The 72,089-nt window shown below is 35.5% G+C and overlaps 1 annotated feature.

Moving 5' to 3' along the window:
* Positions 32,107–32,608: an enhancer, noted in NCBI's record as "NANOG hESC enhancer chr1:164023584-164024085 (GRCh37/hg19 assembly coordinates)". NCBI's record gives its function as "activates a minimal SCP1, AML or CMV promoter by ChIP-STARR-seq in primed H9 embryonic stem cells {active_cell/tissue: H9 hESC(primed)}" and the evidence as "EXISTENCE:reporter gene assay evidence [ECO:0000049][PMID:30033119]".

The raw sequence follows: 72,089 nt of genomic DNA, 5'->3' as shown, positions 1-72,089 counted from the left end.
GATATCAGGGAAAGAAAAACAGTAAAGGACTGGACTTCTTGCAGCCACATGGTATGAGTTCTCAGATTATTGCTGTTTGGGAAATGAAAGAAAAGGCAACCACTTCAGAGAAGGGTTCAGAACATTTTGGTATGGTACATTTAAGGGCCCTCCAATGACATTGCATCTCAATCCTAAATATATTACAACAAAAAGACTTTTTGATGCATTTCTTGAGGCTAATGCAAATAAATGTAACCCCTAAAGGCCAAAACAAGCATAGTTGTTTTGAAACACAGTGAGTTAAAACTACAATGAGCTATGAGCAGTGACAAAGAGCAAGCACTAGAATAATCCTGTGTGAAATTTTAAACTAGATTGTAAGTTTGAGATTTTTCAAAATACTTAGGGAGTAGAAATTCAAGCTTCATATCTGCATGAAGGCTAGCTTGTGGTTACCAATATTCAGAGAATATTTTGTTTCCTTTGTTCAGGGCTCAAGTTCAAGATGGACAATTTTATAAATAGTCTCCTGGGTAGGTTTGTTTATTGTTTAACTTATACTGAGGGCATAGAACATTAGAGTCTTAGTTTTATGTGGTGTGGAAAGTTCAAGTTCCTTTTAGACTTCCCAAATGGGGTAGATGCTCAGTTGGGGTTCTGTGTAGCCCTTGTGTGTGCTTCCATGGCCTGATAACTAAAATTGAAGTCCATCCAATTTGATAAATTTTCTCAATGTAAAAGACAGTTTGTTTCTCTGTTTTCTTCTCTGGATTCTATTTTATTTTTTACCTCTAGTAATTTTTTTTTTTTTAACTTCATTATTAATTCAGTGATGCATTTAAAAAAATTATATTGAGTTAGAAAGTGATGCATTTTTTAAAAAGACATAATTTGCATATTACTAAGCATTTTAATTGTTTCTAGGGATGCTTTATTCAGGGTATCAAGTTTACTTCAAAACAGATAAGATGGGAGAAGAAATATGTGATAAATAAGAAATAAAGTAAAATAATTGAATAAGGACAAAATATTTTCATAATCATGTTATGTACAAATAATCAAAATTGCATTTAAGACAGAGCATTTCAAAACTGATTTAAGAGAAAGTCTAGATATAGTCTTCTTTCTAGATATACATTTAAAACATAAGAAACAATAAATAAAATAAAATAATAGAAAAATATATGCCAATTAAATACAAACCAAAAATAATTTGGAGGGTGTATTAACAATATACAAGATGAATAGAGTTATTAAAAATAAAGACAGTTGCTACATTACATTAAATAAAAGATTCAGCTCACCTGAAAATACACCTAACTTGAACGTATTTAATAAAATAACCTCAAAATACGTAAGGTAAAAAATTGATGAAACAATAAGGAGAAGTTGACTAGTTCACAATCAGTGTTGGAGCTTTTAATACACTGCTTTTTAATGACAGTGAGATAAATCAGATAAGAATAGTTGAATATTTAAATATAGCATAATTGAATATTTAGACAATAACATTAGTAAACTTGATTTCATGGGCATATCTAAAATCTCACATGTAATAGATGCAAAAGACATAGTCTCCTTAAACGCGTACGAAATATGTAAAATAGTTAACTAGGTATTAGGCCGTAAGGCAAATTTTGACAAATATAAAAGAATTAGCCGTAAGAATCACAGTCTCTGACAACAACGCAATTAAGTTAGAAATGAATAACAAAAAAGGCAAGTTAAACGCTCCTATGTTTGGAAATTGCAAAACATTTCTAATTAACTTTTAGGTCAAAGAATAAATCATATTATAAATTAAATTACAAAAACTAAATAATAAAAACACTACATATGCAAAAATTATAGAATAAAATAGAAGTGGCACTTCAAATTACATATGTAAACTTCAATACTTACGAAGAAAGATGGCAGAAAATGAATGTGCTCAGTCTTAAGAGGTTAGGAAAATAATGCAGAATATAGCCAATGAAAATAGAATAAAGGATACAATAAAGTTAAGTTCAGAAATCAATGAAATAAAAAACATACATAATACAGATGGAAACAAATCATAATATAAACCTCTGGCATTAGTGATTAATGAAAACTATTTCTACAAGAGTTTCACCAAATTGTCAAGGAGTGGGTAATTTCTGATTTATGCAAAAATTATCTTCAGAGGCTGAAAAAAAAAAAAGAGAACACACCAAAAGTCATTTCATGAGACCAGATAACCCTGAAATAAAAACCAGTTAAAAAAGCAAAAGATTGGAAAATTATAGGGTCAGTCTTATCATGAAAATAGGTGCAAAACTGAATACTTGGAAAATAGATCTGAAAATCTTAAACAAAATATGATTACATTCAATTCAGAAGTGTATAAAAATAAAGAAGACAAATCCACATTATTCAGTGTGCTTACCCTAGGAACAATATTAAATGAGAATGTCTAAAAATATACTTCACCGAATTAATTGATTAAAAGACCAAAGGTGGCAATTTAAAAATCTAGCAAACATTTATGAAAAAAATTAGAACAAAGTAAAAGACATAACATCCTAGGTGTAGAAGTAAACTTTCTTAACCTAGTAAAGGGTGTTTTTAAAAAACTCAATAAAAATGACTTCATTTTTAAGGTTGGAGCATTAGAAGTCTACTCTAAAATTTCAGAAATCAAATATAGGTCAATATTTTACTAGAGTTTCTAGCCAGCAAAATAAGACAAGAATTAACACATAAAACATATAAACATTTGAAATAAAGAGGAAAGTTTTAGTAAAGATTAAAGTTTTTAGTAAGCTTTTAATAAAAACTAAAGTTTTAGTCTTTACAAATGATATGCCACAGCAAGTTTAAAATAATCTACAAATAAATTGTGGGAATCAATAAAAGAGTTTATTAAGCTGGCTGGATATAAAATGAGTACATAAAATTAACAGTGGACTTCTAAATTTACCAAAATCAAGCAGGCAGAAAAAGTCATCATTTATATTATATTAATAAGATTTTGACAAATAGACCAATGTAACTGGAAAAGCCCAGATATAAAACAACACACATATCAAAGTTGACTTATGACAAAATTAGTGCTTTGTAACAGTCAAGAAAGGACCATCTTTTCAGTAGATTGCCACGTGAAGACAAGAATGTGGACAAGTGAGAATTCTTATACACTTTGGATGATAGTACAAATCATTTAACATATATCAGGAAACTATTTGTATTATCTTTAAAATTTATTTTAAAATAATAATTGAACCTCTATCTTATATTAGGTACTATTCTAGTTACTTGTGAATATAAATTAAAAAAATAGGAAAAAAAATATGCCTTCATGTAGGTTCCATTCTAATGAACATCCTCATAGTCTATGTCTTGGAAATTTCATTCTGCAACAATGTTTTAACATGAAGATTCTCCTAAGAATTAAGCCTACATTCCTTAAGGCACCAGCAAACATAACCAATTAATTTTTCTATGCATTTAGAATGATACTAGTTATGTACCATCATTGGGGAAATTGGAAAAATAACAATTTCCATCATTTTCTGTGTTCTGTGGTGCATATGAGGAATTCCAGTTGAGAAAGCCTACAAGAAACTATATCACATGTGCATTAGGATCAAGGTCCAAGAATGTTCATGGTAGAGTTGTCAAATTTAGCAAATAAAAATGCAAAGCATCCAGTTAATTTTGAATTTTTGATAAACAGTAAGTTTTAGTATTAATATACTTTGATGAAATATTTGTGTTTTACCTGGCAACCCTATTTATAGAAACATGATTTATTAGATATGCTAACACACTGTCTCTCCAACAACAACAAGAAGCCAGCAATTAAAGAAATTACATTTCACTGTATTGACAGGGAAGCTGCTCATGAACTAGGAACCTCAGCATACAAGTGCTTAGGAATAGGAACAATCAGACTAACCACAGAGAATTGCTATAAGGAAAAAAAAAAAGAGAGAATAAAAATATTTCAACTGATGAAACTTCCCCTAAAAACCAACCATGTAACAGAAGAGAACTTTGAGATATTATCCTAACTGGATATATTGGATATATCCAATTTGGAATAACATCCAGTTTGAGTATATCCTCAAGCAACCGTTGTAGGAAATAAGAAAACATGCCTACTGTACCAGAGTTAAACCAGAGAAGCAGAATATGTACATATAAAACAAGGAATTGGCTTAAGCAATTGCAGTGGCTGGCTAAGCGAGACTCAAGCCTATAGAACGGTCCATCAGGAAATGAAGAGCAGAAGCAGATTAGAATTTCGGGGACACAGGCTAAAATTTTTGTCTAACAGTGAGGATTTCTTATCTCTTGGAAAAGCCTCAATCTCATGGTTCGTTCTCTACTTTTAAGGGCTTCCAAATGATTAAGTCAGCTTCACTTGGGAGAATCTCAAAGTCCACCAATTAGGAATTTTCATCACTTCTCCAAAATCTCTTTACAGGAGTAAGTAGATTGATTGACTAATCCGCAACTATAGCCTCAACAAGATAACACATCAAAAAGCCATCATAGTCCTCCCCTTGTCAAATTGGCACCCACAGAACACCTCTCTTTAACCATACTTAATGTCCAAATAAAGGTAGCAACAAAATTACGCATCTTCTTAATATAACGCGAGTATCTTGCATGCAATTCAAAACTCACTAACCTTTTCCTTAGAAAAAGATATCAAGTCCTTGAGTAACACTGGCTCTTCTTTAAGATGCTGTAACTTAAATACTGAAAAAAAAACTACTATTAAAACATTTTATGTTTGTTAAAAAAGGGAAAATGCTGAAAATATTTGGTTAATATATGTGCAAACATAATTCATATGAGAAGAGAAAATATGCATAACTGTTACTGTCCTCATTTTGCAATGCAGTTGCAGCTTGTATTTATAACTACCTTCTTTGCTGAGGCAAAGAACCTCAGAGGTTCAGGATTTGTTCTCTGGTGGGGTGATCCAAATTTTTATTCCTGAGGGGCCTGGCTATTAGCAATCCTGCCTGAATTGGGTTGTGATTTTTCATTGACCTTAATTACAGGACATAGAAATACTAAGAGGCATTCTAAGGGATTTGCTGTATTCAAGACATACTCCTCCTTTATCCCATTCTGTAATAACAACACAATTTCTCCTTGATAGTTAAAATCGATCACCCCCAAAAGTAACCTTCGTTGCTTATTGATTCAGAGATAGGAGAAGCCCAAAGTTTTCAGATGGCAGTCTCAATTTCATAGACTCATTGTGTCGTCCCTAGATAGATGCATTCTTTCATTTGGAGCTAAGACCTCTACACCAGCAAAGATGAAGGTCACAAGAACTGGAAACACAAATTTGCTGGTAGATCACTAGAGGTAATAGTGAGAGGAGCCACTCCAAATTCCATAAATTGACTTTTGAACCTGTAAATTGTGGATATGGGAGAAAATGCATCATATATTGGATGACAATTTGTAGTATATATTTCATCTGAGATGACACTGCCCCAGTCCTGCAAAGTATTGCCCTCTACTAGGCACCATAGCTGAGTCTTCAAAAGGCCATTCTACCATACTCTCATACCAACTTCTTCAGGATGATGAGGAACATGGTAAGAAGAGTGAATTTTATGACCACGAGTCTATTGCCACACTTTATTTGCTATAAAATAAATTTACTGGTTAGAAGCAGTGCTGTGTGGAACACCATAATGGTGGAAAGGCAGTCTGTAAGTCCACAGGTAATAGTTTTGGCTGATGCATTGTGGGTAGAGTAGGCAAATATCTATCTAGAGCAAGTTCTAGTAAGAGCAAAGTGCTACCCCTTCCATGATGGAAGTGGTCCAATGCAATCAATTCTCCATCAGGTAGCTCGCTGAACACCCTAGGAAATGATGCCATATCAGGAACTCAGTGTGGTCTCCGATGCTGGTAGATTGGACACTCAGCAGTGGCTGTAGCCAGGTGGCTTGGTAAATGAGGGTCCATATTACTGAGCCCATGTATAACCTTCATTGCTGCTACCATGTCCACTTTCTTTATGAGCACTTTGGACGAGGACAGGAGTGCCTGGGAAAAGATGCTGCTTATGATTCATAGAATGAGCCATTCTATCCAGTTGATTATTAAAATCCTTCTCTGCTATGTCACTCTTAAGTGAGCATTCACATAAAACACGAAAATCTTTACATTATTTGCCTACTCAGAGAGGTCTGTCTACATAGCTCTTTCCCAGAGCTATGTATCCCTTGTCATCAATTTTGTTGTTGTTGTTGTTTGTTTTTGAGACAGAATCTGTCTCTGTCACCCAGGCTGGAGTGTAATGGCGTGATCTCAGCTGACTGCAACCTCTGCCTCCTGGGTTCAAGCGATTGTCCTGCCTCAGCCTCCCGAGTAGCTGGGATTACAGCCATGCATCACCACACCTGACTAATTTTTGTACTTTTAGTAGAGATGGGGTTTCACCATCTTGGTCAGGCTGGTCTCCAACTCTTGACCTTGTGATCCGCCCACCTTGGCCTCCCAAAGTGCTGGGATTACAGGCGTGAGCCACCCCACCCAGCCATCATCGATTTTTTAATCATGATCCTGGCAAGGGCCTGATCAACCAGCAAAATCACTGGCCACAGTCCATGAAATTGTATAGATTAATAACAGGTGATTTCTTCTCCTAAGACAGATAAACAATCATGTGCACTGCATGAAGTGCTGCCCAGTGGGAGGATTTCCTTTCTCATTGTCCTTCGGTATAGCCTAGACAGGGGCTAGGATTGTCTACTTTCAGCTAAGTGCTTGCATATCATACAGAACTACCAGTAAACCAGGCCTAAGTTATTTTCCTCCTTAGTAAGCTTGTTATACAGGACTGCCCATTACAGCACAGGTGCAGGCTGACAGAGAGAAAGTCTTGTGTAGTGGGATTCGGGCATTGACATTTGGGCCATTTCCTCATGAAATTTACTTGTGCATTTAGGGTCTGCTCCAGTTCTCTGTCATCTATACCAGTTTCATTTGACAATGGAATTTGGATGTGCACACCCAGTCATATGATTTGGTGGGTCAGACAATACCCAGTTCATGATGGGAAGCCAAAGTTGCATGATAACTTAGTGGTCCATGGTTAACTGTTCAGTTTCCACTAAGGGCCAGTAACAGGCCAAAAGCTATTTCTTGAAAAGAAGAGTAGCTATTCACACATGACATGGCTTTGCTCCAAAATCCTAAAGGTCAGTGTCATAATTCACTTATATAGGGGTGCCAACCGTCCAAACAGCATTGCTATTTGCCAGTGACACTTCAAGCACCATTATATCTCCTGGATCATATGTCTCAAGTGTCAGCGTCACTTGCATGGCAGGCTAGGCCTGTTGAATAGTCTTCTGTTGTTCTGGGCCCTCTTCAAAACTAGTACCTCTCAAGTCTCTTAGTAAATGGGTCACAATGGTACATCCGAATGGGATGTACCCCAAATCCAAAGAGGCCCACTGCAAGAGGAGCCAGATGTACCAATTAATCAATCACCCTGGAAGAAATATTTTGACATGGTCCCTATAATTGGACCATTAGAAGTTTTACTGAGCTGAAATGTTTCTGAATTCTTGTGGGAATGGATATTAGGAGAATAGGATTAAGGTAATTTGTTATGCAGTAGTGGAAAACTAATGTGTCTAGATTCAGAACTTCAAAAACTAAGAAATATTAACAAAAACAGGGTGAGGTGCAATGAGAGTTGATCAAACTCAAACAAATAAAAACAAAACAGAAAAAGCAGATATATTCTCACTTGGATTTGGCAGAGGAAAAATAATACAATAAAAGAAAACAAATATTTATTATAATTCAGGAAAATATTGAAATAAGGCAAAAATCACAATGCACATATTAACAAGAGCCCATTAAGTATCAGAGAAAATTGACACAGAATAGTCAACTCTAGGACATATTTTAGTAAACCATTAGATGAAAAAAGACAATTTGATTAGCACCAGAATCTTGAAACAAGAGCAGCACTTAATATAAGGCAACTGTGGTAAACATTTTCAAGAATCTCAAGGAAAGAAAATATGAACCACAATTTTATATGCAGCTAATTTATTCTTTAGAACTCAATGATATGGATAAACAATTTTAAGCATAGAACAACTCAGAGAATACTATATTCAGGAACACTTCATACAACCAAGATACTAAAGGATGAGATTCATTTACCAAGGGATGAAAGCAAGAATGTGAAATGATGAGCATTTGTCATCTGTAACTATGGATTCAAAATTAAAACAAAGGTGAAGACAGGTTTAAAATCATAATATATAAATATTACATGTTATGACAAAATAGAAATATAACTAAAAATATGAGTAGAAGGGAAATAAAGGATAAAATAGAATAAAATAACTTATTATAAAGTTGATGGACAGGAGTCAAAGAATACTATATATGAAAAAACAGTTAGTAAAATACTGAATAAGAAAAAAAAAGGAGGTGGACTAGAGCCACTAGAAAATGTACAGATATAATTATAAACACTAGAATTAAAACATAAACCTTCAATACCCAAAAAAGAGAGAGATAGAAAGACAGCAGAGAAAACATACCACTTAGAAACATAGTAAATGTAGTATAATATACACAGTAATTAAAATATAAAATAATGGCAAGATTTGAGAACAAATGTATTAACATCATTAATAAAACTAAATGGACTTTACTGTCATAATAAAAACAAAAAGGTTTAAAAACTGACAAGTAGAGAAAAACCAAATTTATATTGTATAGAGGCAGCCCTGAAATAAAGTGATTCATAATGACAAAAATTAAAGGGATGTGCAAAGATATGTCAGACAAATGGGGAAAAATGAAAGCAGATTTCATGACACTGTTATCAGACAAAACAGACTACAGGTCAAAAAGCACAAATTGAAATAAAGTAGAACATTCTAAATGCTAAAAATAATGATTTTCAGTGAAGATATTATACTTATGAATATTTCTGCACCAATAAAATGCCAATGACCTAAAGCAGAAACTCCACACTACTTAAGGAGAAATCAATGGAAACATATTAATAAAAGGGGACTTGAACACCACTGTCAGTCTATGACAGGTCAAATGGATAAAATAAAAAATCCCTAAGGATACTGAAGATACAAATGATATAATCAATCTAGACTAACATTGAGGATGTGTGTATGTGTATGTGTTTGTGTGTGTGTGTGTGTGTAAAACACTGTAAAAACAGGGAACATATCATACACCTTCTCAGTTGTATATAAAACAGTGACAAAAATTGATCATGAAAATCATTAATTTTCATAAAATAAAAACATTGCAAATGACAATGTCTAATCACAATATAGCAAGAAAAGAAATCAAAAATATTAAGTTTAAGAAGAAGAGCTTTATATGGTAAGTTAAAGTTAATTAAAAACTAGATTAAAAGGAAAATACAAATTACAAATTACAAAATATTGTTAAAATAATGATGAAAATATTACAAAACAGAATTTATAAATTTAAAGCTGTGATTAGAGGAAAATTCACAGACTTAAGCACCTATATAAATGCAAATAAAACAATACAAATAAAAAATTAAATTTCCAACTCATGAATCTAGAAAGTCTAGAACAACATAGTAAATTAAGAGAAAGTACCAAAAAAGTAATGAAACAAACTGGTGAAGTAGAAAACAGGACAACGGAAGAACAAATCAATAAATCAAAATCTTGTTTCTTTGAAAAAATGGACAAAATAGACAAACCACTAGTCCATGTAGTCAAGATACAAGGGAGAATACACAAATAGAGACAACAAGAAATGATAAAAGAGAAATAACTATTGGTACAAAGGAAATTGGTAAAAAACATTATCAGTTAGTTTTATACAATTGTATACAAATAAATTTGAATACCAAAATAGCATAGATAATTTCCTAGGAAAATATATCAAACAAAATTGACTATATTAGAGTCAGAAAACTTAAAACTCCTTTTGCCACAGAAGAAATTGAAAACATTATCAAGAGTTAGGCCACCAAAAAGAAAACAAAACAAGACATAAACAAAATCACCAGGCTCAGGTTATTTCAGGGGAAATTCTGTCAAGCCTTTAGAGACCAGATTACTCCAGTGTTAAATAAATTATTTCAAAGCGTAGAAAATTAAACAAGAAACTCTTATATTCATTTATGAAGCAACTGTAACATTTATATACTTAAACTGGATAAATATAGCTAAATAAATAAAATTCCAGAATTATACAACTTATGAAATTGATGAAAAAATTTAAATAATGTATTAGCCAGCAAACTCCAACACCAAATTGTAAAAAATAATATACTATAGCTAAGTGAAATTTAAATAAAAAATGCAAACATGGTTCATCATAAGGAAACGTACTCTATAACATATCATCTTAATACAGCTAAAGTAAACAAAAAATCAAAATTATCTTCTGTAGATGCTGAAAAAGCCTTAGAATAATTCAATATATTTATTATAAAAACACTGTGAACATAGAAATGGATAGATACCTTTTAAATCCCAAAGCCAACATTGTACATATGGGAAAAATTAGAAGCATTCCCACTTAGGCCAGGAAAAAGGCAAGGATGTCCACTAACCTTATTATTATTTAAGAGTATATTGAGGGGATTAGCCAATGCAAGTGGAAAAGAGAGAACACTAGAGGCATAAGAACTGCAAAAGAAAGAGGGCTGCCTCTATTTGCAGATGACTTGACATTACTGGGGAGTGGGGGTAGAGGAAACACAAAACTAGACCTTGAGAATCAGTGGCAAAGCTAATCCAAACAAATAGCAAAAAAAAAGAACTGAGCAAAATATAAAGATATAAATTTACATGTAAAATCAATAGCTAATAAGAAAATATATTGGAAGGAAAAAAACCTCATTTATAGTAGCATCAACAAGAAAAGTTGAAATGCTTAAATATGCACTTAACAAAAAATGTTCAAAACCTTTATTAAGAAAATTTAAAACACTCCTATATACACAAATGGAGAAATATCCCTTATTCTTCGACAGACTATCTCAGCATTATCAGGAGGTCAGTTCTCTTTAAGTTAATTTATAAGTCTAAGGTGATCTCAATATGAAACACCACAAGTTTTTATGATGCTAGAAAACTGAATTAAAGTTTATATGAAAAATAAATACACAGGGATATCTGGGGAAAACCTGGAAAGGAGGAATGATCAGATATTAAAACATTATACAAAGTCCTAATTTAAACAGTATAGTACTACTGGTACCTCAATAAGTAATTAATAAAATAGAATAGAGAGAGAGTTCATAAATAGACTCAAGTGATAAAGGCAGCATTCCAAATCACTAGGGCAAAGTTGAAACTTCTTCATAAATGTTTTGGGACAATTTAATAGTCATTTGAAAGACATGATAAAGAAATAAACAACTATTTATCACACTATATATACACAGAAATCAGCTCTTAAAGGATTAGAAACTTTAACTTAAATGAAACTATAAATATGCTAAAAGTTAACATGGTTGAATTTCTTTATGACTTGAGCATAGAGAGGGCATTCTAATTAGGACTTAGAGTTCAGGTGCAACTCAAGAAAAGATTAATAAATTTGACTATAAAAACTGAACATCTTTTGCATGGCAGACAACACTATAAGTAATGTCAGAAGGCAAATTACAAACTAGGAGAACACACTTGCAACATTTATTATGGAAATAGGGCTAATATCTATTATATATAATAGACATAGGGCCTATCTCTAGTGTCTATAGGGCCTCATTTATGCCTTTAAATTTCAGCCATTTTAGTGTTATAATTATTTACAAGTCTAGTTTCTCAAGAATACAGCCTCTTCATCCCCAGCAGAGTGCACAATGCTTTACCCAAGCAATTGTTTCATAAATGCTTGTTGAATAGTCATTGTAAATATTTGCATAGCACTCTACAGTTTATAGCACACTGTCATATACAAAGTCATATGAGTTCATGAGGCAAATCTCATAAGTTTTGGTAAGTTTCCTTTTGAGGAGAAACAGGATATTTTACAGCAAAGTTTTCCTGTGACAGTGTAGTTTCTTCCAAACTTTTGGGAACATTGGGTGGCTACTGCTGCTATTCCATTCCCACATCCCCATGCTCTACTTTCCTTCGTACCACTCAGCAATGCAGTATTACAGAAAGAATTGGTTTTGAAGAGGGAGTTCAATGAACATATAATTGTCAATTATTATTAGGAAAGTAGCTAACATAGCTGCTATGTGACAGACCTCCTTCTAAGTGTCTTAAATATATTAACTCATTTACTTTCTCATCAGCCTTATAAAGGCCATACTCTTATATGTCCATTTTTTTATGGAGAGGGGAACTGAGGCCAAGGAAGGCTAAGAAACTTGCCCAAGGGCACAGCTAATAAACTATAGAATTGGAGTCTTTTCAATGTTTTCTGGTTGTAGAGCCCTCTTTTCTTTATCCCTGTTACAATGTTTCCCAAATTTCAAATAGTGACTCTGCAGTGAGTTGCAAAATAAGTTCAGGGGTTCCACCCCATATTTAAAATGGCAGAGAAGGGAGATGGAGCAACATGGCAGAATAAAAAGCACCCTCGATTGTTACCCCAGCAAGGACATCAAGTTAACAATTATTTACACAGAAAAAAACACCTTCCTAAAAACCAAAAATTAGGTGAGAACTCATAGTACCTGGTTTTAACTTCATATTGCTGAAAAAGGGACTGAAGAGATAGAAAAAAACAGTCCTGAATTGTGGATGCCACAACTTTCCCACCCCAGGCAGTGGCAGCCTGGTATGGAGAGTATCTCTGGGTGCTGGTTGAGGGAGAACACAGCAACTGTGAGGCACTCAACTCAGTGTTGTCCTGTTAGAACAGAAAGTAAGGCCGGGCGTGGTGGCTCATGCCTGTAATCCCAGCACTTTGGGAGGCCGAGGCAGGCACATCATTAAGTCAAGAGATTGAGAGCTTCCTGGCCAACGTGGTGAAAGCCCGTCTCTACAAAAAATATAAAAATTAGCTGGGTGTGGTGGTGTGTACCTGTAGTCCCAGCTACTCAGGAGGCTGAGGCAGGAGAATCACTTGAACCTGGGAGGCAGAGGTGACAGTGAGCTGAGATCGCTCGACTGCACTCCAGCCTGGTGACAGAGCGAGACTCTGTCTAAAAAAAAGAAAAAAAGAACAGAAAGTAAAGGCAGCATTTAAACTAGCCTTAGCCAGAGGGGAATTGCTGATCCCAGATGTCTGAAATTGAGTGCCCACAAACCTTGCCACAAAGAAAACATCTGCAGTAGTCTGACAGTTCTCCTTGTGGCCTGGGTTGGCAGTGGCTAGGGGGTGAGTCTGCTCTGCCTTTGAAAAGGGGAGGGAAGAGTGGGAAGGAGTGCATCTTGTTTGAGTGCAGTTCAGTAGAATACCAGGTAGACTTCAAAGGTTTTTGACTCTAGTCCCTAACTCCTGAATGGCACTGCTGGACCCATCCAGGACCTGGGGGACCTGAAGAGAAGGACACAGGTCTGGTTGGCTTTGCCACCTGCTGATTGTACAGTCCCACTGCTGAATGTAGCAGTAGCTAAGAAATGGTCACAGCAGGCCTTGGGTGAGACCCAGTGCTATGCTGGCTTCAGGTCTTACTCAATGCAGTAATAGTGGTGGTGGCCACAGGGATGCCTGTGTCAGTTCACCCCTAGCTTTAAGTGGCTCAGAACAGAGAGAGAGAGAGAGAGAGAGAGACCCTGTATGTTTGGTAAGAACAAGAGTCTCTGTCTAGTAATCCAAATAATTCTTCGGATCTTGTCCAAGGTCATAAAGGCAGTACCTTTATGAATTTACAAGAACCATAAAACCAAAACATTATCGAGCTTGGGGTGTCCCCTACAGCAGATACAGCTTAGATCACAGCAGCCAAGACCTTTCAAATATATGGAAAGCCTTCCCAAGAAGGATGGCTACAAATAAGCCCAGACAATGAAGACTGCAAAAAATACTTAACTCTTCAATCCTCAGATACCAAAGAACATCAACTAGCTTCAACACCATCCAGGAAAACATGACCTCACCAAATGAACTAAATAAGGCACTAGGGACCAACCTGGAGAAAGAGATATGTGAACTTTCAGAAAAAGAATTCAAAATAGTTGTATTGAGGAAACTCAAAGAAATTTGAGATAACAGAGAAGGAATTCAGAATCCTATCAGATAAATTTAACAAAGAGATTTAAATAATTAAAAAGAATCAAGCAGAAATTCTGGAGTTGAAAAACGCAATTGGCATACTGAATAATGCATCAGAGTCCTTTAGAACCAGAATTAATCAAGCTGAAAAAAGATTTAATAAACTTGAAAACAAGCTATTTGAAAATATACAGTCAGAGGAGATAAAAGAAACTTAAAAAAAAGAAGCATACCTACAGGATCTAGAAAATAGCCTCAAAGGGGTAAATCTAAGAGTTACTGGCTTTAAAGAGGAGGTAGAAAAAGAGATGGGGGTAGAAAGTTTATTCAAAGGAATAATAACAGAGAACATTCCAAACCTAGAGAAAGATATCGATATCCAAGTACAAGAAGGTTATAGAACACCAAGCAGACTGAACCCAAGGAAGACTACCTCAAGGCATTTAATAATCAAACTCCCAAAGGTCAAGGATAAAGAAAGGATTCTAAAAGCAATAAGAGAAAAGAAACAAATAGCATACAGTGGATCTCTAATAAGTCTGGCAGAAGACTTTTCAGTGGAAACTCCATAGGCCAGGAGAGTGGCATGAAAAATTTGAAGTGTTGAAGGAAAAAAACCTTTTACCCCAGAATACTATATCTAGTGAAAATATCCTTTAAGCATGAAGGAGAAATAAAGACCTTTCTAGACAAACAAAAGCTGAGAGATTTTGCCAACACCAGACCTGTCTTAACAAGCAATGTTAAAGAAAGTACTTCAGTCAGAAAGACATTAATAATCAATAATTAATCACTCGAAGGTAAAAAAAAAGTCACTGGTAATACTAATTACACAGAAAAACACAGAATACTATAACACTGTCACTGTGGTGTATAAATTACACTTATCCTAAGTAGAGAGACTAGACAATGAACCAGTCAAGAATGATAACCACAAGTTTTCAAGACATAGTCAGTTCAATAAGGTACAAATAGAAACAACATAAAGTTAAAAAGTGGGAGGAAAGACTTAAGGCATAGAGTTTTATTAGTTTTATTTTTGCTTGTTTGTTTATGCAAATAGTGTTAAGTTGTTATCAGGTTGAAAAGATGGCTTATAAGATGATATTTGCAAGTCTTATGGTAACCTCAAACCAAAAAACATACAACGGATACACAAAAAATTAAAAGCAAAAAACTAAATCACATCACCAGAGAAAAATCACCTTCATTAGGGGAAGACGAGAAGAAAAATAAGAAGGAATAGAAGACATGAAAACAACAAAATGGCAGGAGTACATTCTTACTTATCAATAATAACATTAAATGTAAATGGACTAAACTGTCCAATCAAAAAACACAGACTAACTGAATGGATGAAAAAACAAGAGCAATTGATCTGTTGCCTACAAGAACACACTTCACCTTAAAGACACACACAGACTGAAAATAAAGAAGTGAAGAAAATAAAGAAATTTCATGCCAGTGGAAACCAAAAAGAAGCAGGAGTCACTATACTTATATCAGACAAAACAGATTTCAAAACAAGCACTATAAGAAGAGACAAAGAAGGCCACTAGGTAATAATAAAGGTGTCAATTTAGCAAGATGACATAACAATTTGAAATATTTGTGCACCCAACACTGGAGCACCCAGATAGATAAAGCAAATATTATTAGAGGTAAAGAGAGAGGCCCCAATACAATAGTAGATGGAGACTTGAATATCCCACTTTCAGCATTAGACATGGAAGATCTCTTCCAGACAGAAAATCAACAAAGAAACATCAGACTTAATCTGCACTATACATCAAATGGATCTAAGAAATATTTACAGAACATTTCATCCAAGAGCTGCAGAACGCACATTCTTTGCCTCAGCACATGGATTATTCTCAAGGATAGACCATATATTAGGTCACAAAACAAGTTGTAAAACATTCAAAAAAGTTGAAATAATATCAAGCATCTTCTCTGACCACAATAGAATAAAACTAGAAATTAATAACAAGAGGAATTTTGGAAACTGTAAAAATATATGAAAATTAAGCAATATGCTCCTGAATGATCAGTGGGTCAGTGAGAAATTAAGAAGAATATTGAAAAATTTCTTGAAATAAGTGATAATGGAAATGCAACATACTGAAACCTAAGGGATACAGCACAAACAGTACTAAGAGGAAAATATTATCTTTCCTCTTTTTTGATATAGGCACTTACAGCTATAAACTATAGCTATAATTGAAAAATCTACTGATGCATCTTAAAAAAAACTAAAGAAGCAAGAGCAAACCAAACCCAAAATTGGTAGAAGAAAATAAATGTGAGGTTCAGAGCAGAAATCAATGAAATTGAAACAAAAAAATTATACAAGATCAATGAAACAAAAAGTTACTTTTTTGAAAACTTAAACAAAATTGACAAACCTTTAGCCAGACTAAGAAAAAAGAGAGAATATCCAAATAAATAAAATCAGAAATGAAAAAGGAAACATTACAACTGACACTGCTGAGATTCAAATAATCATTAGTACTATGAGCAGCTATATGCCAATAAATTGGAAAATCTAGAAGAAATTGAAACATTTCTACCAACATACAGCCTACCAAGAGTTATCTGTGAGGAAATCTAAAACCTGAAGAGACCAATAACAATTAATGAGATCAAAGCCATAGCAAAATGTCTCCCAGGAAAGAAAAGCCTGGAGACCTGATGGCTTCACTGTTGAATTCTACCAAATATTTAAAGAAGAACAAATACCAGTTCTACTCAAACTATTTCAAAAAACAGAGGAGGAGATAATACTTTCAAACTTTTCTATAAGGCCAGTATTACCCTGAATACAAAAACCAGACAAAGACACATTAAAAACAAACAAAAAAAACTATAGGCCAATATCTCTGACGAATATTGATGCAAAAAATTCTTAACAAAATATTAGCAAACTGAGTTCAACAATACTTTAGAAAGATAATTCATCATGACCAAGTGGGATTTATCCCTGGGATGCAAGGATGGTTCAACATATGCAAATCAGTCAATGTGATACATTATATCAACAGAATGGAAAAAAAGCATATGATCATTTCAATTAATGCTGAAAAGGCATCAGATAAATTTTAAAGCATCAGATAAATGTTATCCTTCATGATAAAAACCCTAACAAATACTGGGGATAGAGGGACCATACCTCAACATAATAAAAGCCATCTATGACATACCCATATTTCGTATCATACTGAATGCAGAAAAACGTAAAGCCTTTCCTCTAATATCTGAAACATGACAAGGATACACACTGTCACCTCTGTTATTCAGCATAGTACTGGAAGTCCTAGCTAGAGCAATCAGAGAAGAGAAAGATATAAAGGGCACTGAAATTGGAAAAGAAAAAGTCAAATTTTCCTTGTTTACATATGATATGATTTTATATTTGGAAAAAACTTAGACTCCACAAGAAATAAATCTATTAGAACTGATAAACAAATTCAGTAAAATTGCAGGATACAAAATCAGCATACAACAGTCAGTAGCATTTCTATATGCCAACAGAGAACAATGTGAAAAAGAAATAAAAAAATAAGGAATCCCATTTACCCGTTAATAATAGCCACATATAAAATTTAATACCTAGGAATTCACCTAACTAAAAAAACAAAAGATCTCTGTAGTGAAAACCACAAAACCTTGATGAAAATAATTGGAGGACATCAAGAAATGTCATTGGTATAATTGTTATTCTTTCAACCCAGAAACATTCCATGTTCATGGGTTGAAAAAATTAATATTGTTAAAATGTCTATGCTACCTAAGAAAGCTATAGATTTAATGCAACCCCTATCAAAATACCAATGACATTCTTTACAGAAATAGAAAAAAAAATCCTAAAATGTATGTGGAACCACAAAAGATCCAGAATAGCCAAAGATATCCTGAGTAAAAAAACAAGAAAAACAAACAACAACAAAAAATCCTAAAATGTATATGGAGCCACAAAAGATCTGGAATAGCCAAAGCTATCCTGAGCAGAAAAACAAGAACAACAAACAAACTAACTAAAAAACAACACCCCCCCTCTTCCCTTCCAAAGAAAACTGGAGAAATCACATTACCTGACTTCAAATTCTACTACAGAGCTATAGTGACCAAAACAGCATGGTACTGGCATAAAAATAGACACACAGCCCAATAGAACAGAATTCAGAACCCAGAAACAAATCCACACACCTATAGTGAACTCATTTTTGACAAAGATGCCAAGAACATACATTGGGGAAAAGACAGTCTCTTCAATAAATGGGACTGGGAAAACTAGATATTCATATGCAGACGAATAAAACTAGATCCCTCTCACCATATACAAAAATCAAATCAAAATTGATTAAACATTTACATTTAAGACCTCAAACTATGAAAATAATACTATAAAACATCAAGGAAACTATCCAGGTCATTGGTCTGTGCAAAGATTTCTTGAGCAGTACACCACAAGCACAGGTAACCAAAGCAAAAATAAACAAATGAGATCACATCAAGTTAAAAAAGTTTCTGCACAGCAAAGGAAACAATCAACAAAATGAAGAGACTACTCACAGAATGGGAGAAAATATTTGCAAACTACTTCTCTGACAAGGGATTAATAACCAGAATATATACGGAGTTCAAATATCTCTAAAGGGAAAAATCTCACAATCTAATAAAAAATGGGCAAAAGATCTGCACAGACATTTCTCTTCCTTTTTTTAGACAGAGTCTCGCTCTGTCACCCAGGCTGGAGTGCAGTGGTGCAACCTCAGCTCACTGCAACCTCTGCCTCCTGGGTTCAAGCGATGATCCTGCCTTAGCCTCCTGAGTAGCTGAGATTACAGGCATGCAACACTACAACCAGCTAATTTTTGTATTTTTAGTAGAGATGGGTTTTGGCCATGTTGGCCAGGCTGTTCTCGAATGCCTGACCTCAGGTGATCTGCCTGCCTTGGCCTCCCAAAGTGCTAGGATTACAGGTGTGAGCCTCATTTCTTAAAAGAAGGCACACAAATGGCAAATAGGCATGTGAAAAGCTGCTCAACACCATTGATCATCAGAAATGCAAATTAAAACTACAATGAAATAATCATATTGCTCTAGTTAAAATGGCTTATGTTTAAAAGACAAGCAATAATAAAAGCTAGTGAGGATATACAGAAAAGAGAACCCTCTTATGCTGTTGGTAGGAATGTAAATTAATACAAACACCATGGAGAACAGTTTGGAGGTTCCTCAGAAAATTAAGAATAGAGTTACCATATGATCCAGCAATCCCACTGCTGTGTATATATCCCAAAGAAAGGAAATCAGATTTCAAAGAGATATCCACACTCCTGCGTTTGTTGTAGCAGTGTTTACAATAGCTAAGATTTGGAAGCAACCTCAGTGTCCATCAACAGGTGAATGGATAAAGAAAATATGGTACATATACTCAATGGAGTACCATTCTGCCATAAAAAAGATGAGCTCCAGTCATTTGCAACATCATGGAGGTCATTATTTTAAGTAAAATATACCAGGCAAAGAAAGACAAACATCACATGTTCTCACTTATTTGTGGGATCTAAAAATCAAAACAATTGAACTCATGGACATAGAGAGTAGAATGATAGTAGTAGCAGATAGAGGCTGGGAAGGGTAGTGGGGGTATAGCGGGGAGGTGGGTATGGTTAATGGGTACAAAAAAAACAGAAAGAATGAATAAGACCTACTATTTGATGGCACAATAGTGTGGCTATAGTCAATAATAACTTAATTGTACATTTTAAAATAACTTGAGGAGTGCAATTGAATTGTTTTAACTCAAAGGATAAATGCTCAAAGGGATGGATACCCCTTTCTCCATAATGTGCTTATTTCACATTGCATGTTTGTATCAAAGCATCTCCTGTACCACATAAATATATATACCTACTATGTACCTGTAAAAATTAAAAAGAAATACTAAAATAAAAAAGCCAGAAACTGTTAAAGGCATTCCACAAAGTAAGGATGATTATTTTTTGAGTGAAACATTTGTTAGAGAAATGTATACACATACATAGTTTCAATATGGTTATGCAGTTTGGGTACTCCACAGAGGCACCCAGCTATGGGTCATGGGAAACAAATACAGCCATCTTCCCATGTGCAGTGTCATGGTCCAGAGGGCCTATGTCTGCAAGAAATGGCATCTTTTTTCTAATTTGCCCATCCAGAGGGAACAACTTCATTGAATATTCAGAAATTATCACATAAGTTAGCAGTGTCTCTGCACACACATATGTGTGTGCTAGATCATGATTTAAAATATCATCCTTATTATGGGCCAAGTGTGAAGACATCTTTTTTAAAAAACTTCCCTACACCATACCACCAACATGAAGTTTTGTGTTTTAAAACAATGACAAAAAGAAGCATGTAAACCTCGTATCATTCATTCCAAAGATAGGGTTTACTAAAGCTGAATGGAAAATAGGAATGAAGCAGATGTTGGCAGGATTTAGAAGCAGTTTCTTTAGCAATTGTCAAGCTCTGATCATAGATATTGGACATAAAACTCTTGAATTGTAAAAATGCTCTTAGGACATAGGTAATTTTCAACATTTGGAACTTAGGGTTTAGCTTAATTACTTTTTAGGGAAGTTCTACTTGAAAATAAAATGTGCTTGAACTTTCTATAATAATAATAATAATAAGGATGAAGAATGCAACAGCTAACAGATACTGAACACTGAAAATGTTAAAAGCACTATTCAGACTGCTTATAACTAGGTCCTCTCACAACAACATTATCAATAGGTCCTCTCGTTATCTTCATTTTGCGTTTGAGGTTACTGAGGCACACAAGAGTTAAAGAGCTCACCCAAGTTCACATAACTAGTTAGGGTTAAACTGAGGAGTTTAACCCAACCACTCTGGCTTTCCAGGTCAAGATATCAACTATTCTTTATTCTGACTCTCAAAACTAATTAAAATAACTAAGGTTATTTTGGTCCCATGACAGCCACTGAAACGGGTAATACTTTTTTCAACTTTCTTAGCTAGATTTTCATGAAATATTTGTCATTACATGGCAAAATTCTAAACAATCCCATCAGTGGTTGCATATCACAGAACTGCTATTCACTCTCTTATCATTAAAAATATGGTGAGGAAAATAGGATGTTATTGTTAAATAATAATGCCAGACTGCTGATCAAGCACAATGTCAGGTATTGCCCTTGGGGGTGCGACATCATAATGTTTGCTACCTCCGCTAAGTACGAGATTGCACTTTCAATAGAGTAAGTCTTTAAGAGGCCAAGGAAAAAGAGTGCTGAGACCTCATGATCTCATTTCAACACATATGCCAGCAAGTGATAAAAACCTGAGAAGTGAAATAGAGAACTATCAGTTGATAAAGAAATAAAATTGTCTCTAAATGCTATGTCTTTCAGAGTTTTTCAGGATACATTCCTGTGTCTGTAAAGACAGCATTTCCTTCTTTAAAGACAGGGTCAGTCAAGGGCAGCCAGTCATTTATCTCTGAGGTGGCAGAAGTCTAAAACTTAAGAACACCCTACTTGAAAATGACAGTCATCTGGAGGCCGCTTTTATGATATCTTCTTCTTTTAAGCTGATAATAGAACACAACTTGGTAAGGGCCACTCCGTGCCATGAATCAAAATGTACTTCACAAAAGTCATTTTCTATTGATGTTTATGTGCCTTTTCCTCATTTATATTGATCAGTGGACATTTGTTTGCCAAGATAAAAGTAAAAGAGATTGCCTGGATGCCCTGTGACATTTTCAAAGGGGAAAATGCATTTTTTCCAGCATTCTATATATGACTGGGTTTCAAAAAGTTGGCCTTACAAATCTACTTTAGAGAGACGTCTGGGATGGAATGAGGAAGAAAATGTTCCCGGGTCATTTCCTGTTTCCCAAGGGTCATTTTTACAAAGTTAAAGTATGTAGCATTTTTTAAAAAATAAAACCAAAACCATATACTTATTGACTTCAGTTAGGTTTTAGGATTTAGATGTTTGTAACCAAACATTGGCACTTACCACACACACAGAATGTTTGAGCTCCAGAAAATCCTTAAAGCTGTGCAACTGTTGTAGATGAAACGATGACTCATAACACATACTGAAGTAAAAGTCCTAATGTGTACACACACACACGTCATCATCTATGCAGATACACATATGTAACTGTCTGTAGAGAAACAGAGAGATATGCAGTGCCCCTTGAAACTGAGTAGAAAATCTGAATGTTGACTTGTTGATTTGGACAAAGTGCTTATTTACATTCAGCTCACAAAAACAAGTGATCAAATCTGTAGCACTAAAAACATTGATATCCATACAACTCTTATATCACAACAAAGTTATTTGCATAAATGATTTATCAAAATAAAATATCTGCTTTAATTTTAAAAAAGGCTACTTTGAGAAAGAAGCTAAAAGTCACAAATTAATGCATTCAGAAATGGAGGCTCAAACCAAATGCCCATTAGCAACAGTTACTGTATTTCGTCTTGACAATAAAATGCATAAGGGCATTGAGGAATTGACCTTTTGTGGTAATACTGTTTGACAACACTTTTTTCCAACTGATCTTAGTGATACTTCAGGTCACATACAAATCTTTTATGACCACCTGAGTTGGCTAGCAATCAAACTCAATTGCCAAATTGAGGAGAACAAGATGCTCTTTTGAAGGTCATCACTAATCTTCTGATTATAGAAATCTATGACCTTTCTTCAGTGTTTATAATTTCTACACTTCCTTAGTTTCTGAAACTAAACTTGGTCATTCTACATGAAGTTCCTATTCTTTTATGTTTCATGATAATGTACTCTTTATCTTAAATAAAATATTCCAACACTTCTTTTTGCTATCTCCTTTTTGTGCTTTTTCCAGCAAAATTGGGATTATTCCAAGATTTAGTCAGTAGTTTTCTCTTCTCTTTCTGTAGTGATTCACATAGTGATTTTATTTATTTGAGTAAACACTCACTTGTGTCATTTGTGCTATAATTTCTGACTCTTAGGCTTGGTTAGCCACAACTGACTTCTAGGAAATGTTGGAAAAGCTAAAATTTAAAGTTCAAGTATATCTATAGAGCCAGGAAATGGCAAGACTTTACAATATTGGAGCAACATGATTTGTTGGCTATTATATATATATATATATAAAATATATATATAATATATATATTATATATAATATATATATACACACACACACACATAAAGGTATATAAAAATATATTAAAAAATATCAAACCTAAGCCATCAGCTGTGGTTTCTTCCCTGAATGCTAATTCTAAATTTTCTAATGTTTTTCTTGATATCACATTAGAATGTCAAATTCAAGATATCACCAGCCAAACTTAGCTGATAATACTCATTGGTGGATTTGCTACCATTCGGACTTTCTCTCTGTGTGTTAGTAGCACCACAACTGTAGAAAGGGAGGCACATATTTGTTCCTGCTTTGGATTGGCTCTTCATTAGGTAAAATTCTTTGGCTAATGATGAATCTATCTGTCCAGCTGTATTTAGGCGTAATCCGTGTTTTTATGTATTTTTTGAATAATCAACACGAGTTCAAATATTCTGAAACTCACTGTTTGCCAGGCTCTCTAGTTCTACTTGGATAGAACATAGATAGTGTGTTTTAGTTTTCCTAACATTTTCTAAAACTCAGTTGTAACAAGTCATAATGCTAGGATACTAGGCACAACCTTAGGATTATTTTTCTGAGGCATCCTTTCCTCGTGCAATACTTTGAATATTATTAATCTACAACACCAGCTATATTTCCAATACTTTAATTTCATCTTTTTAGTGTTCATTAATATTTAAATATCTATGCATTCACTCACTAACTTATCAGAATTCATTTCCTACCTATTTCTTGCCAGGTATCATATTAGTCACTGGGGATACAAATCCAGAAAATGTAATAGTCCTATTCTCAACAATCTTCAGTCTCATAGAATAGTCAAATAAATTAATAAATTGAGTACAATTTGATGGAAATCAAAGTATGTCTGGGGTGATATGTGAGACCAGACAAGTCGAGTGTGTGTCATTAAATAAGTAGGGTAGCAGAAGGGTAAGAAATCCTTTCTAGATAAGAACCCATTGGAGCTGAGTTTGAAAAATTATTAGGATTTAGCACAATTAAAGGGAGTAAGCGATACAAAGGAATTCTTTGTGAAGGCTACAGCATATGCAGGACCCTTGAGACATAAAACATATGGCCACAATTGCTATAAAAGCAAAACCATTTGTTGAAAATTCACAGGAGATAAGTGCAAAGAGGAAGGCTTGAACTAAACTGTGAAGGACCTCATGTTTGGGTGGTGTGCTAAGGAATTTGAACACTATCCTGAAAACTGTGAGGGAACCACTGTATACTTTTAAGCAGAGGAGTGACATGGCTCCCCTAGATAAGCATTTTAGAAAGGCAATTTTGTCAAAATGTGGAGAAAGTGCTGGAAACCGGTAAAACTAAAGGTAGAGAAAATTATTAGGAGAATACAATAACAATCAAGGAAAAATATGTTGGGAGATTGAATTCAGGTTTTGATAGTAAAGTGTAGAGGTAATGACCGATTTGAGAGGCATTTACCTGGCAGAATTACAGGTGCTGGTGAGTAATTTGATTTAGGGGTTGAATGAGTGGGAGAAGGAGAGAAACCTAAGATGAATTCCAGGTTTTTTATTTTCATGATTGGACGTGTAGTTATTTTTTCACTGAGATAAGGCATAGAAGAAGAGGAACAGGTTTTGGAGGAAAGATGATGAATTAAGTTGTGTACCTGTGGAAATTGAAGTTTCTATGAAATATCTACCTAGAAGTGTCATACACGTGTTTGTACTAGTGGTGGTGTTAGCATGTTGGGGGTGGGGCTGCTTGCATCCATGTGCTCATTTGCACCAGCAGTGGTGGCAGTGGGGGGTGTGTGTGGGGGAGGTGGGTTAGGCTCACACTGGCAGCAGTGGCATGGCAGGGTATGTGTGCACCTGTGTCAGTGGGAAAGGGGAGGCAAAGTCTTCCCATGTGTGCCCTGGCAAAATGGTGGGGTGGGCTGTGGGCGAGTGCATGCTAACAAAGTAGCACAGGGAGGCTGTGGTTCGGGGAGGGTCCAGGTGGGGTGGTGCATGTTGGTGGGGGCTGCTCTGCTAGAGCTCTCCGAGTCAGGCATGGTCTGCCAGCAAAGCAGCCATACTGAGGGTCTCCAGGAAGCACCATGATTGGACATCTGAGGGCCTCCAGCCAGTGTGGCCAGGCTGGGACCCCAAGAGAGACCAGTAGACTGAGGGGTGCTCAGATTGGACTGGCCCTCTCTCATGGGCAAGACTGCCCTGGTTTGTCCAGGTCCAACAGTCACCCTGTGGCTAAAGTCTCCTAAAGGAGCATGGTGAGCCTTGGTGTTCACTAACCGTGCCTTGGGCATCGCTAACCATGCCTCACTGCAGACATTTCTGTACCAAACACTATGGGCTTCATACAGGCTGGAGTTCTGCTCTTACCACTTCTCTAAGCAGCTCTCCCTGCCAGCTCCAGTGTCCTTGGGGGTCGTGGAGTCTCCTGCTGCCTGGATTGCCAAAGTTCATGGTGAGAGCTGGCCACTCCTTACCTGTTCAATTCACCCCTTCCCTAGGAGTCGCTGGGGAACAGGAACAAGTCTCAGTGCTCAGTAGCCCTTTGTAGGGTTCCCAGCTCCCACCCCCTTCAGCCCAGTGTCTGGATCCTCCCTCTGTCCACTCTCAATGCCTTTCCTCTGAAGATATGCCCAGAGTGTGTCAGTCTTCCCAATGTCCTGGTCTCTTGGTGACAGATATTTCTCCTGGCTGTGTCTGGTTGGTGATCTTAACTTCTAATGTATTTTTAAATGGTTCAGGAAGAAAGATAATAGATACAGATGAGAAAGAGAGAGAGACAGAGAGAGACATTATAATAAGTCAAATTGTCCATAATGTAAATAATTTGTGAATCTTTTTAAAGAGTGTACAGAAATTCCTTATACTCATCTTGCTACTTTGCTATTTTTCTTCAAGTTTGAAATTATATCAGAATAAAAATACACAAAAATGTACAATATAATATGGACCAATCAGTCACTGATAATGTGTCAAAACATTTTTATTTAGCTTAGGGATGATGCCCCTTTTGTAGCCCTTTCCATTTTTCATAGGGTCAGTTCATTATTTTAACACCTTTCTTTTATTCTCCTACTTTCTCTGTCAGTCTTTTGCATAATCAGGCCATATGGGACAGTGGTTAAGAATGAGGGCTCTAGAGCTAGACCATCTGGTGTGGCTTTGTGACCTTGGAGAAAACACTTAATATCTCAGTTCATTTGTTGTTGTTTAGTCTACAATTAGAAAAAATCAGAGCACCTATATAATAGAATTATTACAAGGTTCTTAAAACTGCCTGGTACAAACTAAACACTTAATAATTTCAGTCCCTTAGGGATGAGCTAAGAGAAGGGTAAAACAAAAAAAAATATTAATAATAATTTCAGTACTCGCTGTGTGGTTTTCTCCTGCCAATTCCTTTCTTTTCTTTTCTTTTTTAAATAACAACTGACTTCAAGAGAGAGCAACTCCTTGGGAATTGTATTGTTTCCAAATTAATTCATATGGTGTGATATGCTATTGAACCTTTATCTTCTTGAGTTGTTCTATGTCATGCTTTCATTTTTTTCGGCATAATGGTAGAATTATTTTAGATGTTAAATATGTTTACTGAGGTAAATGATCTTCTCATGTATTCAGACCCAAATGTTTCTATTACTATATCAATAAGATATAGAATGCTTCAATGCGTTAATGTAGTTTCAACCTAGAAAATCTCATTGGTTTAAATAGGCCAGACAAATATCTATATAAGATTATCCTTCAATAATACCCAAAGTAGAACAATTTCTGCTTTGGAATTTTCTTTTCAATAACAAGTAATTATAAGCAACACTTATGTTAATATGGCTAAAAATAATAAGTTACTTAAGTTAAAAATATAGTTAGTAAACATGAAAGGATAAATATATGAAGCTATGTACAGAGGAAATAGGACTTTTAAACTCAAGATTCTTTGGCACAACCACTTTAAGAGTATATATCATGTGATGGAGATGTTTTAAAAAATAAGGCTGTTTTGAAGTCTTGATTTTAAAGTGCTCCTATCAAATGGGTCAAGTCTACTTCTCCATTCATTGAAATTATCTAGTAACGTAAATAAAAGAATGTCAAGTGCTTCTCCTAAATCACTATCAAAGCTAAGTCACCTTCTTATATTGGGAGAGAAAGTAAGTAGTTTTGACTTTATTCTAATGGCATACCTTTGGAGGACTTTAACATCTTCTGATCATCTCTTTCTGTTTTAATGAAATTACCTTGCTGCTATTACAAACAAACAAAGGATAGCATGCATGACCAAGTTAAGAGTCCATTTCAGTTCAGTTAAGAAATAATGGTAAAAATGGACTTCTATCCATTGGGACCCCAAAATTTTTCTTACTATCTCAATAGGTTATAGGTGTTATTTTGGAAGTAGATAGGACTTGAATGAATTTGTTATATAAATTCAAGGAATTGGAATCAAAGGTTACACTTGGGTCTTGGGCTTGAGAGACCAGTTAGACAATGATGCTATTTAGTGATATAGAGAAGAAAAGAACCAGGTTTGAATGTTAGAAAAATAAACATTGATTTTTGGTGATAAATCATTAAGTTTATGTAATTTGAACTTTGTTCGGATGATATTTGCTTTTCATGGGTGACAAATGTGTTAATGAACAATTTAGCATATATTATTATTAATTCTATGGTGCTAATACAACCTAACATACTTTCTTAGTGTGGCTATATAAAATTAATTCATAAGACTTTTATGTAGAAGAAAAAGGAATAAAAATAAGCTAGCCAAGACATCTTTATGTGATGTTTCCAACTGTCACAAATACGACATGTGTTTTGAGTAGACTAGAGTCTCAGCGACCCTTTCTGTAATGTCCTGCCGAGACCATCACAACAAGTGTTCAGAGCTCAATCAAAGACACCAATTGCCCCTATTAACACAGGGCGTTTATCAAGAAGCTATTCTTATCTTCAGAATAAATACCAAAATATAGCAAATTTCTGGCACTGTCAAATCAAGTAATCAGAGCCCCGTAAGCTGCTGAGACAGCTGGCTTCCCTAGGCTTTCACTCCATTCCACCTTGGCTTCAGCTTCCATGCCAGAGGACAGACAATCTCAGGCAGCTTCAACCGAGTAGAGCAGCCATATCAATAAGCTCTACTGTTTTATTAGGTTTATCAAACAGCAGTCTATCTGGTCTGCTGGCCAGGATGTGCTGAAATGTTATCATAACTCTATCCCACTTTATCTCACAACAGTTATCTGTGAATAACATCTCACATTCATGGTTAAAATATGACTGGCATTTCATTAAAGCTCTACAAGAGTCCGTTCAAAGTACAATAGGGGCAAGGGTAGTGAGTCGTACACGTAAAAGGAAATAGATTCTGGTATGATTTCATTTTAGGAGTAATAAAATTAAGCTCTGGGGCCTTGACACCTTTCTAAGGAAATAACTATTACATTTGCTTGTTATAATTATGCAGGAAAAGAAATTACTGGCATTTTTTTGGTAGCATTTTATATTTTACAAACTGCTTTTATGTTTTTCATTTTATTTGACTTTACCAATAGCTTAAGTTTTAACTACTTTTTGTGCCAGTATTAACTCCTTTTACGGATAGGAGAACTACACAGTGTTCGTCAATTAAGTCACTAACATGAGGATGGCTATGGTGCGATCACAGCGCAATGTTATACTCAGGAGTATAACCCTCAGCAACCCAAAGCACATTTTTCATACAAATGCTCTATTTTCTAATGCAAAAAGTATTGTTCTTAAATATACAGAATGTCTGTTTATAGATGCCATTCACAACCTCTACCCATAACCACACTTTCAACTTTATCAAATGCCAAATTAAAGCAGTTTTTCCACTGGATGAATGAGAAGAAAGAGGAAGGAGGAGGAGGAGAAGGAAAAGGAGGAGGAGGGGGAGGAGGAGCAAAGGGAAAAAGAGGAAGAGGAGGAGGAGACCAGGAGTACTTTACTAATCTCTTTTCTCTAGGTACTTATTTTTCATGGGATTTTGTAAAAGTGCAGAAATATCAATTGGTAATTAGGTTTATCTATTCATTGATGACATTTGTCTTCTGATGCAAATTATAATCATGTATCATATCACCTCACTCCTTGTACCTGGGAGTCATAAAATGTTTTGTCTAGCTTGACAAACTGTACTGTTTTCCTAAAGAAGCCTTCTGTATACCTCTTAGGCAGTTTCTTATGCCCTTCGTTGTGCTAAATTTGACCTGCCTACATAACTGCATTATCACATGCATCACACTGTTCTGCAGGAAATTGTAAACAGGATTTCTCCTCTACTAGACTCTGAAACTCTTGATGAGTTTTACCTTTATCTTTGAATTATGGATACCTAGTCTGGTGACAAAGGAGCTCTCAGATGTAGCCTTAACAAGTTTTGTTGAACGTGATAGAATGTTAATTAAGATGGAATCCCTAACTCAACACTTCCCCAGACACCAATACAACAGAAATTAGGCACCAAAGAGATTGTGAGAAATACTCTTACCAACACCCACTAAATCCCGTGTGGGTTTTGCAAGGAAAAAAATCTGTAAATCAAGTAATCCGTAATTCTCTACCTTTGAACAGATAAAGGAAATAAACTGAAGACAGGATTGTAGACAGGATTTATTCAGAGAACCACTATACTTTGATCTGCAAAGGACTGGGATATGCTAGGGGAGTGCTACCCTCATCACCTGACATCCAGAGTATAGCTTAGAGTTAAGCAGACGTACAAAGAGGTTAGCAAAATATCTAGAGGTAAGAACCCATATATCTCAGATTTTCCAGAACAGTTTTAATATCAAATAGCTGGCCTTGTTGTCCCCCAAGTATACTCATGCTGTCAGACCACATGTTACAATTTTTGCAGTGTAAAATATAGTCACTCCATCTAACAATGACTCAGAAATTTAAAAAATGATGATAGGATTTTCAGATTTTATGTCTGAGGAGTGTGAAAGAAACGATAAAGAGGAAAATGTTTTGGCAGTTCAGAAAAAAGCTGGGCAATGATGGGATATTTCTAATTATCCTTTTAGTCACAGAGACTTAGAAAACTTGGGAGTTTACTTCTGAAAGGCATCTTCTAGCTTGGACAATTAGCCTACATTTCCACTAAGGCTAATGACATTTTAAATATCTTTCCTTTAGTCAGAATCAATCAAACCCAAGAAGAAAAGGGCAAGCGTGGGGCCATTATTGGAGTGAAGCTGGAGGCTAGAGGAATAAAGGTGTCAAGAAACGCAAAGCCAGTAATATGGATGGAATTGGAGAAATAATAAGGAATATGAGAAACATTCTTTCCATTTTTTGTTTTGGCTTCACCTGCAAGTCAGTTTCCTTCTTTTCTGTTTGTAGACTCTGTAATACTCAAACTCCCCTCATTACTAGCAGTTATTGAGCACACCTGCTTTGTGCTTCATTTACATGGTAGCTAATTTAATGCCCACGAAAAGCTTATGAAATGCTCCCATTTTACAGATGAAGCAATTAAGGCTCAGAGAGGCTAAGGAATTTTTCCAGACTAAATTATAGAGCAAAATTTTGAAAAGGGGCCTGTTTGACTCCAGGACTAACACTATTAACCATAATAGCACATTCCTTCATTCCTTCTACCTGGTAGTAGCTGCTGTCCTTCGAATACCAAATTTACACATTAGAGCTCAAAGTACTGGAAACTTATAATTCTAGTTCCTCAGGCCCAGTTCTGAATCTTTGAAGGACAATCTCTGCCTTGTCAAGATTGAATGAGATGGGCACCTCAAGAGAGGTGGTCATGTTTTATGAACATCCCGGCTGAGAGTACATTGTCTTTAATAAGAGGATCTTGTTCTGAGTCCTGATCCACTCCCTAAAATGGGGACTCACGTCCCAAAATATATTATACACCTTTTTCTTTTTGCAAATGGCATTCCAAATCTCTGATTTCAGGTTCATTTGATTTGTTCAATGAATATTTATTGAACACCTGTTATGCATCTGGCATTATTAGAATTGCTCGATTTAGCAAATAAAAATACAGGACACCCAGCTAAATTTAAATTTCAGATAAACAACAACTATATTTTAGCATAAGTATGTCCAAAATATTGCATCAGTATTCTATATTTTATACGGCAATTCCAGGCATTATTTTGTACCCTTAGTGTCATAATAATAAGGAAATTGATCACCAATTTTTCTTATTCACTTAAACTGAACCCAGACTGTTTAGGTTAATGTTGACAGCCTTGAAGGGTACTATTCTCTTTCTTTTTATTTCGATTTGGATTCACTCCCAATATCGGCTATCACTTTCTTTTCTAGAAGGACGAGACTATTATCCAGCTTATTACCTGTGGGGATATTTTGGTAGTTAGAAAAGGAATTAGCCCATTCAAGAGTCCCCCAACCAGATATCATTAAAATCACAGACCTTTGAATTCAGCATAAGCTCCTAAGATTTTGAATCAGTTCCCATGTCTTATTTAGGAAATTAATTATTTAGAAATATTAAATGGGTCGGGAATGGCTAATTTAAAATGATTAAGTTGTCACTAATTAAAAACCAACTTTATGTCCAGAAGAGACTTCTGTCCAGATGTATGTTATGACAACTTGGCTCTCTAAATATCAACTCATTAAAAAGTGTGTTCACACCGTCCCTCTTACCTCCCCTCACTTCACTATTTCTCTTCTCCATCTCCCCTTCACCACACATATATACACACACAATTACACGCATGCAAACACACACATGCACACATCGCACAGTTGAGCGCTGAGCTGGATGGACTGCCTTGTTTTTGCTTAGAGAATGGTATGTATGACTCCAGCAAAGTGCACCTACCTTACCATAACATTCTCCTGCAAAATCCCCCCTCCTTTCATGTCTGGCTCCAGACCACATCCAGTATACCTGAGGCACCGGCTGTGCTTTATGAAGTCTAAAATTTTCGGCTGGTTGTGTCTTTCCATGCAAACTCATTAGGCACTATTTACACCCGCTGCAGCTGCGAAGAGAGAGGTTCTGAACTCTGGCATTCTACAGTAGGCTTTGTTTCTCATTTACATTTGCATATTAAAGTGTTTGCCTGAAATAGGCTATTGAAATTAATTCAGGATTAATTGGTGTCTTTATCTCATTAGGACAATCTAATTTAAGGATGATGAAATTGTTTAGCCTCCCGTTTGCATAATTAGATTGCTTTGAATTGCTGTCATTATTGGCTCTTTAGCATCATCTGTAGGCCTCAAACAGACAAGAGCTTCAACCTCATAAAGACCAATCATGTGTTACAGCAGAGGGCTGTTAACCCCTTTTAACCCAAACTCACTTGGATTAGCAGTCACAATAGACAGGCCTTGGTCCCTGAGAGCCTTGAGTGCCTTCCTTTTTGAATTCTTGATACTCAGATTGATAAATTTATTCCATTTATATATTTGGTCATGGAAACTGTTACAGCATCTTTTCTGGGATCCAAAATGTTCAGAAAACTCACTCCTCTCCTTTCAGCACTACCTTCAATGTTATACTGACCTCCTTTCATTGTAAATTTCCACTCTTTTTCTACTTCCTTAGCTAATTGGAAATTCTTCTATTACTTAAAAATGTGACAACATTACTAGTATCTATGAGCGGATGTTGGGCTTCTACCAAGCTTGACACTCTTGTCTCAACACTCAGCAACAAGTATTATTTCAATGAAGTTACAGAATAAATGAGACATGGGGAGCCATCTGACATTCATTTAATTATTTATTCCTTCAACATTTAGCAAGTGTTTTACTGAGTACTTTTGATGTGCCTGATATTGTTCAAGTTACTGGGAAATGCTTGAGAAATAAGTCACAGGCTCCTCCTGCATTCTGTTTTGGGGAGATAGGAACATAGAATAAGTGACTGGAGGGCTGGGTCCTGGCACTAGCTGACTGCTTTGAGAAAGTACAAAATGTCAGTAAACTTGAATTTCTTCGTCTTATTTCATTAATGAAGGTTTGTACTGCATTAATGGTTCTCATTCCTAGCTACACATTGCAATGACTTGTGAGCTTTTGTAAAGTACCTATGCCTGGATAGAAATAAATTAAATCACAATCTATAGGGATGGGCATGGATTCCTGTATTCTTCAAAATTAGTTGAATGTAAATACTGAAAGCCAATCTCCCGTATGATTTTTAAGGTTGTGTCTAATAACTAACACAAACAAACAAATAAAGAGTATTCACACTTTATTGTAAACTGCAGGTAAGAATGATTGCTGAAATATAAAATTTGGATTTAATTTTTTCAGGTACTGAGAAAAACTAAAATTACAGAATAAAGACCATTTTTAGATTTTAATCTGAAGAAAACAAGAACTCCCAAAATCGATGCTTTATTTAAAGAAAACATACCTGCAGAAGTAAAAGAGTCTTAAATTAAGAAAAACATAAATAATATAAAATAAAACAATAACAATTACCAATGCAGAATATATAAATCACTTGTTAGCATTTTTTTTTCTGAAAAATTGAAGTGGCGTAGAATTCTTACTTTACTTAAAGATGCTTGATTCTTATGTCAGCTATTTTTCTCTTGTACTCTTTCCTAACTCTGCTGGTCATAAAAGAATAGCCAATTGCTACTGAAACAACCCTAATCATGCCACCAAGAGTAAGAACGAACAGAAAAGAATAAAAAAAAATTCTGACATAAAATTATAAGTTAGATAACATTATAGACCTTTTTCATAGATAATTCAAAGGACTTTTTATGAGGACTCCTAATCGATGTGCTTTACAAATAATATTATGATACAGTGATATATTGTTACTATGATTCTAGTTTTATAAAATAGAAAACTAGAATTTAGAAAAACAATAATCTACCATGAAGGCTTAGAACACCTGACTTTTAAAGTCTATTTTTACTTCGAATGAACTTTGCTTTAAATTTAACCTAGCTTTATATCTACAGGGCTAGGATTACAATTACACATTTTTACTATGTCCAGGTTATAAACTATTGGTTTCCTAAAGAAGTGCAATGACACACCCAAGCAGAAGTCTGGAGCCTTGGATTTGAGTAACAAATGGTCTGAGCTTGTATGATTTGCTTAACTTCCATGGCCTAAGTTGCTTCAACTTTTTAAAATCTTTGAAATGCTGGGGAATGTGCAAAAACCCAAACAACTTCAAAAATTTGCTGTATCTAGAACAACTTTCTGGAACATTGATTGAAATTTACTGTATCTTAGGGCATTAAAACAAGTCCTAACACATTTGAAATAATTGGAATCATGTAAAATCAAGCCATACATGTTGGGTGGGAGCAAGGACTGTAGATTGACATGTCATTTTCTCCCATCGCTGTATACAAAGAACACCAGCATAACAACAGCCACCATTGCAACAACTAAAAGATAAAACAAAAGTCTGTCCAAGAATGGCAGTAAATTCTATTCAGGAGTTCAAGTCACAGAAAATATCTGTGGGGTAGGTGCTAATGACCACACCAGTATTCAGCTTGAAAAATATAATTGGTACTGAAAATGATTGACTTCATTCTGGACCATCAAGCCCCCCAAGCTAGATATGAAGAATTAAATGGACCACCAGCTTCTCTGAGTTGGGAAGAAAGACAGAGCAGGAGAGAGGCTGCTTTATGAGTCAATTCACGTTTGGCAACATCTGGTTATGTCTCATCACATTGCAAATTTATGACCCTGGAAACAACATGTTGATGTTGATGATCCTTTGCAAAGAGAAGCCTGAACTATAAACTTATGACCAGAGCAGTGACAAGGGGCTGTGGCTGTTTTTTCTGATCTGACAATCTCTTGCTTGGGTCAAACAGATAAAGTCTCAGACTACTGACCCTTCCTAAACAATGTCATGGATGAATACTGAATGAAGAAGACTCGCTGACAAGAGCAGAAGGTTCTGAGGAAGGCAGGCCTAACTTCCCCCAGAAGAAACCTAGTGAGATTTAGTGGTGGCCAAACCTCACAGAAGTCAAAAAATGAAGAAGACTTATCACAAATCAAGCCTAGAATATTTATTAACCCACACAATGGTCGATTCATCAAATTACAAGGCAGATTTTTTTCTCAGAAAATATCTGGGTTTCCGTTTTAATAAAGTTGAAACCTGGGGGTCAAAGACAACCTGACATGTATGTGTATTATAATTACCTTAAACTTCTCATCATAGCCATGTTATAAGATGAGATACACTATAGCTTTCAAGCACTATGTTTTCAACGGCAGGGGAAAAGAAAGATCTTTTCCACTAAGGGTTATCCTTTGAAATATTTCTTCTCTTATATGAAACTCAGGACTAAAAATTTGTTATTTTGATACAATATATCCAAATATATCACAATTTTTGCTTGACAATCTAGGTAATAGATGAATGATTTTATTTCTGTGTAATATTGTATTAAAATGTCCTTTTTTAAAATTTTACTTTAAGTTCTGGGATCCATGTGCTGAACGTGCAGGTTTATTACATAGGTATACATGTGCCATGGTGGTTTGCTGCACCTGTCAACCCATCATCTATGTTTTAAGCCCCACATGCATTAGGTATTTGTCCTAATGCTTTCCTTCCCTTTCCCTCCGCCTCGCAACAGGCCCCGATGTGTGATGTTCTCCTCCCTGTGTCCATGTGTTCTTATGGTTCAACTCCCACTTATGAGTGAGAACATGCGGTGTTTGGTTTTCTGTTCCTGTGTTAGTTTGCTGAGGATGATGGTTTCCAGCTTCATCCACGTCCCCTGCAAAGGAAAATGTCCTATTTTTAAGACTGGTGATAAATGACAGTGGAGCAAAATGTTTATTCCACACCATGCCCTGAAACTTACTCCATAAAAAACAAAAAAGATTGAAAAAAGAAGAAGAATTTATTTTCTAGAAAAAAAGTAAACATATCTGCCAAATAGGATGAAGACTAAAATGAAGGCACCCTGTCAACCAACTCATACTACTCAGTCCTGGTGCAGCCTTCTTCATAAGTTTGAAAGCCTTGAAAGATGCAAATAATGATAGTTTCCTTGGCAAGATGAGAAATATGTGTATGCATAGGTATCAAAGGTGGGCAAAAGAGAAGTCTTCCTAGCAAAACACTCTCCCACCCGGAAAAAAGCAAGATGGAAGGAAATTAATGGAATAATTTTTCTGTGTTTCTATGCACCGCCATCTTCCCCATCAAAAAGAAGAAAACCAAACAAACAAAACACATAATGGTAAAACATTTATAAAGAGAGCACAGTAAATAACACTTGTTGGCAAAAGTCAGCTGAACAGAGATAAATACAAACTGATAAAACAAACAAAAAAATTCTGAGTATATTATGCAGTCATTTTACCAGGATAGCTTATTAATCTCAAGAAGTAAGCTTGGCAAGCTTGGAAGAGTTGTTCACCAAGATTGAAATATATAAGAGATTTTATATATATATATATATATACATATATATATATAGGATTTTACTTGAATTGAACAGATGACCTTCCCAGCTCATTTTTTTTTTCAACTCATCTCCACTGGTCAGCTTAAATATCATTTTCCTTTCTAAAGAGAATTAATATGCAAAAGTATCCAATGTTAGTCTATGCAAAGCAATTATTTTAAACAATAAAAAAGTGACTTGAAGACACAATTTATGACAAGAATTGCATAAGAAATATACACATTTCTTATATAAAAATAAATTATAAAGTGCATTGTCTCAGGCAAAGAAGAAATGTAAGCACTCAAGTAGAAAAATAAGGCAACAGAATTTGTTAAAAATACTTTGGCCAAGTAAAAGAAAGAAAGAAAGAAAGAAAGAGAAAAGGGAAAAAATGTGTGTGTGTGTGTATATATGTGTGTGTGTGTGTGTGTGTGTGTGTGTGTGTATGTATTTAGTTATGAAAATGAAAATCACATTAGAAGTATTCAGAATTAGAATAGATGTTGCCTAAAAGAGTAGAAGTCATAAAATATGACTTGGTAAAATGATATAAACCAAAATAGATAAGAGCAAAAAGCACAAAATTATATAAGTAGGAGAGATAAAGTGGAGATGCAGTATTTATATAATTGGCTTTCTTAGAGTCAAGAAAGAACTGAAACTCTACATCAAAAGGACGAGTTAACACGGTGTGAGAAGTTACTGAACTCCAAGATTCAAGAGCCAAGAAAGAAAACTATTAACATCAAACCAGAAGAATTAGATCACAAAAAAATTGAAAAAAACTTGATAATGTTTCAAATAGAAATGTAACACCATATTTAATGGTGACATAATAGAAGCAATCACATTCAGAATAAGGACACAAGAAGAGTGCTCACCATCATTATTATTTAAAACTCCTCAGCAAATAAGGGATAAAACCAGTTTTTAAACTCTGATATTCTGATTCATAGAATTTATAGGAAGTCTATCTGAAATTCAAATTGAAGTTATTTTATGCCTGAACTCTAATTGCCTACAGTTCACCACAATTCTTCAATAAAATCTGTATAATTAGCAGCATTGATTTAGTGTTGTTATAAAGAAAGAAGCAAAAAGGGTTACAGTCTCAGAATTTCAAACATGTGGAGCATACAAATGAGCACAGTCCTCATTTATGGAAGTAAAAAAGGATAAGAGATTATTATGAACAATGGTATGCCAACCAATTAGATAACGTAGGTGGAATGTACACTTTGCTAGAAAGATAGAAACCACCAGAATTGACTTAAGAAAAAATTGATTATTTTATCAGACATAAACAAGTAAAGAGCTTAAATTAATAATTTAAAACCTCCAACAAACAAGAGCCCAAGCTAAGGTGACTTTAATCATGATTTCTAACAAAAAATTTAAAGATGAATCAATATTAACTGTTTACAAACTCTACCAAAAATTATAAGAGGATGGAACGCTTTTCAATTCATTTCATGCGATTAAGATTACTGAGATAACAAAAGCAGAGAAAAACATTAATATAAAAGAACGCTATACATTATTACTCTTTGCAAATAGATAAACACAGTCTTTAACAAAGTATTGACAAAATGAATACGGCCAACACATAAAATGTGTTGGAATGTACACTGTGACCAAGTAGAATGTATCTCAGGAATGTGAGATTGTTTTATCATCTAAAAATTAATGTAAGAAGGCCGGGCGCGGTGGCTCACGCCTGTAATCCCAGCACTTTGGGAGGCCGAGGCGGGTGGATCATGAGGTCAGGAGATCGAGACCATCCTGGCTAACAAGGTGAAACCCCGTCTCTACTAAAAATACAAAAAATTAGCCGGGCGTGGTGGCAGGCGCCTGTAGTCCCAGCTACTCGGGAGGCTGAGGCAGGAGAATGGCGTGAACCCGGGAAGCGGAGCTTGCAGTGAGCCGAGATTGCGCCACTGCAGTCCGCAGTCCGGCCTGGGCGACAGAGCGAGACTCCGTCTCAAAAAAAAAAAAAAAAAAAAAAAAAAAAAAAAAAATTAATGTAAGAATATATTAATATTAATCAAATAAAAATCAAACTTCACACAGTCATCTCAATAGATGCTTTTGTCAAAATCCAATAAACTTTCATGCTAAACACACTCAACAAAATAGGAATGGTAGGAAACTTTCTCAACCCAGTAAGGGGCATATACCAAATCCCCACAACTAACATAATTAATGGGGAATAATTGAATGCTTTCCAACTTAAGTAAGGACTTCTATGAAATTAGTGTTTTTTCCATTCCAAAATTTATATATTAAAACCCTAATGCCCAATGTAATGGTGTTGGAGATGGGCCCTCACAATTAGATCAGTGTCTTTATAAGATGAAGCATGAAAGAGCTGGCTTTCTCTCTGCTCTCTCTCCACTGTATGAAGCCGTGAGAAGATGGCTGTCTGCAAAACACAAAGAAGGCTCCCAGCAGATACCAAATCTGCTAGCACCCTGACCTTGAACTTCCAAGCTCTCAGAATTGTGAGAAATAAATGTTTGCTGTTTAAGCTATCCAGTCTATGGTGTTCTGTCATAGCAACCTGAACTAAGGCAAGGACCAACAAGGATGTCTGTTTTGAAACTTCTGCCCAATATTGAACTTCTATGGCATAAGTGAAAAAGCCAGGGGGTGGGGTTGGGGTTGGGGCGGGGGGAAGAAAGAAAGAAAGATAAGAGATGGCAACAATATCAGAAAAGAAAAAATCAATTATCTCTTATCTCTATTCACAGATGGCATGATCTTGTACATGGATAAGCATAAGAATTCCACAGAGAAGCAATCTATTAAAGTTCAATAAATGAGCTCATCAAGGTTGTAGGATACAGGATCAATATATAAAATCCACTGATTTCTAAAACATATGTCCACACAAAAACTCATACACAAATGTTTGCAGCAACATTATTTATAATAACCTTAAAGTGGAAAAGATCTAAATGTTCATCCATGGACATTTATATCCATGGTGAGGATTTAAAAGTTTGGTAATGCTCCGTTGCGTGGTGTTGGGAATGTTAATAAAAGCAAACATTTTGGAAGGCAATTTGAATAGATAAGATGTAGATGTAGATATAAATGTATACTAACTTCAACATTTGAAAATGTAACCTAGGAATCTTATTTCTAGAACCTTATTCTAAATATCTACAAACAGATAAACATATAAGAATATTTAATGCATCACTCTCTGGTGTAATGAAAAAATGTAGTTTAATGGTGAAATGTAGTTTATTGATATTCTTTCACTTATCATGTTTCATAAACATTTATTTTCATAAGTAGATTATAGTTTAAATTCATATGTTTGTAAAATTAAATATACCATGTGCCATGATATATGAAAGAATATCAATACTAGTGATGTAAAATAGGATACAAAAGTGATGAGAAAGGTAAGTGGCAGTAAAATATTACGATACAACATCTATTGAAAAATAAAGAGAATTCAATAAGACATTAATGTACAGAATATACAAAAGGCTCAAACAACAGTAAAGAAACAAATAACCCAGTTTTAGAATAGACATTTCTCAAAAGAAGACATAAAAATGGCCAACAAATATATGAAAAAAGTGCTCAATATCACTGCTCATCAGGGAAATGAAAATCAAATTCACAATGAGCCACCATCTCATCCCAGTAAGCATGGCTATTATCAAAAAGACAAAAACATTATAAATGCTGGTGAAGATGCAGAGAAAAGGGAACATTTATACACTGGTAGTGGGAATGTAAGTTAGTACAGTGATTATGGAAAACAGTGTGGAGATTCTGCAGAAAGCTAAAAATAGAACTACTCTATATCCCAGAAATTCCACTACTGGTTATATATCCAGAAGAAAGGAAGTCAATATGTTGAAGGGATATCAGAACTCCTATTTTTTCATTGTAGCACTATTCACAATAGCCAAGATACGGAATTAGCCTAAGTGTTCATCAACAGATGAATGGATAAAAAAGTGTGATATATGTACACAATGGAATATTATTCAGACATAAAAAAGACTGAAATCTTGTAATTTGCAGCAACATGGATGGAACTGGAGAACATTATGTTAAGTGAAATGTCAGGCACAGAAAGAAAAATGCTGCATGATCTCGCTCCTGTGTGCAAGCTAAAAAACTTGACCTCATGGAAACAGAAAGTAGAAGAGTGGTTACTAGAGGCTGGGAAAGATATAAGGAGGTGGGATACAGGAAGAGATTGGTTAACTAATATAAAATTACAGCTAGATAGGAGCAATGGTATAGTATTCTATAGCATTGTCAGGTGACTATGTTAAACAATAATTTGTTGTATTTTTTCAAATAGCTAGAAGAGCAGATTTTGAATGTTACCAACACAAATAGATGATAAAATATTTCAAGTGATGGATGTGCTAATTCTCCTAGTTCGATTGTCACACATTGTATATGTGTATCAAAATATCACACTATACCCCATAAATAAGTATCATTGTTATGTGCAATTAAATATATATTATAAATAAAGAAATAAAATATATAAATGCTTTTATGTGCATAGAAAATGCCAGAAAAGATAGACATGTAACTTAAAAGTAGGTACTTCTAGGAACAGGATGGAAATCTTTATACTATATATTCAGGCTTATAATTTTTATAACAAATATCTCATAAAAATGTTTGAAATATATATTGAGTTGATGTCACCTTGTTGAAACATATATGGTATTCCATAGGTATTGATGTCTACACAGTGGAAATTTTTTCTCTTATTATCTTAATATTCCCAGTGGTTAGTCATATAATTTGCATTTGATGAACAGACTGCTGGAATGGTAGCTCCACAGTAAATGAGGACTTGGGCTGCTTCTGCCTTTCTGCTCTACCATCCGAGCAGATTACAGCCTCAAGGTCACCGCATGACCTAAGATGGAGGCTGGAGCTCCAGGCATCACATATTTTGTCTTAACTTCTCTGCCTTCTATCTAAAATGTATTTATTTAGAGTGGAGTGTTAACAATCATTGTAATAAGAATGGTACAACTGGCTAATTTCTTTTATAATTAAAATGTCGGGTTAAAAACTATGTTCACTTTGGCCTTTTTCACAATTGGTTTGACACTTCTTTTGGCTTATAAATTAAAACCGATAAAAAAGCAAATAATTTTATAAAGGGACCTAACTATATCAAATGTATTCTATATATTTTTCTGTTATTCAACAATGTACCTTGTCTATTGGTCCCCTCAAAGTTCCCGTCCACTAAACACATTGTTTTTCTAATTCTTCATATTTTTGTACCTAAAAATCTAAAAATCTGGGTGTTCTATAGCAGAACATTGAGTTTTGACAGTTGGTATATCATCTCTGATATTCACATCTGGCAGCATTATAAAGTGACAGGTCTTTCATAATTTCCTTTGAATTCTCTCTGGTAATGTTAATCATAAGTGATGAACTTTGTGTATTCTATGGACATAATGGGCAATTCTATATGACTGAGACTCTAATTTTACTCTCTACTAATGGGCACTAATTGTAACAATCAGTGATTATGTCAGTTAAAGGCAGTGCTGATGGCAATTGATGACAGCAGCGAAGCCCTGACACCATTTTGGAACAGAACTTGGAACAGCCATTTGCAAAGATGGGAGATCAAATTGAATATCAAGTAATTACTTTCCTTACACTCATTTATAAGTTTCTTCTATTTTTGAGTACCATGAATCATGTTGTTCTGAAATGTTGATAGCTTTCTCAACTCACTTTTTTTTTTTTTTACCCATTAGAGTTTTATTTTTATTAAGGTAGATACATCACTCTCAAAACATGAGTGACTTAAGGGATGTTTAAGAGAAAGATACCTTTAAAAACATAACACTGAATAACATTGTCTCTTAAATTAGGAGCAAGTTATGGCTAAGGAAAGTGACAGATGACTACACAACTGCCAGTGGAACATCTGGATTGAGTGACGTGCTAGACTTATTTTTTACTTCCTTGTCAATATTCCTGGGTGTTTACAAGTCTTCTGCTACCCTCAAATAAACACAATCCTTTTCACAGATATTAAATTTGTGTCCTATCTCCAAAGTTATAAAATATTTTCATAGAAGAACATTACTTGACAATTAGGTAGAGAACAAATAATATTTATGGACACAAAATAAAGTGAGAAAGAAACATAATAATAGTAAAAAGAGAACTAACTTTTATTGAATATCTACTATTTACAGATGCTACATTAACTCCTACAACAAATTTATGCAGCAATTGAGGCTAAGAGATCTTCTGTATTAAGCATAAGTATTCCAGGTCACACAGACCATGAATAAGGGCATGGCTTCTAAACATTGTTTAAGACTAAACTTAACTTTGATGTCATGTCCTTCATGGACCCTTTTTGACGACTTCCATGTCGAACATAGATCTCTATCTGCAGGTTGCTATGGTCTCCTTTGCTTCCTTTCATTGTGCTTATCACAGTGCACGAAAACTTTCTCTTCATTTCATCGCCTTGGCTGAACTACAACTTCTTATCACAGTGAAGTTCTCTTATTAATATTTTTAGCCTCAGTCTCTTTAGCATAATATTGAGTGCATAGTAGATACTCAGCAAACATAGAATAAGTAAATAAATGAATGCGTGAATGAGTAGGGCAAAGATTAAGAAAACGAAGTCAGTATCTAAGGAACCAAACACACGATGTGGTCAGGGAAGGGTCTAAGAAATTTTAAACCACACAACTTCTCAAAACTCATCACTGCCTTATGTAGTATGGTTTTCTAGGTAGATACACAGGATCTCAGTGGTTCTTTCTGGATTAGTCTAACTTTACACTACACTAAAGATGTGCCACACCATAACACCAGTTTCTTTAAAAGGTTAATGAGACGTCGTAATTATAAAAGGCTTGAAAATCTTTATAAGAAGTACAATTTAAAGGTAAATGTTTATTCCTCACTTTATTATTTCCCGTTCTCAATATTCAGCCTGAAGCTGATAACAAAATCATCAAGTTCAGGTTTCCCTGATTCATTTTTAGATTTTTCAGGATGAAGATAATATTAGGAACTAACAAAACTACTTGAAAGAAATTTATGTTTAGCAAATTATGTTAGTTTCATTCTATTCTGTGAAATCAACTATAGAAAATTATAATACACAAATATGTTTGAACATAGTACATGTGATATTCTCTATGTATACATGTGTATGTATATTAACAGTGATTATCTTTAAATCGAGTGATTACTAGCCATTTTGATAGTTTAACCTTATTTTTCCTAGCCTTTCCACATTTTTTATAGTAAGTGTGCATTATTTATATTAATAATAAAAATGTCTAACATTTGAGAAGCACTTATCTGATAGATACTGTGCTAAAATCATTATGAGTCATCTTGTTTAATAGTCCACCACACCTCTATAATTTGGATATTATCTCTACTTCATAAATTAGGAAACTGAAGCTTGAAGAATTGCATTGACATTCCTGAGGTTAATAAATGATGGAGACAAGATTTGAACCCAGAGCCTATTATTTTAATCATACATGCCAGATTCACTGGAAATGGAAATGAGAGAGAAATGAAAAGAGAGATAGGCAGACAGAAAGATGGACATAGTTGGAGGTTCTGCAATTGTTTTGCATCAGCAAGGCAATGTGGTATAGTAAAAAAGTTGCTAAATTGAATACATTGAGCTATGGATTCATTTGGATCCATCTTGTTTTCTGAAAGTAACTAAGGTGGGCTTGTAACAAATAATCTCTAATGTATTTTCCAATCTTAAATTCTGACAGTTCAAAGCTCAGAGAACTTGGGTGCTTGAGCACTTGACAGCCTTAAACCAAGGCACTCTTATGTGATAATATACACAGAGAAGACATTACTCTCAGTAATAATTATATTTAGAGATCATTATATTTGTCACCCGAGTGGGACTTTTTTGACTCATGGCCACATGCCTCAATAACCTTATAACCTGCTTCTTATTTTCTTAAACAATTTTGAGATGAACTATTTTTAGCATGCTCTAGACAGAGGAAAGGAACTGAAAGATGGGAGGATGAGGAGAGAGACGGAAGAACAGAGACAGCAAACAAAGTGTCGGAGGGCATTTCTGGAGCAAATGTGTGACTATAACGTTGTATGACTCTAGGAATCGTCATTGAGAAACTAAAGATAATTTGCCACACAATAAAATAGGAAATAAATTCCAGAAATGAAAACTGGGAAATGGAAAATATACGATGTGGTAATTGGCAAGATATACATGGGGACCAACAGCAAATTATTTTGGTCACACAGATTATATAAGCAAACATTTTACTGAACAATCATTCTCTTCTATTCTCTACAGTAAGCAAATTATATGTGGATAGTACATATCTGCTATTCCAGAGACTCGAATCTGTTCAGTAAAGTGTGCATCAGTGCAGTTTGTGCCACACCAATGGAAAGTGCTTGGGTGCTCTCCAGGTTGGTTAAGCCTAAAAAGTCATCTACTGGATTTTTTTTTCAGAGCAGTGAAGTGAATTGATTAAAATGGCCATCAAGAGTGTGGAGTTTTTCACCTTAAGATTATGTCAAATAAAAAATAGTAAGCAGTTTTAATCAATATTAGGAAGCAAATTGAGAGAAGAATAAACAATTATGATAGGAAAATACTTATACCTGATGATGAAGGAAATGCACCTCTGATTTCCAAATCTTTTATTTTTTAGACTTTAAGATTGATTGGAAGAAGTGGAGATCCTGTAATTAGTCTGGGAAGAGAACAAAAATAAGAAACATCATCGACTTCAAATATTAAAAGCTCAGTAAAAGAGAAATGGGTTCGTTTTGACTCAAGGGTATAACTGGGACGAAAAAGAATACACAGGGAGGCAAACTTTGGTTTCATATTACGAAGACTTTACATTAGAATTTTTCAATACCAAAATAGGCTATTGCATGAATTGGGAAAATTTCTTCAATGGGATGTGTTATAGAATCTCTTTGAATATCTGTATAGATGCTAATAGTAGGATTGGTAAATTAATTAGAAGTTTGTGCTGGAATCTGATCTCTACAAGTCTTTTAATTTTAAGACTTCCAATGTAATATAAGCAATGGTGCGAGATTGCATTAGAAAAATTAACAACAATTATAGGAGTACCTAGATTCTTCACAACTCCTTAACCTTGCCTGGAACCAGTGTTTACAAGGGTTGTGGGGAAATGGAATGGTGCAGGAGGAGACATAAGAAGTTATAACAGCAAACAGTGATGACAATACATGTGGAATTTGAATTGAATAAACAGACTAACTGTGATCATAAATATACATAAACCTGCATATTCAAATTCTACCCATTTTCCAAGGTCTAATTCAAGGATCATTCCTTAAAGGAATATCTCTTTAACTTTCAGGAGCTAATTGGTGCAAACATTGTCTCAAGCAATGCAATTCAAGCTGATTGTTTAAATACTTGTAATCTCATCTGCCACTGAAAACCTGAAGGCTAATGATTTAAAATATTAAAGTTCTTTAAAAATATTATTTTAAAAGCTCTGTAGCTAATTTCTCTAATCATCAGATTGCTTTACCTCATTTTTACATTTCTTTCCCTCAATAATCTCGGTTCTTAGATCCTTGATGATAGTGATTCCACTAAATCTTATTTCTCTAAATACTCATCCTTGTTGTTTGGGTCTAATTAAGTTTCCAGGTTGCTTAGGAAACTGAACCTAGGCAGCAGCTGCCAGGGCTTTACAATGAAGTCCCACTCCAATTCAGCTTCTTTGTCAGAGGTTAAATGGACAATATATTTTATTTCAGAAGAAATATTTTTAAGGTAGTATATTTATTTGAAATGTAAAAATATATTTTGAAATGTAATGGTCCAAGAAATCCTTTTTTCTGATGGTTGCTGAAGAAAAAGAGGGCTGTGTTACTGTTAGAACTACATATTCCAGGCGGTAACAAGCCATTGTATCAGATGCAGGCAGTGTTGGGGACCTGGCTGGGAGTGAGATGGGAACTGAATTTGCAGGAGTGCCAGCATCTCTAGACAGCAAATGAAAACCACCTGCCAGAGCAATGATGCCCAGGAGCCTTCCTCAGGCCAGGCAGGCAGAGTCAATTGTTCTTGGAAAATGAAGGAAAGAAAGACTTCTGTGTCACAGAAATTAAAATGGTTCAAGAGAGGAACAACATAAGGATAATGGCCTTAGCAGAGTTATCAAGCTTTCTTGGGTTTTTTTGCATGTTTTATCATTATAATTCAGAATGATTTATTAAAGAGCAAGTTATTAGTATCAACTGCCTAGGCATAATATCAAAAAAGTATATCATTTATTATCAACTATCTTAACATTATTAACTGTTATTTGTGCCATTTGTGAATGCATAGCTTAATTTAGTCATTAAACACACATTGACTGAATGCCAGGTATGTGACATGAAGTGTCAGGTGTGAGTGACACAGAGAAAGTAGTGGAGACAATGCTAGTAAGAAGAGGAAAGAGCAAATGATGCAGGATCTTGCAGGGCATGTTAAAGGTATTTTCTTCATCAAGAGGCTAACAGAGAATTATATAAGTATTTTACAGTAGAAAGAATTTGGTTCATTTGACAAAGAATTCATATTTTTTATGGAACCTGGATTAGAAGTGGGATAGCTGGAAGTAGAGACTTACGAGGAGCTGTTACTGAAATCCAGTGGTGAGATGCTGGTGGCTTAAGCTACAGTAGCAGCAATGGAGATGCAGAGAAGTAAACAAATTTGAGATCGAATTTGAAAGAAAATTTAACACAATTAGCTTTTGGGTATGGGCAGTGAGTGAGAGAAGCTAAGGTATAAGCTGAGGTTTCTGACATAGGCAGGTGGTGTGGTATTAAGATAATCCTTTGAGGTAGAAAAACATCAGAAACAAAGCAGACCATGGAAAAAGATTTACTGAGTAGCAGCCCTGGGTCATGTCTTTCTAGGCATGAGACATAGTGAAAAGCAAGCAGGACAAATATTTTGATGTAAGTAACTCACATTCAGGTTGAGAAAGCAAAAGGAAACAAACTCCCAAATATGTAAATATGCCAATCTTACAGTGGTGAGATATTGGCATCATAGTGGGAAGTGCTAAGAAGGCTAACAAGAAAGGAAAGAACAAGATATGATAGAGAACATAACAAACAGACGATCAAGGAAGATTTCTCTAAGAAGTTGTTCTATGGGACATTCAGCATTGATGAGTAGGAAGTTGCCTTGTAAAGATCTGGGAACACAGCATCCCAGGTAGAAGAACCAGCAAGTGCAGAAACTTTAAGGTGGCATTGAACTAAGAGCTGTATGATTAAAGGTAGTGAGCAGGTGTGTGAAGGGAGTGGTAGGTCATGATACCACACAATTAATCAGGGACCCCAACACGTAGAAACTTGTAGGTTCTGGTAAAGAGTTTTAATATTTTTCTTACAGATGAGAAGATAATGAAAGATTTTCGGTAGGCAATAACAGGGTGGGACTTTTAATTGACTTCTGTGTAGAAAATAGTTTGATTTTAAAGGCATAAGAAAGCAGGATGCCAAGTAAAGATGTAATTATAGATGCAAGTAGATTGGTAAATATGATGGTGATTAGATGAGGCTGTTTTGTTCTTATTCCTATTATTTTCTCAAAGGACTATGAGGAAAAGTATTGATTGAAGATAAGAGGTGAGAAAGAATTTTTGGAGATTTGTGAAAAGAGGACAGGAGCAATATTTTGTTACTTGAGTGCAAGTGAAAAGTAAATATATAGTTGGATTTACCCAGATTTGGAATTTTGTTGACAGTATTAGGGAGTTGAAGATAAAGAAATCAATAACGTTTGCAAGAACATGATTATAATATTGTATCATAGAATGTGCATGAAGGACAGATGGATAGTGAAAAATGGAAAAGGGATAGGCAGCCTTTAAATGAGGGGGAAATTATTGGACTGGTGTTATTAGAGAAAAATACAAAGAGAGGAGGTATGAGAGAGAAAGAGACAGAGAGAGGGTGAGAGACCAAAAGACTTGAAATTGAGATTTCAGAGAAAGTACAATTGGCCATGACATAGAATTGGGTAAGTGAGATGGGTGAAGAACTTGGTCAATAGAAACGAGATTAAAAAAAAAAAGAAGCCAGGATATTGGTGGATATTCAATTAAGTTGGCATTACCAAGCATTGTGATGGGAGCAGGAGTAGAGAATAAAGTGTGTCAGATGCTAAAGTCATCAGTCAACAAAAGAGGAGTCACCAGGATCACAGGCAAAGATGGGGGGATATAACTTGATTACATGAGCTTCAAATTATCTTGGGTATTTGCAGGAGGAATGGGGAAGAGTCATCTTGCCAGAGCATGTGGCTTTATAATCATTCCTTATATGCAGTGTTTTTAGGAAAGGACTAAAGTCTATAAGATAGCCAAGAACATTTTCAGTATGCATCTAGAAGTCAAGGAAGTGAGATGAGTAAGAAATAAAAGATTTGGTTAGTTGATGGCAGTGGTATACAAGAGAGTGTTGAGCTCAACAAATAAGAGTTTTGAAGAGCATCACCCTTTAAAGGAGGCGGAAAAGAAGGAATAATAAAAGAGAACAAGAAACATCTAGAAAGACAGAAGTGGTACCATAAGTAGTGCTATAGGATCCAGGGAAAGATAACACTTCAAGAGGGCGGTAGTCATTGGCAGTGTCAAAGGCTGGGAAGTGTCAATTCAGATAAGAATGGAAGAGTGTCTTTTTGATATAGAAATGTGAGATCATTGATGAATTTGTGAAACGTAACATCAGTGGAGTGATGAAGGCAGAAGTCAGATTGCTTAGATTGAAAAGTGAATTGAAGAAAGAGATGTAGTCAATAAGTGTAAATTATTCTAAAGAAAGTCTTATACGAAGTTTGTGAAGGGAAGGACAAAGATAGCTAAAGAGAGTAGTGTGGTTTAGAAATAATTTATTGTTGTTGTTTTAAATAAAGACGCTGTAAATGAATACATTCTTCTCTGTTAATATTCTTATGACGTCTTATGAAACTGAATACATTTAATTACAATGATCTCTTCACAAAACTAACATCTAAATTCTATTGTGAGTTTATCAAAGGTGGTGAACATATCTTTTATTTATTTATTTATTTTTTTGAGATGGAGCCTCGCTCTGTCACCCAGGCTGGAGTGCAGTGGTGTGATCTCAGCTCACTGTAACCTCCGCCTCCTGGATCCAAGTGATTCTTGTACCTCAGCCTCCCGAGTGGCTGGGTCTACAGGCATGCAGTGGTGAACATATCTTACTTAACTTTGATACCAAAATACCTACCACAGTGGAACATATAAGCATTAAAAATATTCTTTTTGCACTGATTTCTATACCAAAGCTATATTTTGGAAAAATAGAGAGATTAATAGGATTAAAATAAAACACTAGGAAAGGAGAATTCAAAAATGATTTACAGTGGCAAGACAAAGAGGTTAATCTTTATGATATTACGCTTGACAGGAAAATAGATATCCAGAAAGAAACATCAGAAAGACTCCCAAGTATGTAAGTCTAAATTCACTTGATGTGTATGGGCAGCTTGGGGACAGAGAGTCATGAGTAAATTGGCAGTTTAGGAATCATTAGAGTGAAGGGATAGGTGATTATAAAGGAAAAACACTCAGATATCTTCTAGAATTGAGATTGGAGAAGTGAGGAGTGAAGTAGACTGTCTCCTCAACAAATAACCATTTAACTGGGAATATTAACTAAACACCCACACACAAACACAATCAAATAAAGTCTCTGGAAATTGTTTTAAGGGCACACAGTAAATAGAAAAATATTTATTCAAGAAAATCCATAAAATCTCCATAAGAATAGCAAGAGACTGGCGTTTGAGCCATGACCGACATCCCCCTATACCAAGCTATTTCTAATAGAAACTACTAGGAGAACTCTAATCCAGTTGGGTGTGATGAAGAAAATGGGGATTCCTCTTTTCCTAGTGCCAAATCTGGTAATACAATTTAACCCCAGTAAGGGCAGACCACTAGTGTCTCTTGTTTCTCTCAGCCCTGGGTTAGAGAAGCTCCATTCTAGGCAGTCACAGTCAAGATAATTGAGCTCTCTTCCTCTACCCTGTCTTCATCTGTAGGGCAGAAATGCTAACCCAGATACAGAAGGCTGAGAACACTATTCCCTGATCACTCATGCCCCAGCTTACTCATAGGGTACAGCTTCCATGTCAGGAACACAAGAACACAAGTGCCACCACACCCCCAGTACCTGCTTATAGAACAGGGGTGCCAATCCAGAAAAAGTGGGATATTGTCCCTGCCCCTAGCTCTTGTGCGGTGGCACAGAGATTCTGCCCAGGCTGAGAGGCAGGCTGCAAAGAAGGCCTTAATGATGAAGAGCTCCACAGCTCTGCCTGAGGGAACAGATTTTATCTGGAGCAAATCCTAGAGAATTCCATGTCAAAGGTATTACTGAAAACAATGGAGGGGCTTATAGCTCTATAATAAAGGTAGCAACAATAAAAACATCAGAGCAATCAAAAGTTAACTAGCGACTACCTGAAAAAGAGACAGCCACAAAGTGGCCTCCTGGGATCACAGTAAACCCTGGGGGTCAGGAAGGATGTGCACAAATACTAGAAACAATTAGAGCATGGTGTGCACCCATTAAGGAACAGTCAGAGAAGGGCAAGGAAAGGACTTAAACACATTCTCAAGATGCACATTGAACAATCACAAGCAGGCAGAAACCTCACTGCCCTAGGTGATTAAGTGCGTTCTCTGCTCAACCTCTATTTGAATAATAAGCTACACAGAATGAGGGGGAAACTCCTAGAAAGCCAGACTAAAAATGAAAATCACACACATTCCTAACAGTCTGAAAGATTCTGTGCATGCCCAAGAATGTGCCCTTTCTGAGTGTTCATAGAAAGAAAATCCAAGCTACTAGTCCCTGGCTAATCATAGAAAAAATGATAAACTTAAACTGTGAAAGACGTCTAAAAGCCATACACACATTCGATGGTAAAAAGGTAAAAATCTAACTGGTGAAGAAGGATTAAGTATAAACTTTGAACAATAAGTGATTTATGCTAATTCAGGAGCAGCCCCTCAGTTGCAAAACTAAAAGATAAAAGCAAGAAATAAACCAGTCAGAGCAGAGACATCTGAAGCTGCATACAGTGGTGAAAATATATTTTACAGAGTCAGTTAAGCCAAGTCACTAAACAAATAAATAAATGACTAAGCTAACAACAACATCATCAGCCCTGGGGTGGGATGGAAGCATTAGATTCCCAAGTTACTACAATATGTTATCAAAAATGCCCAGTTTTCAACAACAACAATGGCAACAAAATCCAAGACACCAAGAAACACAAAACTGTGATCATACACAGGAAAAAAAAAAAAGCAGGCAATATAAACTGCTTTGAAGAGGGCCAGTGGTTGAACTCAGCAGATAAAGACTTCAAAGTAGCCATTATAAATATAGTCAAAGAACTGCAAGTCATGCTGTCTAAAGAATGGAAGGGAAGTATGGTAATAATATCTCATTAACAAATAATCTATATAAAGATAGAAATTATTTTTTTAAAAAAGAACCAGATAGAAATTCTGGGCTGGGCACAGTGGCTCACACCTGTAATCCTAGCACTTTGGGAGGCCAAGGCAGGTGGATCACTAGAGGTCAGGAGTTCAAAACCAGCCTGGCCAACATGGTGAAACCCTGTCTCTACTAAAAATACAAAAAAAATTAGCCAGGCATGGTGGCAGGCACCTGTAATCCTAACTATTTGGGAGGCTGAGGCAGGAGAATCACTTGAACCTGGGAGGCAGAGGTTGCAGTGAGCTGAGATCTCACCACTGCACTCCAGCTTGGGCAACAGAGCAAGACTCCATCTCAAAAAAAAAAAAATTCTGGATTTGAAAAGTACAACTGACTAAATATGGGACACTATTTAGTGCACCAGCAGCCACATAATGTGAGTAGAAAGAGGAAAAAGAAAGAAGAATAGAGAAAAGAGACAAAGGGGAAAGTATATGCAAATAAATAGTGATTGAAAGCTTCCCAAATCTGATGTTTTTCATCAGATTTACACATCCAAAAAGTACGACAAACTGCAAATTAGATAAATGTATAGAGATCCACACCCAGGCACATCACATTCAAAATGTTGAAAGCAAGAGACAAAGAAGAAATCTGAAAAACAGCAAGAGAAAAATGACTCATCAAGAACAAGGGAACCCAGATAAGATTAACAGCAGACTTTTTATAAGAAAAAATAGAAGCCACAGGCAATGGGATGATGTAGTTGAAATGTTCAAAGAGAAAAATATCAACCAAGAATCTTATATCCAGAAAAATTAGTTTTAAAAAATTAAGGCAGAAAAAAAGACATTCTTAGATAATTAAAAACTAAGAGAATTTGTACTTCACAGACCTGCCTTAAAAGTAAAGAGATCTTTAGGCTAAAAGCAAGTGACACCAAACAGCAATTCAAATACATTCCCCCAAATATAGTGTTGGTAAAGTGATTAAGTAATTAATTATACAAGATAATGTAATTGATATATCATTCTGACACACAATCAATAAGGAAAGAGAAAACTGGAATAACACTATATGCTAAGAGTACCTAACAGACATAAACAGAACATTACAACCACAACCGCAGAATACACTTTATTTTCAAGAAAACATGGGATATTCTCTAGGCTAGATCATATGTTGGTTTACAAAACAAGTCTTCAAACTTAAGAAGATTAGTATCATATCAAGTATATCTTTTCCAACCACAGTGGCATGAGAATAGAAATCAATAACAGAAGAAATTTTTTAAATTTCATTATATGTGGGAATTAACTAACACACTCTGGAACTACCAATAAATCAAAGAAGAAATGAAAAGGGAAATAAAAGTATTTTGAGAGAAATAAAATTAGAACCATAAAATACCAAAATTTAAGGGATATAGCAAATGCAATCCTACGAGAGAGTTTATTTATATTTACAAATGCCTCTTTTGGAAAAAAAAAAAACAAAAATACCTCAAATAAACAACCTAACATTACATATCAAGAAACCAGTAAAAGAAGAACAAACTAAGGCCAAAGTTAGCAGAAGGAAGAAAATAATAAAGATAACAGGAGAAATCAATGAAATAGAGAAAAGAAAACAGTAACAAAGATTTTTAAAGTAGGAGTGTTTTTTAAAAAAAGGTAAACAAAATTGACAACATTTAGCTAGACTAAAAAAGAGGGAAGACTCAAATAAATAGAAACAGAAATAAAAGGTAAATATTATCCTAATGCCACAGAAATATAAAAGATATGAGGACTACTATGAACAATTATATGCCAACAAATTGGACAACCTAGAAGAAAGAATACATATAACCTACTAAGAATAAACAGTGAGGAAATAAATAGGATATCTGAACATACCTATAAGGGGAACAAGATTGCATCAGTAATAAAAAAAACCTCCTTTCAAAAAAAAAAAAAAAAAAAGCCCAGAACCAGATGACTTCATGGATCAATTCTACCAAGCATTAAAGAAAAAATAACATCAATCCTTCTCAAATTATTCAAAAAAAATTAAAGAGGAGAAAATAGTTCCAAACTCGTTTTACAGCACCAACATTACCATCTAACAAGAAACACCTATTTGCTGCCTTTAGAAGACACACTTCAAAATCTATCATCTATCTATCTGTATCTCCTATGGTTATATTTCTCTGGAGAATCATAAATAATACATATTTTGGTACTGAGAGTGGGATATTTGCTTATATCAATTCCTGGACTGAGGGAGATAACAAACCAACCATTTATAAAAATCAAGGAGTTAGGTGCCTGTGTATATGATGCTTTGAACATTTTCAGAAAACTGAAGAATATAATGAGGTTGGCTGGTTGCTCCTAACATCACTGGAGAAACTGGTAAGAGAAAAGAATGAGCTTAGAGACACAAATTCCCTGTTCAAGAGCCATATAAATAATCTGAAGGTATCTACTTATGTCTTGAAGGAGATCTTCATATCCTGTAGTTGCAGGAGTGTGATTGCTGGAAATCAAATACAGAATCTCATCTGAAATTGGCTCAATTACAATGCAATTTAAACTTCTAGGCTTATAGGGTGCCTACTGTTAGGAAGAACATGGATTGGGAAAGAATGGGATCTTATAAGTTGGAATGGGGATGTGTGGAAAGATCCTGATAAATCTGGGGTCATTAAGCCCTTAAACTCTGATGAGTCTTCCTTGTCAATGAAAGTGGTCTCCCCAACTCCAACAAAAGTGGAAGCACCAGCAGAAGCAGCCTCACCATTCTCAGTAGAAGTGACCTCCCCACTCAGTGTTATGGATCTTTTCACCTCCATCTGAGAGGCTTAATTCTGCATTGCCTGAGGAAATTGTAATGGCCTCCTCTGAGGCAGTCGTCATGCAAGAAAATGCTGTTTCTTCCAGGACCCATCCCAGCAACCCCTCTTTGTGTCTGATTCAAGTTCCAGCAGGCTGGTACATGTGTCGTACAAAGTGTGACCCATGAGAAGATGTGTTAAACTACAAAATAACTACTTGAATTTTCTAATTTATACAAACATAAATCCAAGGGAAATGTGAAGGAATGAGTACTAAGGATTAGGGGTAATGATAGAAGAAATTATAGAGTAGTATCAGGCTGAATTTATCGATATGGGCTCACTAAGCAGAGATTCTGCATTTAATGTTACAACATAGGGAGTTAGAAAGATCAGTTGACTGGCTGAAACATGAACAAAAACGTGGTCCTCAGTGAATGAATTGAAGATGCTAGATCTGCTGTGGTTTAACGTAGAAGAAAGAATTTAAATGCTTAGGGAGATGTAAGTGTTAGAGTGGATTTGTTGACTTAAACCAAAAAGCTTCTGCACAGCAAAAGGAGTAATCAACAGAATACTCTGACAACCCATAGAATGGAAGAAAATATTTACAAATTATGCCTCCAACAAAGAATTTATATCCAGAATTCACAATAAATTCAAAAAATTTATCAACAGAAAACAAACAATCCCATTAAAAACTGGGTAAAGGACATGAACAGACATTTCTCAAAAGAAGAAATACAAATAGTTAACAAACACATTTTAAAAAGCTCACTATCATTAATCATTAGAGAAATGCAAATTAAAACCAAAATAAGATACCATCTTACACCAGTCAGAATGGTTTTTATTAAAAAGTAAAAAAACAACAGATTTTGGCAAGGTTGTGGAGAAAAGGGAGTGCTCATACACTATTGGTAGGAATGTAAATTAGTTCACCTGTATGGAAAACAGTATGGAGATATCACAAAGAAATAAAAATATAACTACTATTTGACCCAGCAATCCCACTGAGTATCTATCTACCCAAAGGAAAATAAATCATTTTACCAAAAAGACACTTGTATTTGTACGTTTATTGCAGCACTATTTACAATAGCAAAGTCATGGAACCAACCTAAGTGTGAACCAACAGTTGATTGGATAAAGGAAATATGGTACACATACACTATGGAATACTACGTGGCTATCAAAAAGAATGAAATTATGTCCTTTGCAGCAATATGGGTGGAGCTGGAGGCCATTCTCCTAAGTAAACTAACACAGAAGCAGAAATTCAAATATCACATGTTGTCACTTATAAGAGGGAACTAAAAAAAGAATGCACATGGACATAAAAATGGGGAAAATAGACTCTGGGTACTCCAAAGGGGAGAAGGTGGGAGGGCATTGAGAGTTGAAAAATTACCTGCTGGGTTCAATGTCTAATATTTGGGTGATGGGTACACTAGAAGCCCAACCCTCAGCATTACACATATAATATTCATGTAGCAAACAAATGCATACACCCCTCAATCTAAAAGAGTAAAATTAAATTAAATTTAAAAGTAAAGTAGGCTATAGTATATGTATGTAACTCAATTATAGAAGTCATATGTGTATAGAACATTGAAAAACATATATTAATAAATTTAAACACTGCAGAGTTTCTGTATATCTTCTTATTGTAGCCATAGAAAACATACAGTGTTTAATCACATGGTGAGTAGAAAGAAAAATTATAACATTCCAAAAATTGGAAGTTGTAGAAAATTATTCTCTGATCACACCACATTTAGAACTGTAAATAAACTGCAAATGTATAAATAAAAAAATCTCAGGGATGTGGAAAGAAAACACCTCCTCACCATACTGTGAGGGTCCAGAAGACATACCTTTCACAAATACTGTGATAAATAAATTTGTGAGGGGAGCCCTGGCATCCCTGAAGAGATCCCTGATAGCTCCTTGTTGTAGGCTATATTTACAGTGGGAACTGCAGCCGCTGAATTGGCAAACCTAAATACAATGAAAGTAATTGGTTTTCACTGGCAGAGACCAAGTAGAGGCACTTAAAGACCAAAGACAAGGTGGGTGTTGTTACTGTGATGGATGACAGAGTCAAAGTAGCAATCAGAATCGTATGATAGATGTAATGTGTTGGCTAGTTGAGCATGGTGTTTTTAAAAGTGAATAGATGGGAAGCCTACTGAATTCTTACTTGATCTATACAAGCAGAAAATTTCTAGGCCAAGTGAAATAAAAATCTAACCTAAGTAAAAAACAGGGAGTCATGGCCATTCAAGCAATTCCTAGACTTGAACCAGTTTACAAATCCAGAACCCCTTGAATAAAAAGGAGGCCAAGTCTGCTCAAGGAAAACCCACACTACACTACCTATAAATTATATGGTTTATCTTTCTCTCAGCATTTCCCAAAGAAACCTACAACCTTTTACCAGGATAACTATGCATTGAGGAAAAGGAAATAATGAGAGCTTTGGGGGATGACTGTACACCAACTTTGAACTGATACTATTCCAGGAGATCCTATTGTCACTTTGGCCTTCTAGTCAGAGTAGTGGCTTATGAAGATCTGGTAATAAATGGAGTTTTAGCTCAGGTCTGTTTCACTGTGTGCTTATTAGTTCCCCAGTTCAAGAACACACAATTGGAATAGACATACTAAGCAGATGGCAGGAACCTCACATTGTTTCTGACTCATGGAGTGAGGACTATTACACTGGGAGAAGCCAAGTGAAAGCCATTAGAACTCTCTCTACCTAGGAAATAATAAACCAAAACCAATAATGCATTCCTGGATGGATTGTAGAGATCAGTGCCACTATTAAGGACTAGGAGGATGCAGGAGTGGTATTTTCACCACATGCCTATTCAACTTGACTATTTGGCTCGTGCAGAAGAAAGATGGATCTTATAGAATGACAGTGGATTATCATAAGCTTAACCAGGTTATGACTCCAATTGCAGCGCTGTACTAGATGTGGTTTCCTTGCTTGAGTAAATTAACATATCCACTGATACCTGATATGCAGTTATTGAGCTGGCAAATGCTTTTTTCTAGTTACTTGTTAGTAAAGACTGCCAGCTGAAGTTTGCTCTCAGATGGCAAGGCTAGCAATACACCTTCACTCTCCTACCTCAGGGGTGTATCAGCTCTCTACCCCTGGGTCATAAATTACTTTGTGGGTATCTTGATCACTTTCTCTTTCCACAAGTTACCACACTGATTCATTACATTGATGATATTATCCTCATTGGACATAGTGAGCAAGAAGTGGCAGCTACTCTAGACTAATTCATAAGCAATTCATGTGTAAGAGGATGAGAACTAACTGACTAAAATTCAGGTGTCTTCTGTCTCAGTGAAATTTCTAGGTGTCCAGTTGTATGGGGCATGTCGAGATATTTCTTCAAGGAAAGGGATAAGTTGTTGCATCTGGCCTCTCCTACAACCAGAAAAGAGGCACAATGCCTAGTGTGCTGCTTTGGACTTCATAGCCAACATATTCACATTTGGGTGTGATACTCTGGTTCATTTACTGAAACACCTGAAAAGCTGCTATTTTTGAGTGAGGTCCGGACCAAGAGAAGGCTTGACAAGAGGTCTAGTTTGCTGTCCAAGTTGCTCTGCTGCTAGGGCTATTTGGTCCAGCAAATCCAATCATGCCTCAAGTGTCAGTCGCAGACAAATATGCTATTTTGAGGCTTTGGCAGTCCCCTGTAGGTGAATCACAAGGCACACCCTTAGGATTTTAGAGCAAAGCCCTGCCCTCCTCCACAGATAACTGCTCTCCTTTTGAGAAACAGCTCTTGGTCTGCTACTGGGCTTTAGTACAGACTGAATGGGTCACCAAGTTACCATGCAACCTAAGCTGCCATCATGAACTGGGTATTATGTGACCCATCAAGCCATAAAGTTGGGCATGAACAGTAGTATTCAATCATCAAATGACAGTGATATATACGTGATCTGGCCAGAGCAGCCACTGAAGGGTCAAGTGAATTACAGAAAGAAATAGTCCAAATATGCATGCTTCTATCATGAAAGGGGCAGCAATTTTTTCTTACTGAAATGAACACTTCCTCTTAATATAGATTTGCCTTCCCGGCATGCAGTGCTTTTGTCAAAACTACCATTCATGGACTTATAGAATGCCTTATCCATCATGTTATGGTATTGCACACAACATTGCTTCTGTCAAGAAACACAACATAAAAGTGCTTCAGTGGGCCCACATTTATGGTATTAACTGGTTTCACCATATTCTGCAGCATTCTGAGACAACTGGCTTGAGGGAAGTGTGGAATGGCCTTTTGAAGACAAAGTTACATTGTCAGCTGGGCAGCAATGCCTTGTAGGCCTGGGGCAAGGTTCTCCAGAAGACCATATACGCTCTGAATCAGTGTCCAATATATGGTGCTGTTTCTCCCATAGCCAAGCTTTTTGGGGCCAGGAATCAAGGGATGGAAATGTGAATTGTACCACTCACTATTATGCCTAGTGATCCACTAGAAAATTTTTTATTTTCTGTTCTGGTGATCTCATACTCTGCTGCACTAGAGGTCTTAGTTCCAGAGGGAGGAATATTTCCACCAGGAATAATAATTATTCCATTGAATTGGAAGTTAAGATGGCCACCTGGCCTCTTTGTAAGACTCCTCATGACTCTGAATCAACAGGATCAACAGGATAAGAAGGCAGTTACTGTGGTGGGTGAGATGAGTGACCGTGACTACCAAGAAGGAGTGCCAATATACAATGGAGGTAAGGAGGAGTATGTTTGGAATACAGGAGATCTCTTACGGTGTCTCTTGTATTACCATGCCCTGTGATTAAGGTCAGTGGGAAACTACAACAATCTAATACATGCAGGCCTAATAATTGACCAGATCCCTCAGGAAGGAAGGTTTGAGTCAACTCACCAGGTAAATAACCACAGCCAGCAGAGGTGCTTGCTGAAGGCAGAGAACACAGAATGGATAGCAGAAGATGGTAGTTATAAATACCAGCTATAACCATGTGACCAGTTATAGAAATAAGAACTGCAAGTGTCATTAGTATTTCTTATTTTTTTATGGATGTGTGTGTGTGTGTGTGTGTATCTGTGTGTATCCTATTCGTTCTATTTCTCTGGAGGACCTGGACTAATACACCATATGATTCAGCATTTTCTCTCCTAAACATAAACCCAGGAAAATTGAAAACATATGTCTACATAAAGACTTGTACACCAATGTTTATGGCATTATCATTCATAATAGCCAAAAGGTGGACCCAATCTAAATGTACATCAACTGGTAAATGAATAAAAACATGTAGTACATCTATACAATGGAATATTATTCAGCAATAATAAGGAATGAAACACAGATACAAGCTTGCACTTTTATAAACCTCGAACATTATGTTGCATGAAGAAAGCCAGTCACAAAACGCCATATTTCGTTATTTTATTTATATGAAAAGTTCAGAGTAGGCAAATCTATAGGAATTGAAAGTACATTAGTGGTTTTCTAAGGAAGAAATAGAGAGGGGTAGAATGGGGAGTAACTGCTATTGCATAGGAGTTTATTTTTGGGGTGATAAAAATATTCTAAACAGATTATGGTGATGGTTTCACAACTGTCTTAATATGCTAATATTATTTATTATTGCATTGTATATTTTGGATGAATAAATTTTGTGCAGTGTGAATTATTTCTAAATGGTGCTTTAAAAAGAAAATAGGTTGATGCATGTATAAGACAATTTTAAAGAACGACAAGCTGTTGATTTGGCTGGAGCAAATGATAAGAAAGAGCATGTGTGGGAGGAGGTGCAGGGGCCTAGTAGTGAGGAAGTAAACTGGAAATACAGGATGCAGCCAGATGTCTGCCTATGGATCTCACTCTGATGATGTCACTCTTCTGCCTAATGAATAATGAGAGTTAATGAAGGCTTTGGGCAGGAGAGTAATGTGATCCAAACAGTGCTATAAGATTGATTTTGATATGGTAGGATTTTTAGTTTACATACACATCATTCTTACATTTTAAAATGCCATCATTATATGCCAATATTATTTCTCATTTTTTGATCAATCCAGTCCTTCTACAGGAACCAAACTTATTTCTTCACTATTTGTCATATTTAAACTGTGTATATTTTTCCTGATTCAATTCACCCCAACTGGAAATCACTCTCCTTTGCCCTCTACTAATATTTTCAGGCCCAATTTGAAACATGTTTCTCTAGAAAGCTTCCCTGATTACCTTCTATTCAATTTTGATCATTTCTCAACTTTAAATATTTCTTTCAACATGTATGCATTCAATACGTACTATGTTGTTGATGTATTTCCTCTTCTATAATTATATAATTTTGATATATGTTTTCATAATATAAATTGAAAGTCAGTGCTACTACTTTGATTTCTGTTGAATGTGTCCTAAGTAGTTACAAAAGGTGAAGCCAGCTGGACTTCCTGGGTGGAGTGGGGACTTGGAGAACTTTTCTGTCTTACAAGGGGATTGTAAAATGTACCAATCAGTGCGCCAAGAGGTTTATAAAATGTAGCTCCAAGAGGTTTATAAAATGCACCAATCAGCAGTCTGTAAAATGGACCAATCAGTGCTCTGTAAAATGGACCAATCAGCAGGATTCTAAAAGTAACCAGTTGCCAGGAGGATTGAAAAAAGGGCACTCTGATAGGACAGAAATGGAACATGGGAGGGGATAAATAAGAGAATAAAAGCTGGCCACCAGAGCCAGCAGTGACCACCTGCTCAGGTTCCCTTTCATGCTGTGGAAGCTTTGTTCTTTTGCTCTTCACAATAAATCTTGCTGCAAGCTCACTCTTTGGGTCTGTACCATCCTTAAGAGCTTTAAGACTGTGAAGGTCCACCGCTTCATTCTTGAAGTCAGCAAGACCATGAATCCACCAGAAGAAACCAACTCCAGACACAGCCACAGCATAGGATTCAGTGCTTAAAAGGTTACTCGGAAAATGTTCTAGCTAGCAAACTCCTTAGGGAGGTATATATAATATTCTTCTTATATACCCTTGTGCCGTAAACTGAATGTGTCCTCCCCAGATTCACATGTTGAAATCTCAACTCTAATGTGATGGTATTAGGAGATGCGGCTTTTGGATGATAATTAGGCCATAAAGGTAGAGCCCTAATGAATGGCATTAGTGCCCTTATAAAGAAATTATGAAATCTTTCTCTCTCGCTTCATTGCTCTCTCTGCCTGCCATATGACGATACCCTAAGAAGACAGCTGCCTGCAAACCAGGAAGAGGCCCTTGACTAGACACTGGATCTGCTGGTGCCTTGAGCTTGAACTTCCTAGCCTAAAACTGTAAGCAACAAATGTGTATTGCTTAAGGCACCTAGTCAAAGATACTCTGTTACAGCAGCCTGAACCAAGACACCTTTCTTCAGATCATTTGGCCAAATCTAATTTTCTGTGTGTGACTTTTAATGGCTACACTCTCAATTTTCAGAATGTGTGATCTATCATATACACTTCTCAGATGATCCTATTGTTACAATAATATGACAAAACACTTACATCTTTCTAACTTTCTCTCCTTCTGACACCTTCTGACTCGTGCTGCATCCAATCACAGTGGCCTGGTGATGACAGGAATTGCTTAGAAAACTAAGTGTCATATCATTGTGACTTCCTCACAGGTGCTAAGAACAACCATATTAGGCACAAAGAGAATTCTCATTCAATGTCTTGCTCAGGAGGTGTACACTACAACTTCATTGCTATTTGGCTTCATTAATAAACAGTTTTAATTAGCAAATTGTCTGAAGGGAAATGACCTCTTATGAGTCAGAAGAATAGCCATCATCATTTTTGCCAAGGCATGAGACCCTAAAAAGGTGGGTCTTCTTCTGAGGAAAAAAAAACACCTGGCTGATTTAATTAAGACCCAATTGCAAGAGTGAAGCCCTAGCCCTCCACTGCCTATCTGAGGGTCACATATGGGAAACTCATAAATGAACATAAAATGTCTTTTTACTTTTTTTGACCGAATGACAAAGAATAAAATTTTTATATTTATTTCCATGTCCATTGCCATTTAGCACCAGGTAGAAAATCTGATTTCAGTGAAAAAGAACCTGCCCTAAATTCAAGAGACTTTAATTCCTACTTTCAAATTCTGGCTCCTACTCTATATTTTGAAACAAGTTGCAGAAACTTGCTGAATTTTGGTCCCAATTGCTCTACCAAAATTTTTAAAGAGTAGTTATAAAGATCAAATGAGCTAAAGAATTGACTTCTAAATTAAAATATTCTATAGCTAAAAGTTAATATTATTTTATAAGATGAAAAATGTCAAATATATATTTCAGATGAATAGAAAGTCTAAAACTAAGTAATGAAATATTTTTTAAGAAAGATCTTGAGAAATTTAATCTTTATCCATGAGCTAAATTAATATGTAAGCATCCAAACTTAAATATCAAATTCTATTTTGTATGCCATCTATTTTAAAAATGGAAAAGCAGGTTCTTTTTAAGTGCAATGAAATCATTTCAAATGGGTCAGATTTTGTAATCGGAAGTAAAGTGCAGCAGACGCTTGGGGGAACAGATCCAGCTGTAGGAGCTAGAAGGAAGTCTTGTCAAAGACAATGGCAATAAGTAACAGGTGGCACTCCTATGGAATTATTGGCATGAGAAAGATTCAGTTGGCTTAACAGGGTGTATCTATGGGATCCAGTTCGAAGAAATGGGGGGGACCCAGGGGAAGAGAGAATTTGTGAAGTCAAACCAGTCATGTCTATGGCAGTTGGCAGGACATTGGATACTTGACTGGAGATCCAGCATATAACAACAAATGGTATCAGAGAGAGAAAAAGTAAAAACAAGGTAAAGACCTGAACTTATCTGGGAAGTAAGAAGTTTATCAAGACAAGATCTCAGCCACAGGGAAACAAGACTAGGATCCAGTTAACTATACTGCATCCAAGATGAGCAGTGGGTCTCTGTACTAAGGTAGGTATCTAGTTATAATAATGATGGTCAATAATGGCACTGATACATTAATAATGGTACCAGTGCATGTTTATTGATTATTTAATACATGCTGGATATAGTTCTTTGTGATACATACTTTATTTTATGTACTTCCTATTGCATCTCTAGAATTGAGTTTTATTATCATACTATTTTATAGATGCGAAAACTGAGGCAGAGAGAGGTTAAACATGAACAAGTCAAGGAATTCCCATCCAGGCATCTGTCTCTAGGGACTCTTAACCACTGCATTATGCGATTTCTCAGTCCTTTGAATGAGCCCAAATTAAGATGATCAACAAAGGTAATTTCATGCTGTCTGATGTGTCATCCCAGTAACCAGAGACAATAAAGTTAAACTGGAAATTTATTATTGATTTTCCAGAAGACCAAATATGGACCATGATAGCAATTTCCATGTCAGGTTTAAATTATAAATAGAATGCAAAATCAAATAATAAGGGAATACAGGAAAAAACAGAGAGGTATACAGGGTGAGATAAGCTTTAGAAATGGGTTGAGGCCTGGAGTAACGAATAGGCATTTGATGATGAGGCCAAGACATATGTAGCTGAGGTAGATACAGGAACTTATGAGAGATGGACTGGACTGAAGAGCACTAGATCCAAAACATGTGGTTAGCACTTATTAAATAACTTCTGCCTGGAGTAAGATTTGGACAGTTTAGGATGGTCTTACCAGCAGGGAGAAAAGGCAAACAGGATTATTATTTTTCTTCAGGAGAAGTTAGCTCTTGCTGATTGTATGTGATCTTTCTCTTCAGATCTCCTGCTTAGCTTAATTAGCATTATTCATTTTTAGAAAAAGTTACGATTCAAAGTGAGTATAGGCCCACACCTTCAGCTATGTGTAAGAATTAAACACAACTGGAAGTTTAGTCAGTTTCACTGTAGCACACACTCCAGGGAAACTGACTGGAAATTTTGTAATTGTACAGAAATAACCTGGTGAGGTTTACTTAGGAATTTTCCAAAATTCAACAATGTATAATACATCATGCTTTGAAAGCTTTTCTTCCTGATGGCATATTCAGGATATTTCCACATTTCCTTGGAAGGGGAAAATGTCCTCTCCTAATTTTTCCCCCTCCCTCAGAGAAAAAATAGAAACAAAACTGGAAGTATACAAAATAAATCATAATGAAAGGGACTCAACATTCTCCTTTAACCAATACCAGATTATGTGTATTGCCTAAAAGGCTTATTCTTAAGTAATCTCAGTAATGTCTCAGAGCAGGGCATTTGGACCTTTGAATGAGTTGAACCCATGGAGTTATTGAATTCTGGAAATACTGTAGAGGTCTTCTCTACATAAACATTCAATTTAGTTTAACAAATATTTGCCTTATCTCTTCTAATATTAGGCATTAGGGAAACAGGATGATTAACACATGATCTGTGCTGCTGCCATAGTTGGTATTTTTCTGTCATGTAAAAGGGTAAGAAGTCCAGGGCTACTATGACAGTTTGAGATTTTGGAGACATAGATTCTTTTACCTTTTTTTTTTTGTATTGAGATTTCTTTGTTGTTGTTGTTGTTGTTGTTGTTGTTGTTGTTGCCCAGGTTGGAATGCAATGGCATGATTTCGGCTCACTGTCCATTTCATTACGGTGAATGATCTTTTCAATGTGCTGTTGAATTCAGCTTGGAAATATTTTGTTGAGGATATTTGCATCTATGTTCATCATAGATATTGGCTTGTAATTTTCTTGTCTTATAGTGATTTTGTCTGGCTGTGATATCAGGGTAATTAATGCTTGCCTTTTAAAATGAATTTTAAAATATTCCTTCTTTTCTTTTCTTTTCTTTTCTTTTATAGACTGAGTTTCATTCTTGTTGCCCAGGCTGGAGTGCAATGGCACAATCTCAGCTTACTGTAACCTCTGCCTCCTGTGTTCAGGCAATTCTCCTGCCTCAGCCTACTGTGTTGCTGGGAATACAGGCATGAGCCACCACTCCCGGCTAATTTTGTATTTTTAGTAGAGATGGGGTTTCTCCATGTTGGTCAGGCTGGTCTCGAACTCCTGACCCCAGGTGATCCCGCCTCTCTTGGCCTCCCAAAGGGCTGGGATTACGGGCATGAGCCACCACGCCTGCCCCTCTCTTAAAGAAGAGTTTGAGAAAGATTGGTTAGTTTGTCTTAAAATGTTTGGTAGAATTAGTATTTAAGCTCTCAGGGCCTGCACTTTTCTTTGATGACTTTTTATCATGGATTCAATCTTGTTACTCATTGTTGGTCTATTCAGATTTTCTACTTATTCATTATTCAGTCTTGCTAGGCTGGCTGTGTCTAGAAATGTATCCATTTCTCCTAGGTTATCCAACTTGTTGCCATATAATTGTTCCTAGTAGTTTCTCATGATCCTTTCTATTTTGGTGGTATCAATAATAATGTCTCTTCTTTCATTTATACTTTTATTTACTTGTGACTCATCTCTATTTTTTGTTAGTTTAGTTAAAGATGTATTGATTTTATTTTTTCAGAACAACAGCTCTTGGTTTTGTTGATCTTCTATTGCTCTTCTACATTCTATTTCATTTACTTCTGCTCTGATCTTTTATTTTTTTTCTTCTACTGACTCTGGGGTTAGTTTTCCACCCGCCTCCCCCTCATTCTTTGAGTTATAACAATAGATTGTTTATTTGAGATCTTTCTTTGATTGTTTATTTGAGATCTTTCTTCTTGTTTGATGTAGGCATTTATTGCTACAAAGTTTCCTCTTAGAATTGCTTCGGCTACATCTGGTAAGTTTTGATATGCTGTGTTTCCATTTGCATTTGTCTCAAAATATTTTTAAATTTCAGTTTTAAATTATTTTTTGACCCATTGTTTGTTCAGGAGCATGCTGTATAGTTTCCACATATTTGCTAATTAAAAAAATTCTTCCTGTTACAGATTTTTAGTTTTATATCATTGTGGTTAGAAAAGATACTTGATATAATTTCAATCTTCTCAAATGTTTAAAACTTGTTTTTTGTCCTAACATATGGTTTATACTGATGAATGTTCTATGTCAATGGATAAAAATGTGTATTCTGCTACAATTGATGGCATATTCTATATCTATCTGTTTGGTCTATTTGATCTAAAGTGTGGTTCAAATCCAATGTTTCCTTATTGAGTTTTATCCAGATGAGCTCTCTATTGTTGGCAGGGCAATATTGAAATCTTTTACTATTATTATATCCTCTTGATGAATTCATCCCTTTATTATCACATAATAACCTTGTCTCTTTTTACAGTTTTTGACTGAATGTCTATTAATGCCTGATATGAGTACAGCCACCTCTGCTCTCATTGGTTTTTGCTTGCATGGAATATCTGTTTCCATCCATGTACTTTCAATACATGTGTCCTTAAAAGTAAACCGAGTATCTTGTACCTACTCTTTTTTTTGATTCAATAATTTAATCTGTTTACATTTAAGGTAATTATTTATAGGTAAAGATGTATTACTACCATTTTGTCCATTGTTTTCTGGTTGTTTTGTAGATCTTTTGTTCCTTTTTTTTCCCTCTCTTGATGTCTTCTTTTGTAACTAGGTAATTTTTCCTAGTGGTATGCTTTGATTCTTTACTTTTTCAGCTTTTTGTGTCTACCATAGGTTTTGGATTTGTGGTTACCATGAAGCTTACCTCAAACATCTTATAGTTATAACAGGATATTTTAAGCTGATAACAGCTTAACTTCAATCACGTAAAAAAAAAAAAAAAACCTCTATACTTTTACTCTGCCTACCCTTCATTTTATGTTTTCAGTGTCATAATTCCTTTCTTTTTTATTTGCATTCCTTGACAAATTATTGTAGCTATTATTAATAGCTTTGTCTTTATACTAAAGATGAGTGATTTATGCACCATGATAATACTATTATTGTATTCTGAATTTAACTATTTACTTTTCCAATGAGTTTTATACTTTCATGTTTTCATGCTGCAAATTATTGTCTTTGCCTTTCTTTCAATTTTTGTAGAAATCCCTTTAGGGTTTCTTGTAAGCCACGCCTGAAAGATTTCTACTAAGAAATGTGCTGTCTGAAGGAGTTCCCTTCTATGTGACAAGTGGCTTTTTTTCTTGCTGCTTTCACAATTATCTGTTTGTCTTTGACTTTTGAGAGCTTTATTTTGTGCCTTGAGTAACATCTGCTTAATCTACCTGGTGCTTTTTGGCCTTCAAGCATCTGGATGTTCATTTACCTCTCCAAATTTGGAAAGTTTTCTGTTATTTTTTTTTCTGCCCCCACCTCCTTTTTTTCCTCTGTTCCTTCTGAGACTTCCATAATTTGTATATTGGTTCACTTGATGGTATTCCATACATCTTATAGGCTTTTTCCCACTTTTTTATTATGCTTTTTTTGTTGTTGCTGTTGTTCTGATGTTGTGATTTCAAATGATCTGTCTTTGAGCTCACTTATTTTTTCTTCTGCTTGAATTAGTCCATCGTTGAAGCTCTCTCTAAAATTTTTAGTTCAGTCATTGTGTTTGTCAGCTTCAGTATTTCTGTTTGGTTTGTTTTTATGTTGCTATCTCTTTGTTGAACTTATCATTTTGTTCATGTATTCCTTTCTTGATTTCATTTGGATATATATGTGTCTGTGTGTGAGAGTGTGTGTGTGTGTGTGTGTTCGTTCTCTTACAGCTCACTGAGCTTCTTCAAGATGATCATGTAGAATTATTTGTCAGGCAGTTCTTAAGTCTTCATTTTTAAAATGTTGGCTACCAGTGCTTTATTTTGTGTCCTTATTGGTGTCATGTTTCCCTGATTGTTTGTCATCCTTGTGGCAAAGCATTGGACTATATGAATTTGAAGCAGTAGGCCCTTATTTCAGTCTTTATAGACTGGCTTTGGCAGGAAAGCCAGCAATCTTCAGTAGTCTGCCAATCTAGATATTCTGGACAGGCTGCCTGGTACGGTCCATGGTGGGCTTGCTGCTGAGGTCCTTGAGAAGGCTGGCCTGGTACCTGAGGGACTAAGTGGGTAGGCCTAGTGCATTAATCTGCAGGGTTAAGTGTGGAAACTCAGTCCACTGAGTCAGGCCTCACACCAGTATTCATTGTGGAGGACCTGTGACTGGTTCCATGAGGGTGGCCCTGGTGCCTTGGTCTGTGAAGGCTGACTTGGAACCTGGATCTATGGGGGCAAATCTAAAGTCTGAGACCACAAGCACTAACTTGGCACTGGGTAGGCCTGGATCCTCTGTCAGTAGGGAACTTCCTGAAACACTGGGTCCATGGGTGTTGGCCCAGTACCTGAGACTATGAGGGCTGGCTTAGAGCCGGAGTCTCCAAGTATCAACCTGGCACTGGAGTAGGACTAGAGACTGAGTGTGTAGCTGCTGGCCTGGACTCCAGAGCACCTGGTGCTAGAATAGGCCTGAAGCCTGGGGCTGAGTTAATCTGGCACTGGGCCAGTCTGAGGCCTGGGGTGGGCCTGGAGCCTGAGTCAATAGGTGTCATCCTGGAGCCTGGGTCTGCAGAGGCAGACCTGGTGCTGAACAGGCCTGAAATCTGTTTCTGTGGGTGCTGACCTGGTGCTGGGGTAGGCCTGAAGCCTGGACTTCAGAGGCTAGCCTGACACTCAGGTGGGCTTGGAGGTTGGGGCTGAGGATGATGGCCTAACACTGGAGTTTTATTTTTAGTTAGATTGTTGCACTATTTTAGGAATTGTATATTCATATAAATTTGAGAATCAGCTGAAAAATTCACACAAACCCTTTTTGGATATCTTAAAACTTTTAAAATAAACTGCTTATTTTAGAAATGGTTTAGTTTTGCAGAAAAGTTACAAAGATAATACAGAGAATTTCCATGTCAAATTTTCCTTTTAAACATCTTACATTAGTTTGGTGCATTTGTCACAATTCATGAACCAATACTGATAAATCATTTTAAACTAAAGTTCATCATTTATTTATATTTTCTTAGATTTTACTTGATGTCCTTTTTATATCACATTACATCTAGTCATGTTTCCTTAGGCTCCTCTTGGCAATGTCAGTTTTTCAGGATTTCCCTGGTTTTGTGGACTACTGGAGAGGTATTTTGTAGAATATTCTCCATTTGGGATTTTTACGATGTTTTGGTCATGAGTAGATAGGTTTTTGAGAAGATGATCACAGAGGTAATGTGCCATTCTTATCATATCATATGAATGGCATATACTATCAGCATTATTTTCTACTGCTAATGCCAACCTTGATCATCTGGCTGAGGAAATATTTGTTAGTTTTCTTCACAAAATTGATTTTTCCCCTTTTCATAACATAACCTTTGGCAGTTACTATGCACAGCCCACACTTTAGGAGTGAGAATTTATATTTTACCTGCTTGAAGCAGCACATCTACATACATTATTAAGAATTTTTTTGCATAGGAAATTTGCTTATTTTCCCCATTTATTTATTTATATCAGTGTGAGCTCATGGATATTTATTTTATCCTTTGGATGATAATCCAGTACTACTTTATTTGGTCTCACTTGGTTGACTCCTGTATCTCTCTGACATATCCCAATGTTTACTGTTTGAGCATTTATTTACTTTCTGACATTACAGAATGTTCCAGGCTTATCTTGTATATTTCCTGTCTTAGTTATAACATCAAACATTTATCAAAAGAACCCTGACTTCTTTTATTTGAAAATAACTTTAGAAACCAACATCTAGGCTCTGGGTGTCTGCTTGAATTTTTATTTGGATCTAGAGATGATTTTGAGAAAAAATTGCACCTTAAAATATTAATTGTCCAATTCATTACTATAGCATGTTTTGCTATTCATTTAGATTTTCTTAATTCCTCTCAGCAATGTTTTGTAGCTATACAGTGTACAGGTTTTCCACATCTTTTATTATAAATATTTGCATATTTTTTATTTTATTATTTACGGCAGGGTTTTTTTGTTCTTGTTTTTTTTTTTGTTTTAATTTCATGTATCAATTGTTTGTTGCTAATACATAGAAATACAATTACTTTTTAAGATACTGACCTTGAATCCTATGACTGCTAAATTTACATATCAGTTCTAGTGTTTTTTTCATTTGTTTTTGTTATTCTGTTTTTCTCTGTACTTTCCTTTGGACCTTCTATGTATACAATCATGCTGTCTCTGAAGAGACTTATATTTTTTCATTTCCAATCTTTATACCTTTCAATTATTTTCCTTGTCCTATTACACTGGTTAGCACCTCCAGGAACGGTCTTTGAAGGAAGTGTTTAATATTTCACAATTAAGTATGATGTGGAGGTTTATTTTTAGATGCCCTTTATCAGTCTGAGGACATTTTCCTTTATGTTAGTGTCTTACTCTGTTTGTACAACTATAAAAATACCACAGATTGGATAATTTATAAAGCACACAAATCTATTTTTCACAGCTCTGAAGGCTGGAAAATCCAAGATCAAGATGCTGGCAGGTTCAGTGTCTGGCGAGGGCTCTCTTGTTGGGTCCTTACATGGCAGAAGTGGGGAGGACAAAAAAGGACCTAAGCTATTTAACTCCAGTATTTTAATAAGGTACTAATCCATTCATGAGGGTACAGCCCTAATGACCTAATCACATCCCCAAAGGTCCCAAATTTTAGTACCTCCAAATAGAAATTAGGTTTCAACATGAATATTAGAGGCTATACATTTACACCATAGCAGTTAGTTTGCCAAGAGATTTTATAATGAACAAGCATTGAATTTTATTACTTTTTTTGCATCTATTGACATAATTAAATTCTGAATGACAGGGACTGATTTTCTGATATTAAGCCAGCTTTTTACTCTGGATAAATTCTACTTGTCATAGTGTCATATCCTTTTTATATATTGCTAGATTTGCTAATATTTTGCTAAGTATTTTTATATTTTCATGAGGAATATTAATCTTTAACTTCCACACATCACTTTTATTCATATTCCCTTGGTCCAAACTTATCATATGTCATGTTGTTTTTTCCAAATATGACTGCAATTATAGCTTCTGTTTTA

The sequence above is a fragment of the Homo sapiens genome, chromosome 1 (assembly GCF_000001405.40).
Source record: "Homo sapiens chromosome 1, GRCh38.p14 Primary Assembly".
NCBI lineage: Eukaryota > Metazoa > Chordata > Mammalia > Primates > Hominidae > Homo > Homo sapiens.
Note: the sequence above shows the minus strand (reverse complement) of the source record. Positions and strands in the feature narration are given on the sequence as shown.